The sequence below is a fragment of the Juglans regia genome, chromosome 1, assembly GCF_001411555.2.
Source record: "Juglans regia cultivar Chandler chromosome 1, Walnut 2.0, whole genome shotgun sequence".
Classification (NCBI taxonomy): Eukaryota; Viridiplantae; Streptophyta; class Magnoliopsida; order Fagales; family Juglandaceae; genus Juglans; species Juglans regia.
Window position 1 is genome coordinate 928,214 of NC_049901.1, and position 68,513 is coordinate 996,726.

Consider the following 68,513-nt stretch of genomic DNA (forward strand, 5'->3'; position numbering starts at 1 on the left):
AACTTATGCATAGAATTCATATTTATATATATATATAATTATTTATAGCTAGCTAGCTTAATTGGTTCACTGGTATTATAACTCAATATTGCATGTCAAATGTCAATATTGATTGGAACATTTGGGCGCTACCTAGTACACGAGGCAGCAGGTAGCAAAACAAGTGCAGAAAATAAAGCAATTATTCTTTTCATTTTTTTTTTAATATCTTTAAGGAGAAATTGGACAAGAAGTCCTGATGGCTGATCATATATGTAGTGGTGGTGGTTCCCGTACTAATGATCATGATCTTTTAGTTTTGGTAGATCAAGGCTCATATATATTATATATTACATTGTGAACGGAAGATCAGGGAAAGGTGGCTCCTTGAGGATGGTAAGGCTAAAAATCTACAGGTATATGAGCAAAAGTAGCGGTACCCACACGATTCTTTTGCTTTGTTGGTGAGACTTGTGGGCATGGGGGCCTCACTCTTGGGCATATGAGAGAGAGAGAGAGAGGCCGTGAGCTCATCCTGATGGAAGTGGACGAGACGCATGTACGTACAGCCTAGAATTTGATACACAAAGGAAAGGTCCTCATTGTCCAATCACCTACAACAACTGATGGATGATGCAAGGACCAATAGATAGAGAGGAGGTTGATACGTAAAGGACAGGAAGTGGAAACACTATCCCTCCTTCTGAGCGTAGATACTAGCTAACGAGTGTTGGTTCTGTGCTCAGAATCATCAATCAGCTCCTCTCTCTCTCTCTCTCTCATCCCCGGGTGACTAAAAGGGCTCGTCCGTTTGGGTGGGGCCAGCAAATGCAGAGGAGACACGTGTGGTGCAAGGATAGGTGGGGAACCCACAGAAAGGAGGTAATCGTGGGGAAGGAATGGGGAGTCAGAATGAGCAGTGGGAGAGAGATCAGGTGATTGGTAGGAAGGAATTTGATTGAAAATAATAATAATAATAATAATCCTTAATCCGAAGGAAGAGAATGGAAGCGAAATGTGAGAGATTCATAATCATATTATATATAGACGATGCATGGGGGCATAAGATGCGTGCGAGACGTTGGCCGGTTGGATTGGCGATTGGGGTTGGGGAGAGAATATTATGAAAGGGTCAAGTCAGAGTAGACATCTTGATAGAGAGAGAGGTGATGGAAGTGAATGACAGAGTGATATTTGTTTTTCAGAAGAAGAAAGAGTGTTGGGGAGTTGCAGTCAGTCAGGACCTAGTTAATACTAAATAGCGAGAGCAGGGGACTGACTCAGAGCCCCCCACTCCACCTAATTATAGTAACAGATCCCAAGTGGGTGTGTCTAATAAGACTTTGGAGTCATGTTATTGTAGACTCTTATCTTTATTATTTTGATCGGTAAATAATTTTTTATTGATTAAAAGAGAGATGAAAATGTTCAAGTAAACGAGACATATACATAAACAAGTTTATGTTTAGTTTAGAGATATAAGAAAATTATGAAAAGTCCTGTCATGAAAATCAATTACAATCGGCTAATAGAATAAAGTATTGAAAAATAAAATTTTAAACTCTTCAATTAATCTATCTTGATCTTCAAAGCATCTTGTGTTCTGCTCTCTCCAAATGCACCACTATAAACAAATAGGTAACATCTTCTATATAGATGCAATTGAGAGTTGCCCCTAATACCTCTCCAAGAGGTTAAAAAATCACATACCCTTTCTGACAGCACTCACGCTAACCCCAATCGTGCTAAGACTACAGTCCACAAGATCATTGCAATCTCAAATTGTAGTAATAGATGGTCAGTGGACTCACCGGTCTTCTTACACATGTAGCACCAATTCATAGCTATAATGTCACATTTCCTTAGGTTATCTATAGTAAGAATCTTCCCCAAAGAGGTTGTCCATACAAAAAAAACTGCCTTTAGAGGTACATTTGTCTTCCAAATGTTCTTCCATGGGAACGGAGCTGAGTTGTGTATGTTCAAGGAATGATAGAAAGAGTGAGCCGTAAAAACTCTCTTCTTAGAGGGACGCCAATATATCTTGTCTTCACCTTCCCCCGACACACAAATGGAGTACACAAGGTCAAAAAAGGCCAAAAAGTCATCCATCTCTCAATCTTGTGCATCTTTATGAAAAGTGAGGTTCCATTGGAAAAGACCATTGGAAAAGATAACTAACCCTGCTATTGATGCTTCTTTCCTTCTTGCTAAGCTATAAACTTGTGGAAAGACATCATTGAGCACCCGATCACCACACCATACGTCATGTCAAAATTTTACCTTCACTCCATTGCTGACTTTGAAGCAAGTATGTGCTGCATAAATGTCCCACCCTTTTCTAATATGTTTCCAAAACCCAACTCCATGAGGTCCACTCACTTCATTAGAACACCACCCTCCCCATGATTCCCTAACTTTGAAGCAAGTATGTGTTGCTTAAATGTCCTACCCTTTTCTAATATGTTTCCAAAGCCCAACTTCATGAGGTCCACTCACTTCATTAGAACACCACCCTCCCCATGATTCCCCGTGCTTCAAAATAATGACGGTTCGCTACAAGGCCTCCCATTCTTGGTGATATCTCCATAACCATTTGCCAAGCAAGGCTTGGTTGAAAGATTTTAGATTTCATATACCCAAGCCTCCTTCTTTGATGGGGGAGTAAATTGTGGCCCATTTCACCAAGTGAAATTTAAACTCATTCTTGATCCCTCCCCAAAAGAAATCACGTTGAAGTTTTTTCATGCGATGAGCCACCTTGGCGGGAAGCGGAAACAATGAGAGGAAATATGTTGGTAAGTTAGAGAAAGTGCTTTTTATGAGAGTTACCCGACCCCCTTTGGATAAGTACATCTGCTTCCAACCAACTAATTTTCTCTCCATTTTTTCTAGTATGTCATCCCATATAGATTTCAATTTGAACACCACACCCAGCTGAAGGCCAAGATATTTCATGGGCAACTGAGATATCTTGCACTCCAAGATGGACGCTAGACTCTCCACATTGGGTACATACCCCACTGGCACTACCTCTGATTTAGCCAAAATCACCTTCAACCCTGACACCGCTTTAAAACATAATAACAAAGCCCTCAATGCTCGAATTTGCTCATGTCTAGTCTCAAAAAAGATTAGTGTATCATCAGCAAACAATAGGTGAGAAATGTTAAGTGAACCTGAACTTGCATCGCCCACTAAGAATCATGATATGAACCCTCCCTCTGCCACCCCTGAAATCATCTTGCTGAAAGCTTCCATCATAAAAACAAAGAGAAGAGGAGAAAGAGGGTCTCATTGTCGCAAACCTTGGGAGCTTCTGAAAAACCTTTTGACATACCGTTCACCAATACATAAAAACAGGTCGTAGAGATATAATGATGGATCTAGGAACACCATTTAGTGCCAAAGCCACATCTCTCAAGCATATAAATTAAGAAACTCCAATTAACGTGATTGTACGCTTTCTCCATGTCTAACTTACATAGGAGTCTCGTCTCTCCCGATTTAATACGACTCTCCAAACATTCATTGGCTATAAGCATCGAGTCAAGGATTTGCTTACCTTGAACAAATGCATTTTGAGGCTTCGAAATCAAGTTTTCCATCACCTTGCTTAATCTGTTTGCCAATACTTTGGATAAAATTTTGTATAGCCTTCCCACCAAACTAATGGGACAAAAATCTTTCACTTCTACGGCACCAGGCTTTTTGGGAATGAGTGCTAAGAAAGTTGCATTAAGACTTTTCTCGAACCGCCCTCTTCCATGAAATTCATGGAAAATCTTCTTCTTTTTTTTTGAATGGAGGATGGGGGTTTTGAACTCTAGACCTCCATTTTAGAGACTGAAAGTTATGCCAATCAAGCTATAAACTTTTGGTATGGAAAACCTCCATGATATCATCTTTAAGCACATCCCAACAAGTCTGAAAAAAGGTTATGGAGAAGCCATCGGGACTTGGAGCTTTATCGCCCGCCATACCTTTGAACACTGACCTGACCTCTACCTCTTCAAAAGGCCTTTCGAGACGTTCCACAACCTGCGAGTCAAAGAACATCAAAAACCAGCCAGTCAAGTCTCGGCCTCCACTCAAATTGTTCCGAAAACAACTTATCATAGTAATTGACAATGTGGTCTGAGATCTCGGTATGGTTGGATGAGACCGCCCCATCTAGCAACAAAGTATCTATAGCACTGTTCCGCCTATATGAGTTGGCCACTTGGTGCATCTATTCCCTTCTTTCAACCATAATGCTCGTAATTTATGTCGCCACGATATTTCTTCCAAAAGAGACATCCATTCAATGTCCACAATCACTTGGGATTTGTAGGCCCGCTCAATTTTAAGAACTATCTCCTCTTCCACACCCTCCAAGCCCTTAAGCTCCTCCATTAGAACAGTTTTCTGACTTTCCACATTACCGAACTCTTGTATATTCCACTCATTCAAGTCCTTTTTCAAAGACTTTAATTTGCAAGCCAGAGTATAGCTTTACCATGGAAATGGTAAGAAGACCACCATTGTCTTATTCTGTCTAAAAAACCCCCCGACTTCAACCACATGTTTTCAAATTTGAAGTACCTTGGGCCTCTTCTAATTCCCCCACAATTCAAAAGAATGAGAAAGTGATCTGAACACAACCTGGGTAGTCTCTTCTAAATGAGATCCGAATAATGTACCTCTCATTCATGTGAGATTAGAAATCTGTCTATCATTGACCAAGATGGAAGATCTCAATTGCTAGGCCAAGTGAAGGAACCACCTACAAGAAGAATATCCTGTAAATTTTGTTCAGAAATGAAGTTAGAAAAATCTAACATGGGTGAGTTGAAACCCGAAACACCCGATCTCTCACTCAAGAAACGAGTGACGTTGAAATCACCTCCAATACACCAAGGTAAGTCCCATATGCTGCTACTACCGGCTAACTCATCTCATAAAAAGCTTCGTGACGGGTCAAGATTAGGCCTATAAACACCTGTAAAAGCCCACTGATAGCCATCCATGACATTCTTAAACGAGCATGCCACCACATAATTCCCCAGAAAATCTTCCATATTTTCCACCGCTCTTTTATCCCACATTACTAGTATGCCCCCGGATACTCCATTGGACGGTAAATAATGCCATCCTACTTGAAAACAACCCTACAAACTTCTAATGATACGAAGAGAAATAACTGCTAATTTAGTTTCTTGTAGGCAAACAATGTTAACTTTCCAACTTCAGAGAAGGGATCTAATATGTAGGCATTTATTCAAGTCATTGATCTCTCACATTCCAAGACAATATTTTAGGCTTCATTAACAAAAGAAGCGTCCCTCCCTTTTGCTCTATCTTTCCCCGAAGTTCCTTCCTTATTATCGTAGTTAATGGAGCATTGCAATCGTTTCAACTCTCTCTCCTTTCTAACAGCTGACTTCATTACCGTAAATCGACCAGCTTCCATGGCTACTAGGAGAGCCACGAATTGGTCTTCATAGCCATCACAAGAAAGTCTTACCCAACCATGAAGCACATCTACGTTTTTTAATACCCAATCTGATGATCGAGGTACAATATGAGGTGGGAGCATCAGTAAGGGTGACGGGCTACCCATCTCCACCTTTTCACTGCCCTCAGAATCCACAAAACTCAATAGATTGGTACCCTCCTCTACTGGGCTTATCTCCTTTCCCACGACAGAATCCACTCCCACCATGGCATAATCCACTTCCTCCACTCCCAGCACGAAGAACACCTCATTTGACGCACCCATAGCTTCCTCAATAAAAATCAGAACTTTCTTTGTTTAGTTAGAAGGCAATGACTAGACAACAGTAACCAGGGCAACCTCTTATATTTGTCCCAAAACTTTCCTTTTCTCAAAGGGACTGCTCGCACCCTTACCACTACTCGCAACAGTCTCTACAGGCCTCGACGTAGTTGTCTGTGCGCCGGCGACCTCCGTCGTGGTGGTCTGTGCAGCTATCAGGCCTTCATGAACATTAGAAACGTTTGAAATCTCTCCACCATACTCAAATATTGCAACCTCCGGCGACAGGACCTCCATCGCAACCTCTGCAACCTTCGACAGGGTCGACTAAAGCTTCGTCGTCGATGGTGGCTCAGGCCCACGCGTCGACAGGCCACCAATAGCTTGCGATTTCTTCCTCTAGAACAGGCCTCCGTTCTGTGTTCTCCCATTGGGCTGGAACCTGTTGCCAGCATAGGCCTGGCCCTTCCCATAAGGCCCACCATTTGAGTCCCATGAGCCCAATTGGTAGGCAGAGCCCACATCCACCATCGCATAACCCTCAACGCACCGTATTAATGAAACCACACTATTTGTTAACTCCCCCAACGAAGTCTACATTTCACGTAACTCCTTCAGCCCGACCAACCCTCTGCCATCTCCTCCTCCACTTTGAGCAGCTATCGAAAAGGGAGGTGAGTCCTTTTGCATGTCTGCCATCACAGTGTGCTGAGCGGCTCGAGGAAACTCCAGAGCCTCCTTGTACGACCTCGAAGGTAGAGCTACCGTCATCCCTTGCGGTGAGTTTCTCCCCTGAACACCTACTCTGCCCATATCCTTTAATACCGCCACCATCTTCCTCTACCCCATTCCAGCTCGGTCTTCAGGTATGAGTATGTAACTCCGGCAACCTCCCCCCACCATACACTGCCAAAGCCATGTAGGAATCACGAGAATTTGAGCATCGTTGGGCAGTGAGGCCTCTGTCACCTTCTCGTTGAGCAAAGTAGTGACCTTTGCTCCCAGACTTCAAACAAGCCTCTAGTGAGTTAGTCACCCAACGAATAGTCTCTAAACCCAGTCATAGATAGCTCACACATTTCCATCCATTCTCAATAATGCACACTTTACCCCCATCTATTCTCACCTCAAAATCCTTTGACAAGACTTCGTTTGGATCACAACTCATCTCAACTCATCATTATAATTTTTTCAAATTCCAACACAAAATATAATAAACAATTCAACTTTTTCAAATCTCAAAATAATAATAATATTAAAAAATAATATTCTAACAATATTTTATCATCTCAACTCAACTCAGTTCAACATCCAAACTCAACCTTAATAACTAAACAACTAAAAGAACTCATAGCCATGCTTCGATACCATATAACCCCCATCACAGCGCACATGCAACCACCATTTACAACGTGAAAATCTGTTCCTAGTTTCTAATGAGAGAATGCCAAATCAATATGGTAGTTTAAGGTTATAGATTCCTATATTGTAACTCCCCAAACAATAGAAAAGCTTCCTGAATGTTCCCCAACCAACAATACCCGTTCCTGAATGTTCCCCCGTAGACTCTTATCTATCGGTTAGGCTACTCCCTTGACTCTTACATACATACGTACATACATACATACATATCTTCCATCAGGGGCAAGGCAGGACAAGATAAAGATAGTATTTAAACATCAAATTATATGGAATCTAATTCTTTACAAGCAAAAGTTTGGGTTAGTGTGTTTTTCAGATGAGATTGACTATGGACACAGCAAATAGTCTTTGCTTGCTTTTGGCGAGGTTTATTTAATATATAGACATTCAGTTGATGTCGAAGTATCTCGGATCTTCGGGGAAATGATACTCCACGTTCAGCTGCCAAAAAAAAATTATGTCAGACTTACAGACGAGCTAAATTAATGACCAAGATATCAAAAGCTTCATTGTAATATGTCATGTGAAAATAGTCTCCACAAAGAAATGCAAAACCTTTCTTCTTAAAAAGCCTCTTGGTGAGGCTCAACCCCATCTAGATAATAACCGAGGGAGAACATTCTAATACCATTGCTATTTGCTGATCTTTCAGCCAACATCACCCTACTAAACTGCTGGGCTCACATTGTTCCAGCAAACTACTCAAGCTAGACTAAGTCCCGTTGATCTTAAAAATCAAATGCAAAGAGACTGGTTCTCCATACAGGTTCAATTTAGGATAGAAGTTGGATGAATTAGGCTTTGCCACGGAATTCTTACGTTGAGCAACAATTATGTAATGTCATAAGATAAGAACATTTCATACCACTGTTTTACATACTCAGATATAAAATGGGAATTAATAAAGATTACCACTTCACAATCTTTCAGGACACATCTGTTCCTCCTATATTAGAAAATATTAGAAAGATGAGAACATTTAATACTACTCTTTTACTTGATTAAAAAAGAATAAGAAAGCAGGTCAGCAACTCGACAATGTCCGAACTATTGAGGCAGGAAACAGCTTATAACCCATTATGGTTTTGAAGCAACAAAAATCAAATGACCATTGAGATCTACCAAACATGGTAAACTTATTACATATAACAAAAAGACAGACATGGTGATGGTAAAACAACCAATTAAATAGAGCTTAAGCCCTCCCCATAGTATGCAAGAAAGATGAGTTTAAGCAATCAACCAATGCACTCCTAGCTAGCATTCACACCATGTATCAAAAGAGGATTTTTAGAATGCATTAGGGAAAAAAACGCACTCTAAAGCAATACTATATGTGAATTCATAATACTATATGTGAATTCATAAGCACATACCTTGCCCTCATCGGTATCTGAATGGCGTTGAGGGAACACAGCCTTTAGGTCATTGTATAAGTAGAATCTACGCACCCCTTTCACATCCTTATTTTCTTGTACAGATAGAAGATCAGATTTGCATCTATGAACTGGCCTTGAACAGTTTTTTAGGAAAGGGCAAATAAAACGGAGGTGAAGAGCATAGCGAAGAGCACCGGCACCAGCAGCATTATCATTGGCCTTTGAACAACCATGTGATTTCTTGAGAGTCTTATGGCATTTACCCCCACAGCCGCTGTCCTTCCCCTCAATCTTTTGGCATTGATCAGGGTCGCAACCATGCTCAAACAAGAAGGATGGGTCACTTAGCCCTCCTAAATTAAGGGATTGCTCACACAGCTCCCCTTTATCCATTGAATCAACCAATTTAGAGTCTTCACTTCCGCTAATTTCATTTTTTTTATCTATGGATCTCACTGCATGTACAGTGTCGACTCCTGTATTCCTTACTTCCTTGCTAAACTGTATGGGATGGCTTTTCTGCGAGGCTGGAGCCCCCTTGTCTATAACTGTACCATCTATATCTAGATTCCCTTGCTTCAACTGTGCAGAATTTGGGCTTGATGAAGCTAGGGTGAGCTTCTGGCGCAAGAATGTCTACTTACATTTAAAGAAAAGGAACTCAGAAGACTCACAGTATATTACCACATACAAAAAATAGATGCACCATTAAATATTCCCCACCCCCACCTCCTTAAAAAGGGGAGTGGAGAGAGAGAGATGCACATATAATAAAAAATGATATTTGCATGTACAGTCATAAAATGTAAGTGAAATCTTAAAGGACATACTATCCACCAATTGCAAATTAGAACACAAAACTTCAAATTTTGAATCTCAAAACCATGAAAATATTATTAATTTAAAAAATTTAGGTCAACATGAAAATCTGTAAGCCAAAATTATTTGCTAGGAAAGGAAGTATAGCCACACTGGAATTTATTTCTTGTATAGATGCCCAACAATTCTGAAAGTGCATCAGAGACTGCAACTATAACAGCAATTTTATAACCAATAGTCTATAGTAGTAGTTTTATATGACCCCGCTGATCCTACAAGCTAACTCAACAGTTTCATTAACACCACCCCGGCCCCAATTGATAGTATGTCCATATTGATAACTCAACAATATGGATGTGGCATGTCCAATCTATGTAATAAAACTGGTGATGTCTTAATATTCAAAAGAAATGCCTCTTCTTTCAGTATGTTTGGGAGCCAAAAAGATAAATAAGAGAAAAAATCTGCTTAAGTTGATGAAATTGGCAATCATCAGTACAAGGATAAATTATTTCAAACTTTTTTTTTTTACAAGTATAAATTATTTCAAACTTAATATGATCTTAAGCAACAAAGCACCTGTAATACACAAGCACGAAGACAGTTTCATGATAACCATGCTTTTTATTGGGGTTACACAAGCACTAGAGACTGTAGTTCTGGGCTTATCTATTGCACCAGAGTAAGCCGCAGAGAAAACTAGAAGACACAACAACAAAGGGAAAAAAAATTACAGAAAATATATGTTTAAAGGTAAGAAGAAGGGCAGTCTGCGAAGCCATCAGGTTGCTAACCTCAGATGTCAAATTAGAAAAGACTGCATGAAACATTCTAATAATGTTATATTTAAGTAAATTATTGTCATGCAAATGGTGGAAGTTTTCAGGCCACTGCTAAAATTTGATATCATATCTTTGAAAGAGAAATATTAAATCGAAAATCTCAAATGAGTCACAGCACTCATTCAATCCATAATTGGGATGAGAGCTCATCTTACTTTGGTACCAGCTGGCATGTCGCTCAAATCATAGTTGCAAAGGAAAGTGTGAAGAGGTGTCTTCTCTGGATTGCTGAGAACCTGTGGAAAGCAATTCAATTTAATAGTAAACATCTTCAAACATCATCCGATGTTACTTATTAAAAAAAAACATCCTCGGATGTTACGACCATCATAAATAAGACTTCTAGAAATCTTCTACAAAACTGAGAAAAAAAAAGGGGCACAATCATGTCATGCAATATCGATCATGAAGAAATATTCCAATAAAGAAAAAAAGAAAGAAAAAGCAAACAATTACTCATCAACTAATTATAAAGTACCACATGATTGTTTTACCCATGAAAATAGATAGTGTTAACAAAAAAGATTGACCAATGCAAACATACCACTTAAAAAGTCGAGCAAAACCCCTAGGGGGTGGCTCAAGTGGTAAAGGCCTTGGGCTTGGGGGTATGCTCCCCCCATGTCTAAGGTTCAAATCCCCTTGGGTGCAAACAATCTCTAGGAGCCATTCGACTAAGGGATTTTCCCCTTAAATTACCGCACTTGTGGGAAACTGCTTGCAAAGGGCCTGTGCGCCCCCAGGATTAGTTGGGACGCTGTTCCCGAAACCCAGTGCCAATCAAAAAAAGAAATCGCACAAAATTGATTGCTCAGTGATAGAAACAGGAATGCTCTTGGAAGCATGAAAGCAACAAAAAAATAACACAATATTCCCATATACTTCCACGAATTGCCAACAACTCCATATTAGGGTTACTTTTTTTCCTAAAAGTTTATGGCAATGCAACCACTTGTAACTAAAAGATCGATTGCCAACCACTTGTAACTAAAAGATCGATATATGTTCAAATACGCAACATTCTATCAATTGGTTCACTGAAGTATTCCTAACAAATATGCAGAAATGTTAGATTACTTTGTAACTACCAGTTAAATAAATAAGAATAATATGTCATAAGCCATGAGAATAGACAAATCTTCAATGGATGCAAATTATGCAATGAAATTAAGAAAGACAATCTCATCAACTTGGCTATTCAAGGCTCTATGACTTATTTGGCTAGGTGAAAGAAGGTTGTACTGCAATACCTTGTCTATAAACCAGACAATCATTAGAAGGTGCAGCAATACTTCAGACAGAAACTACAATTGTTGGCATGTTTAATACAACGGTCATATTGGTGATACAAGAGTTCATTAATCAGTTTCAAGACATAAGTGAAGTACCAGTTGTATGCGCCCTTTCATAGGAATGCGCAGGCGTCTTTTCACAGTTTGTGAATCATCATTGTTAAGTCCTTGTTTCAGTTTTTGGCCTCTCCTCTTGTTCAATGATGAATTCCCCCCGAGATCTATGGATGCATAATACAGCAGGTAGCAGTCTCCATCTACACTAGTTACCGAAAATGGAATCTTCCTTGATTGCGGTGAAAAATTCCCTCCAGTAATACTTAGTACAGCTAGAAACCCATCAATTCTCTACATAAATAAGATGCCAACAATAAGCAGCGGACTCTGATGTCTGTGAAGAATAAATTCCAAAAACTCAATATAGGATATAAACAAAATCACTTACGCAATATTTAATCATTGCTAACCTGACAGAGTTTTCCACATAAGAACCGACCAGACAATAGAGATTCCTCAAATGAACCAACCAGGGACCTCCTAACGGGAAGTCCACTTAGACTTCTAATGAGTCTCACGCATTGGGAGGTTGGAGCTGACTCTTGGGGAAAAGGCCAACTTACATCGGTATTACTTTCCAAGGAAGATGGACGTAACTCTTTTGGGAAAATGTAAATCTCTTCAAATGATTTACTGCCAAACCTATAATCCTCTTCTTCACGGGCAAGGATAATACCTTTGTCAGATCTCCCAAATGATTGTTCTATATTTTTTAAGGTTAAATGACTGTTCTCGGTAGTCCTGCATCCTCCTGCAGTTTTCATTCTTTCAGAAAACTTAGGACCAAGAGGTGACAAAGAAAGTGATGGTGAGACGACCATTTTGGGAGATATCGATATTGCCCCACTTTGAGACCTTATCTTACTTGATTCTTTGAAGTGATCAAGACTAGGTGAAGGAAAAAAACTACTACAATCAGGTGGTTCTTTGTTTTCCAGCAAGGGGCCATCAGTGAATAACGTGGACTCCCTCCTGCCTTTATCATTCAGCGTGTTCTTCTTTTCCAAGAAACTTGTCAAGGTGCGATGGTTTTGGCTACCCACATTTGCTTTCTTATTATCTTTTGCAAAAGAAATGCTAAAATTATCATTCAAGGTAGGTGAGTTTGCCTGAATGTTTCTGCACCCAATGTCTAAAGAATCGCCATTAAATTGATCTGGAGAAAGCATGCTACTCAATGGAGACGACAATCGCTTCCTGACTAGCGATCCACTAGACTCGGTTTCATTAATCAGTGATACATTATTATTCTTCACGGAAGAATGAACATGGCCATTAGTCAGAGATGTTCCGCCTGATCTAAAACCCACGACCCTAGAAACAGGGTTCTGAACATTCCGTCCACTTTTTGGAGTGAACCAACCACCTTTATCCACAGAACCAATCCTCATACCATGAATATTGGAAGTAACTTCCATTGCCCCTCTAAACTTAGCCGAGTCTTCATGAACTTTTGCAAGCTCCAAGCAGGTATTACTGCAGAAATCTATCTTAGAAGAGAATGGTGGATTCCCAGTAGATGGCCTCATGCTTTCGCTGTGCATTCCATCTATATCAGAGGTGCTCACATCGGTAAATCGAGGTGGGTTCTTCAAAAATGTATCTGACGATGCTGCTTCAACTTCCTCACCAGTTTCACTTGAGGGAACTTGAGGCAAGCCCATGAGTAGTATTTGCAAAAACTAATGCGTATCCTTTCTAAAAGAAGAGCTTAATGACTTGCTTTTCTCTTTTTCCCTTCTTAGGTGCAGTTTCAGTTTTCATTCACCCCGCACCACTTGTATGAATTCACCATTCTCCAGTGAGTTTTCTAATCAACAAAAACGCGTTAATATAATCTAACGAACAGATGAAGCTGTCGATCCAAATGCCATCATTGTCACAGTTACTTGATAAAAAGATAAGTCCCACCAATTCTGCTACATTCACGTCAACAGCATTGATCCAAAAATCTAGAGAGAAGAAAATACTATGTATCTACCACTGGCATCCACATTCCCAACATTTCTACTCCCATTCCCTTAAAAGGATGCAAAGAGAGATTCAAGCACATAATAACCATCCAAAAATCGCGAGTGGCACAGATCTTCCGACCACCACACCAGTATATTGAGCTCATGGCTGCTGAAAGAATCAATGCATGCGCCTGAAACACATCGGAATCAAGATTTTGGCTTAGTGCCACATGCGTATCTGAATTTCCATCCTTTCTGTATTGACACAGCCAGAGCAAAAAATTGATCCGTTTCAGCTCCTTTTTCATTGATCAAATGCAAATAAATCATAAAATTCTAAAAGTGATCAACATAGGAAATCACAAAAAAGTTGTTACATATGTTTTCGATTCACACCAGAATTTTAAAAATAATAAAATCGAAGCAAGGAAATTAAAGGAACAAAAGCAGACTCTCAATGGAAGATGAAAACAACCCATAAAAGGGAGGGGGAGTCACATATGAGATGCTTCCAATGTAGCCTATTCATGCCTCTAGAACTGATTTGAAATTTGTGGCATTCTCTTGCAATTAGATACAAGGAAAATAAAAGGACAGAGTAACACATCAGAAACCAAAACAAGCTGCATATCAATTGAATCGATCAAAGCAGAATTCTCAAGCGAACCGCAGAATATTGAATAACCCAGAAAACGTTCCCTCTAAACAATCAGCCAATGACAACGTCAAGAACTCACAAGGGGTTACTCATACTATTCACCATGAAACTACCAACCTTCAGCTCCTGATTCATCATCTACTAAAACTACGAGCAGTTGTTTCTTCCTTTTCTTTTGTTTATTTTGAATTTTATTAAAAAGTAATAATATATTCCAGTCTTCACAGACCTATATAATCACAATTCCTCCAAAAACGATCAAATCAAGGCAGAATCAAACTAACCACAGCATTACCCCAGCTTGATCACCAAAATCACCAACTAAGACAAACAAAAAAAAAAAACAGAAGAAAATGGGTTGGTTTCACATATTTAATTCAATTAAGAAACCCACCAACGAAGGCCCGTGATCAAAGACAAATCCAGTAACCAAATCATTTCAGTGATCTCCCATGGCAAATTAAATCCAATCCTCAGATCAGATACCCATTTAAAATAATGTAAAATCAGATCAAAGATAGGTTAGAAAAATGGGAAAGAGTAAAAATGAAAGGGGTGGTTGAATGTTCCGAACTTTCGATGAAATTTTCTTCTTTTTGGGTCTAGAAGGAGGAGACGGAAGATAAAGAGGTAACAAGGGAAGAAGAGGTGAAGGTGAGGGTTTGGTATGGCTTTGTAAGACTGATAGGCAGGCCCATCTCTCTTCCCCATGTTTATAATCCCAAAACAAAACACCATCGTCATCATGCTCATAATTCCCTGGACCTATTCCCACAAACTATTTATTTTATGAGAATTTTTACAAATACACGCTTATTTGACGTGGACTAATTCTACGTGTAATCAGTATAAAAGTCACATAATTATTTTAAAAAATAATAAAATTTATTATTAAAAAATAATTTTTTTATATAAATTTCATATTTTATTTTATTTTTTAAAACGTAAACAACGATTACACAGATCACAATTGTAAATATATTTTCTATTATATACTCTTATCCGATTATTTATAATTCATCAATGATCAATTTATGAATTTTTTTTAATATAAAAAGAAATAATAACAATAAAAATATCACATTTATATAATTAAATGAAAATAAAAATAAAAACGTAGTCTATAACATTAGTTATTTTCTTTTAACAAATATGTTTTCTCAAATTGTAATTTAGACATAAATCGAACCTGAAAATATTTTTTATAACTTAGGTAGAGATAATCTATTGAACTTTACAATATTAAATACTACTGTAAATGGTGAAGATCTCAATATTAATGCATTAATGTCTACATGTTGTTTTTAATTATATTCAAATTATAAAAATGAAAAAAATCTCAAAAATTATAAGGATATCAAGTCGCATTTCCACAAAATATTGTTAGTAAACCACACTAATATAAATAGACTTATAATACACATCAAGAAATCTGTCGTGTGAAATAATTTTATGTAGAGAGATGTGACTTATTTTTAGTATTTTTTATTAATTATTTTGTCAGAAAATAACATGAAATATTACTTATTTTTTTCATTATGATCAATTGTATCTATTTATTTCTTTATAAGATGCATTCAATTCAATAAAAAAAGATATTGTGTGCCTCTGTATTCATACAAGTTAGTAAAATGAAATAGGTTGTTTTTTGAGTCAAGTGAATCTCATGGAAATGAGGACAGGAAAAAAACTTTTCGAACTAAAAAAAGAAAAAAAAAAACTAGCATTTAGACTACGTTTCGATGCTAAGATGATTTTAAATGATCTAAATTAATATGTAAATAGTAATATTTTGTGAATACTATTAAGATATACTCGAATGTTTGAAGTAGGTTGAGATGTATGTGTTTGAACATATGAAGAAGATTTAGACATATTTAACTTTTTATAAAAAGTTTAAAATGTAGTTGGTCTTATCAATAATTGCTTTGAGATAGATTGAGATGGGTTTGACACCCAAACATAACCCTAATATTAGTGGTAGTAGTAGTATTTTGATTTTAATATTTGCCAATAAGACCCTTCCCAAACCCCAGTTGCTTAATGATTTGAAGAGTGGCATTAATTGATAGTTTGAGAAAAGAGGGGTTGAATGTTTAATGTTATTATTATTAATAGGTTCAGATTGGAGGATGTGGAGTCTAATTAGCGTGCTTCGCAGCCTTACAAACCGAGCAATAAATGTATCACAAGACATCTTATATTGACGGATTTGAATAAAATCTGTTACAAGTAAAAGGGCTTGTTTTCTGTACACATAAATATTACATGTTACTCAAACAGAGAAAAAACTTATGTGCTGACCCACCAAGACAAGCAGAAAAAGCTCTCTAGTACGGTTATCCCATTACATCTGGTTGAAATGTTGATAGTCACCACAGGTGATTTACATACAGGAGCAGAGCCGTGGCTGCCTAGAAGGGTCTCGCTGCTGATTCCATCATCTTCTTAACTCTTGTCAGTTTTTCAATCTCCTTGAGAACCTGAAATTTTTGCAAATATGGTGCAAGAAAGGACACGGCTTAGTCCTATAATCTAGTTAGCAAACCAAAGCATATTCTCATTGTAACGATATCTCTTCACCTCTAAAGTCATGTTTTCCGTGGTTACAGCATCAAGATCATCATAACCTAATTGGCAAGCAACCTCTGCCAAGAATCAGAAGCTCTTAGAACCAACAAGAACATATAGTTGAATGCGTGATGGCATGAGTATGATTATGCATGGGGATATACTTTGTAGTGAAACAGTTGCATCTGCTGTGGCATATCCACCTCTCGTTTCCTCATATAAAGTTGTTAACTGAGTCAAGACCTGGCTATCATGTGTCAAATTTGTGAATGATTGAGAGGGCCAAGAGCATCAAAACTACTGCCTTAACTTTTAAAGATTAACAAGTGTGATAAATAATAGGCCAGAGACTAAAAATAATATAGGAAGTCAAGACCTCTGAATAAGCTTCAGAAGCAAATAATTCCGAATCAGAAAGTTGAGACTGGTTTTCAAACACCCCTCTGGCTACCATGTCTAAGGGTACATCAATCCATATTGAAATTCCATGTCTCAGAAACGCCCTATATATGTCAAAAAGAAGTCAGAATAAGTAGGAAACTAACATTAATAATGGTGATAGGTTCCCATGCAAAAGACTACATGTGGGGAATTCAGAACTGGTGGGAGCAGAACTCTTACAGATTAGTAGAACTCTGAACTGCGCCATCTCCAGCACAAACCACCAATCGTCCCATGGATGACAGCTGCTTCAATACTTCAGTCTGCAGAAACATGGAAGTTCAATTATAAGCCAGCTTATTACCGTGCAATTTGTATGTTAGATATTTTGAAAAATCTAGTAAATGTACTTTTAAAGCCTCGGCCAGCCTTAATAAGTAGATTGATCATCTGTGTTCTTTCTATTGTTGAACTCCACTTCTATGCGGAATTGTCTTAGAACACAACTAACTTTACAGGCATAAGAGGTTCATTACAAAGACAACAGAAAGCAACTACAAGTACATTTGAAAGTTCAAATAAATACCTCAGACTCATGAAATCCCTTTTTGTCGCTCTCCTTAAAAGATTTAACAGCAGATGCACCTCCAGCAGCTTCCTCAACCAAACTGTCACTGGGTATAGAACAACCCAAAACACAAGTTTAGCTGGTATGAGTTACTTGATTTCCTGCCTTTTCAATTTAAAATGAATGATACCTGTCGAAATAATAATAGCGTAATGCATCCGCTAGAAGCTTCCCCAAACTTGTTTTTATTGAGCTTTTCATTCCTTAACACCATTGCAATCACCAGACCAAAAGTACATATACCAGAATGAGCATGAGATTTAAGAATCAAAAAGTATTGCTATGTCTCCAGTAATTCTTACCCACTAGAAATATTGAAGTTCCTTTCAGTTCTGTAGACATATCCATTGCTTTGTTCTGAATTAAAACTGAACAGTTAAAATGAGAACTTCAAACCACAAGAAGTTAACAGGAGTAAATTCTTCTCACCCCGCGGTTGTCACAGAAATAATTAAAAAATAAATTTCCCAGCTTTCCCCCTTACTTGCGAAGCATTTTCTTTTCTTAGATTGGGTCATTTTTGTTTTCCTTTTTCCAAAAGAACAAAAAGCATGGTAAGATTGGGCAGAAGGGAATGAAATCTCACCTTCACTGCAAAAGAGGGATCAATCACAGCATCCTTTGTCGTTGAAACTTTAATTTGGGCAAAAATGAAGAGAAGAGAAAAGGTATAACAAAAGTAAGGGAGTTAGAACTTGATAATATGCTACTTGACAACAATTGAAGAGTGAAAACACAAAATCAAGTTGACTAAAATTTCACCATCCAATCCAATTATATGCAAACGGGTACTCATGTCGCTACTTCTTTTTTGCTGTAAATTGCCATAATGGAGACAACGTGATTATGGTAACTTACTTTGGCACACATAAGGCTGACAAACGCTATGGCTCACCAACGAGAAAACCAATATCAAACAAGTGAGATGCATTTCAGAGAAGATACAAATATTGATTACGTATACCTAGGCAAATTACTGAGAAACAAAACTCATTCCACCAAAATCCAAACAACACTTCAATCAGTAAAACGAGCTTATATGTATAGAATAAAGAATTACAATCGTCTTGAACAATTCAAGTAGTTCTGTAACTAAAAAACAACGGTTGATAAAGCAAAAACAACTCAACACAATTAAAAATAAATAAAAAATCAATTTTTTGTTTCTATCTATCACTCTCCCCGCAAAAAAAAAAAAAAAAAAACGCAACCTCAATGCAACGGAAAATTAACAATATTATTCAAAGGAATCGGGAAAAAAGAGGAGAGAGAGAGAGAGAGCCGGGGGAGGGGGGAGGAAAAAAAAAGAACTTATTGGGTGTAGAAAGCGACTCACGGAGAGTGCCATCGTTGGCCACAGAGCAAATTGAGGAGAGAGAATTTGGGAAGGGAGCGCGAGACGGAAGGGATGCAGAAAGAGGTGGGTGGAAGCGGAAGAGGCTGGGATTGTGACGAGTGGATAAGGAATGTGGGAAGCTGGGGAGGCCGAAACTCCGAGGTACCGCTTGAAAATGGAGCGACGGAGTACTCAATTGGAGGCCACTGCAGGAGGAGTGCAAGGTTAGGAGCTCCATCTAGGGTTCTGGATGGTATCGGCTTCCCACTTTTGCTCGCTCAGCTTTTGCAAACTACCACTAGACTGATGATTGACACCAGTTCTTAACCGTATAAACTGTATAAACTTTTTTTTTTTTTTCTCTCTTTGTACAAAAACGAATCTAAATATATATTTAGAAATAAAATTGGCTGACATTTTGACATTGTTAATTAAAGATTTCTTTTACTCAATTCCAGATAAGTTTCAAAAATGTTGCACTTAAATTTAAGAATAAACTTTTTCCAGGCCCTATAGGTTGCAAGCCTGGGCCTGTATGTGAACTCAAAGTGATGGGCCGATCTGAAATTACTCCTAGAGGGAGATTCCAAAACAGTAGTGATGGCAGTGAAGACTACTCAGATGCAGGACCTCAGTTATTGTGGTTTGTTAATTTCAGAAATTAGAGCTAAAATGCAGTGCTTTGAAGATTGCTCTATCAGATATATCAAAAGAAAAGGAAATACAATTGCATATACACTAGAAAAGAATACTCTAAATGTACTAGACTGTATTGTAGACATGGAGGAAACTCCTCAACGTGTAATGTCTCTTCTATAGAGAAGTTCATCAATGGAAAGTAAAAGTGATGGGCCGATTGATTCAATTATAAACGACTGGGCGTATCATCCAAAGCAGAAGGGTGACTAAACGCCTATACGAGGATAGAGCGGGCTCCATTTGACGTCATTTTGGGCTTTTTGTTTTTTCTCATTTTTCTTTTCATATTTATTTGACGCGTTAGGCCATTTTGACCTTTTCTTTTTTTTCTTTTTTTTTCATATTTTTTAATATTTTTAAAAAATAAAAATAAATCAATCAATACATTAAAAATCACTTTTTTAATTATTAAATAAAAAAATTAAATACACAAACGATCAAAATAAGTGGACAAATTAACATTTTCCAACAAGTATAAGAATGACGGCAAACACAATAGATTTTAGATTCTCTTTTTTCTTTTAAATCATTAATTATCTCAAAACTTAAATTGATTAAAAATTTTGAATTTAATCAATTATATTATATTCTTTAATACTCTCCTCCTGCGTAACTAGACACCACGCGCGCAACCCCCACCTATTTAAGAAAGAATTGAACATTTAAATTGAGATTTATGGTTTAAATGGGTTTTGCTACACAACCTCCACCACACTCCACACTCCTCCTTTTTTTTAATTTTTAAAATTTTTAATATTTTTTTAAAATTTTTTTTTGAGTTTATTTTTTTAAAATTATTTTAAATTTTCTATTTATTATTCATATAATAAATATTTAATAAAAGAAAAAAATAATAAAAGTTAAAAATAATATGGAGTGTGGAGTGTTAGGAGGTTGAGAAGATTTATTCAAATTGTTTGCACTCGAGAGAAGATTTAAACCTTGGACATGGAGAAAACATACCACCAAGACCAGGTCTATACCATTTGAGCCAAACCCTAAGATTTTAAGAACGCAAGTGTACCTAAGACAAGAATTACTATTCTGATATCACGTTGAATCATCAATTATTAAAAAAATGTAAGTTGGTTGTAGAAGGCTCATTAGGTCTATAGTTTCTAAATAAAAAAAAAATTGCAGCTGTTTCCAATTTGTACGGTAAACGACAAATTAACAATGTTGAGACAGATGTTTATGAATGCAGAAGGTGAGAAACCTCGTATAGTCGTTGATCTGCTCCCTCTATTTGGAAGTTGGAACTCCTTGGTATAAATGAACAAAAATTCTTCATTTGAAGATACTCGTGAGATGTTACAAAGTAACTGACTAGAGTTTAGTTCTCATCCTTCAAAATAAAAAAAAGCAATGGACAAAAGACTGAGATGAGAAACTAAACCATACATAAAACGTCATATTTACAGACCTGTTCCCACTTCCCAACATGAAGACAATGACCCAAAAACAATCTTCCGCCAGGCCGACCCACGGGGAAAAAAATTAGCTCTCACCTGCATGTACTGCAGATATTAAGAAATAATAACGATGTGCCAAATTACTAATGCAAGAAAATAAATTCTTATTATTATGCATGAATTTGAAATATAACATTAATATAAAAGATCAAAATGTTACCACACCAAGCTTGGGTTTGACCAGAGTGAGCGGCCACTTCATTAACAGTTTGATGCTGGCTTAACGTTTTGACAGGGAAATGGGTGTTAATGGAGGTGAAGCAACTTCTTCAGCCTTGCCTGAAACTTGGGGAGAATCCAAAAGCTTTGCAACTTGCATTGCCATCGCTCTCTGACCACTTGAGGGTATAGAGAAACTTCGAGGGACAATTGATGGTGGGATTGGAAGTGGAGAAGCCGCAGTTGATGCCTCCAAAGGAATTTTATTTATTCCAAATGGCTCCTGATTTCTGAAGGACAATGGAGCAGAGTGCCCCAGTAAGCCATGAGATTTTGCTGGCTTGGAGGCTGGATTACCTGGGGGTCTAGGAAGCTCGTGAAGTTCACTTATCTTGGGTGAAGACACAGGGGGAGGTGAAGCACTTGGGGATACTTTTGGAGAAGAAGGCTGAGGAATTGGCAACCGAGAAGGCATTCCAGAAACGAGTTGGGGCAATTCAGCAGACGCAATGGGACCACTAGAAGATAAAACAGGCTTTGTTGACCCCGGCTTACCAATTAATGGACCAGAAAAAGCTTGTCGCTTGATTTTGCTAGTGTCATAAGCATTAAATGTCTCGAGCTGAGAATGTGAAATTCCCTGCGCCAAAGGAGGGGGTCGCGCAATGGTGGTATTATTAATGTTGCTCTCTTTGAGTACAGACACACCATCACCAGAATCCTTCTCATGCTTCTTATCTTCCAATGGGGAAGAATGCCACAAATTGTGGGTGCGTCCACTTGGCATCAACTGGGGAACTGAACTACTTGTTCTTGATGAACTTGAAGCCTTTGCATCAACTGGTGTGGGCAACACATATGTGTTCGGCCTTCGAGTAGATGAAGGTTGCATATTTATTACTATTTCTGCTGGATCAAACTTTTCTGTAGATATTGGGGCCGAATGGCTACCCGCTCTAGGTTCTCTACTTGAGATTCTGAGATCGTCTTGGCTTTTGTCAAGATTCATCTACACAAGGAAAGTTTAAGACGTAAATTTAAAATTTGTGGTTTTGGTTATGTGATTTATATTTGTTACTTTTGTCTTTTGCAAGCTCAAAGTTGAATGACAGTATTTTTACACCAGAAATATATACTAAGTAAAGGCATGTAGGGTACTACCTCAGCATTTTCCGTAGTCAAAGCTTGGGGAAACGTAAGGCCCGCTTCATCTACCTGTGTATTGAGCCACCAAATCATAGGCACATGAAAAGGGCATAATGGAAGTGAAAACAAGTCCAGACTGATATATGATTATCACAATGCCAAAAATGTTTACATTTTTACCATTTTTGGCATCACACCAATGGTGAATCTACCTACAGGGAGGAAGGTGCCATACAGCCATGGTGCCCATGACTTTTAAAACTTCCTGCATCCCTTGATATATTTTCTAAATATACAGCCTTATTTTTACTACCAAACATTTAATTGTCATAAAAAATTAAAAAAAAACTTATATAGCCCCAATTTTGTTGGGATATCAAGGGGCCACATGTAGTCTCCCACCCCCGCTCTCAAAAGACAAAAAGAAAAGAAAGAAACAAATCCTGAGTCTGCTTTGTTACAACCACATGCTGGGGTGGGCATTTTCTTAAATTGAACCACCAACCAACCTGACCAAAGTTGTTGATATTTAGAGGATTTAAGCAGGGTTCCTAACAAGACTCTTTAAGTATCTTCCCAATCAGTTTTGGGCTCTAAATAGTATCATGAACAAAAACAGATTATCGATTGCAATTGATACTCACCTCCATTGAACTCCCGGAAACACCATCAAGCCCCTGCCTAGTTCGTCTATAGTCAAAACTCAATTCCCCAGCATCATCAGCACTATAGCTATTCTTGCCATCATCCTCACCATCTTCCACATCATCATCTTCAAGTCCACTGAACTGGTAATCAATATGTTGCTGTTCTGTAACCCGTCTAACATGTGGCTCAACAGCCTCAAGTGATTTGAGTCCCCTCCGAAAGAAATTCAACTAAACTCAAAGTAGAACAAAAGAGGGGAAAAAAGGCACATCATCCTCAAACTCATAAAAACAACTGTAAGTTATTGAAATTTGAGAATTTTAGAGATATAAAGACAACCTGAGCTGCATGGTGACGAGCTGCTTGTGTTAGAAGACTTCGAGATTGCCCTTGCTTAAGAGATTTCAACCGGAAAACACATAGAGTGGCCTCCTCATTATATTCTTCATGAGCTGCTTGCAGTTGCTGTACTGTAAAGTTTTCACCTTTCCCACTCTTTGATCTTCCTTTTTCTCTCTGCTGTGCCATCATGTATTCATATACATCTCTGCACACAACGAATTACATTTAGAAGAAATTTTGCTTTCAAATCCAACAAATTAGATCATTTTAGAATCATCATGACCTCTTTTCATCGCATTGTATCTTCATCTCCTGCACCGGAAAACAAAAGGACAGTCAGTCTAGATAGTACAAGGTGACAGGGAACTTCCTGGGCTAGTGATGCAGAAGCATTTAATTGGTTTGATAGATAGTATCCTATTTGTAAACAAAAGATTACTGGGTTTTCGGACCAACTTAGTTTAAGGTAAAAGGCACCCTCAGGCACCATGTCTTAGAAAGCCTATGGCCGTTGCCCAACCCTCCCATAGATGTGAGGTGTTACAATTATCATCACCATAATCATTATTTCAACTATAAATGCTTCATTTTGGACCTTTTTCTACAGCCAAGTAAGAAAATTATAAACATCTCAAATGATAATTGAGAGAGAGAGAGAGAAATGCATACGAACAAACCTCAACAGTTCGAAGTTCATTAAGAAGAGACTCTGAAGGGTTTGTGATTGTTGAGAATATATGAGAGCGCTGAAGCACGGAAAGAAAGGTCAATATGAGTCCAAAGGTGCTAACTAAAAGATAGGTCAATAAGCACTTACATAGTTATCGACAAGTTTTTGAAGTTCATACTGCACTTTCCCCAACATTAGCAAAACTTCACCTGTTGGTAAATGTGCAGCAATTACAACACCAGCCATAAATGATTTATAACACCTCAAATTGAACCTGATGAATAAAATACTAAAAGAATTCTCCATCCACCTCCACCCCTCACAAAAGAGAAGGAAAACAAAGTAACAAATTTTGGTTCCCTTACCACTTTCTTTGTTATCATGTAATACAGTCTTCTCCAGCAGACAAGCACCCATTTCCCGCAGTGATTCTGAGAATTCTGAAAGTATAGATGGAGTCAAATGAAAGAGTCGATGATGTTAAGTTAAACAATTAATAAATGACAATGCGGTCTGCAGGTGTCAAGCATATCCAAAAATACTCGATAGCTTATAGATGTTCTTATCATGCTGCTACATTATAGCTCATACAGAACATACAAATTGGTTTATACCTCACATCCCGCTAGTCTATCAGAAAAGCAACCAGAAAAATTGTTGGCAGAATAAGGTCATCAAGGGAGATACTAGATTTTACAAGATATAATAAGTAAGTTTTCATGGAAGATCGTAAAATGGTTACCATATGCACTATTTGCTGTAGCAGCTGCTGCAGAGAGTATGCTATCATAGCAATTTCTCATCTCTTGCATGTCCTGCAAAGTAAAAAATACGAATAATATAAAACTGATGACAATAATAATTCACAAAGGACCAAGATAGCACATCAAAATTCATCCATATAAATTGGTGGGCATGATAGCTGGAGTACATAGAAATAAACGCTGTCAATAAAGTTCCTTTCCTGACGAGAACCATGAATAGGGCTCGTTTGGATAGTGAGATGAGATGAAATAGTTTTAGATGAGTTGAATAAAATATTGTTAGAATATTATTTTTTAATATTATTATTGTTTTGGGATTAGAAAAAGTTAAACTGTTTATTATATTTTGTATGAAAATTTGAAAAAATTATAATGATGAGATGAGATGTATTTTATATGTTCCCCCTGCAAGCTACATAAATCAAAGAGGGAATCACAGTCGCAACACACTGCAGATAACACTAAGTTGTAAATGTAGAAGATATTACTCCGCAGTCCGCAACAACAATTCACAATTTAGAGACGATAATGGAAAGCAAATATCATACACATTGAATGAAATATTCACACGCGAAGATCACAAGGCAATTAATTGTAAGCTTATTTTGGAGCTCCGCTAAATATTATCTCCTCAATTTACCATGACGAAAGCATAGCCACTCCGAAACAAAATCTGACCATTCTATTACTAGAAAATACTTATTTTCATCGTTGGCTCCACCTAGATTTCTATTAATATAATTTTTACTCAATAAAAAACCTTAATTTTACCGAATGGATGTTTTTCAAAATAATATAAATTAAACTGAATCTTCATGTATAATTGTCCCAAATTTTTCACACAGCTAACAGAATCAATATTTTACCGAGATTTAGGCAAAGATGTTTAATTATTTACTGCCGAATCTATTTTCCCAGGTAAATCCGGAGCTATCTTCAAGAAGCCTTCGATTAGAATAAAGCATTGAATTGAAGAAATATGAAAATCGTAATCAATTACAGTTAACCGAGTTTTATCGGAGAGGGAGAGCTTGAGAGGGCAGTTTGGGGGAGTACCTTCGCAGCCTGAGCGAGCTCATCCAAGTGTGCAGAAGGTAGAAACCCCGTCTTCTCCTTGGCATCGTTCTTGTGCAGTGCCAATCTGCGAAGCTTCCCCAACGAGGACTTCATTTCCCCCGAACCCTAAGAACAATGACCGCAAACAACAGATACAGAGAGAGCCACCGCAGACGCCCTTAGAAATTAAAAATAATAATAATAATAATAAATCCGCCTTCCCCTGTCCCTGTGAATTAAAATCGAGAGAAACAAACACACAGATTTCACCTCCAGAAGCCACGGGAGGAGAGGTATGGGTCTTTTAAATTCGATAACTTCAACCACATTGAAGAAGAAGAATACGGAGGAAAGAAAGAAGAAGAAGAAAAAAGCTCGCCCTTTGTGGGTCAAAACGACTCGTAACAGATCAGAGAGAGAGAGAGAGATAAATCCTAACGTCATTCACCGAAGTGAAAAAAAAAAAATTCACTTCTAGGACGACACGTGTTCGAAAAGGCCAATTTAGGTAATCCGTAAAATGAGAGAGTATAGAGTGTAGAGGTTGACAAGTGGACGTTGAAGAAAGTGAGTTGTGTGTTTTAAGTAGATCAGAGAGTATGCGATTTCTAGAGGAAGAAACTGGTTCTACTACGCATCGTCTCATCTAGTTGTTTCATATGTTGTACTCGTTCCTCCGGGCCGCTTCTTTACGTTGAACAACCATACCCGCTAGGCGCGCGTGAATCAATTCGTGTGCACTCGCGGTGAATTAATTCAAATATGACTCGGCTCTAATATCAATTTTTTATTTTTTTTATTTTTCACAATTTACGCAATAGAAAAATTATAATTAGAGTTGTAAATGTCTAAATATCACGTAATAATTTTAAAAAAATAAATAAATACGATATTTACATTAAAAAATTTTAATTAATTTTTTAATAATAAATTTTACTTTTTTAAAAATAATTATACGATATTTATGCACTCTACAATTATATATAACATTACTCTTTATCATGAGACATGTATTTTCTTTTGCACCATAAGCACCATCACTATAGTATACTCAAAAAAGAGAAATGTTTTGAGTCTCGAAAATGTGTCTCGAATGAGATTTTTTTTTTTTACCAAATGATTAAAAAAATATTTTTTAATGATATTGTGGTTTTTTTATTTTTTTAAAAAATATTTATGATGATTAAAAAATATATATAAAAAAAAATCTATTCGAAGTACATTTTAAATCCCAAATTCAAGACCCAAAGCAAATTTCCCTCAAAAAAATCCTCTTCATCCAGTTATGAATCATGCACGATACCATCTTCATTAATCGTCCATACTTTTTTTTAAACAAAAAAAAAGTGGTTAAATAAAATAAAAGACTTTAAGTTAGTTATTTTTACATATAATATAGATTAGATCAATTAAAAATTATAATATTTAGAATTTGATTCGAAGAGGTGAAGAGAATAAAATTATAAAATCCACTGTGAAAATTGATTTATGAAAGAATTTAATTTATTTAAATTAAATACTATCGTATTAACAACCAAGTCGATAATAGTACAAGGAAATTAAGGTTGGATTCAGATGAGAAGAGGTCACGGGAGTCTGACGTGGGAGACAAAATGGGTGGAGAGGGGGACACGTGGGACGGAATGTATAAATAATAATAAAATAAATAATTTTTAAATAATAATAAAAATTTTGAATAATAATCAACATGTCAACTCTACTCCCAAAACCAAACCGGTTCTTAAAACTGTATAATTAGAAACAGTCAAAAAAGTCAAAGTTGCTGACAGGGGAAAGAGAAGATCGGTTCTATCTATCATTTCGAAAACTGCCATCTTTCCTACTTAATTTGACAGGCGGTAGGCGGTAGGCCATTTTCAACAGCCGCCTTTTGAAGTATAGGCCAAGCTTACCAAATCATGTTGACATCGATCGATGGGTGGTCGCCTGGTCACCGACTCACCGAGCAAGCTATATAAGCAAGTTTTGTTTTGTTTCTTTAATGCTCTGCTTTTATCCGTCGGTTAATGCATCTAGCACTGACGTTCCTCAATCGATCAAAGATAACAGGAGAATGCAGAATTTGACGTGCTGACTGCAATTTCATGAAGATTAGCTAGCTAGCTTGATAACAAAGCCATTCCTTTAATTACTTTGTGTAAGATTTTTAAAAAATAAACTTAAGGGCTTTTGAGTTATATATATTCTCTTCTAGATAACAGATATATAACTATATATACAGACAGCAAGTTACGAATCACGATCATGTAGTACTCGTCGTGCATATAACTTCAACTTCCCAAAATCAGGTACACGGATTATCCAAGCAATGTTGCAGCATGCACATTACATATTCAGATCAGTACTGGTGACTGGTGTAAACCAGATATATGTGTAAGACAAGTCTCAATTAATCCTCTTCACTTTTCATTCTTTTCGGGCTTTGTCGCTTCTATTGGGACAATTTTGTAACCATCCAGTCCAATAATTCTAAAATTAAAATATTGATAATTTTATTTAGTCTAAATTATATGTAATTGGTCATATTGTATAAGTTAATGAGTAATAAATTATTGAAATTGATTAGAAGTTTTGATTAGGTTTAATAACTAGATTAAATAAAATTTAATATTTATTGAACGAGTTAAACTCATTTTAGAATTTAAAGATCGATCATTAGAAATTTATTCAATTTAAAATCATCACTGATTGAAATCTCCTACGCAATCTTAGTCGTTGTCAAACCTATATTAAATAAACTACTAGATCATGTTTTTAAATTCAAACTATTTTCTTAGATGATCACGATTGAGTGTTCAACAAATTAGTATCACTACATGTATTGACCGAGTCCAACTCAAACTGATCATCACCCTCTTCCAAATCTTCCTATAAATCTCCTTTCAGCGTGTTATTTAGCAAAAATCATAAACCTCTCAGTCAAACACCATGATTGATTTTTTTGTAAAAAATTTTAGCAAGCAACACTACAAAGTAAGTATCTTGATCATAAATTAGAATTAGCTAGTAATATATATTATTATTGAAGTCAGTTCTTTGGAAGCCAGTGTTTGTATACTACGCATGTCATGATATTTACAAGCACGTCATTCATCATAATTCATGATCATGTTTCATTTCGCATATTATAGTTATGTATATATTTTGCATCTCACGTTGCATAAGACACATAAGTTTTCATAAGATCAAGTGTAAGACGAGTTAAGAACAGTTAATCATATGACCATTTAGATGCATGATGATGCAAACCAATGAGCTGGACATATTGATCATACAAGTGGGAATGAAATTGAATTTGCACAATACACTTTGTCACTTCCTAGTGGCCCAATTACAAGACTTAGAGTCAAACATTTCAATGAAGCACTAAATGGGCTAATCCAAGAGAATTGAGCTGATTCTAAAAAGACAAAGATGGGCTTAAATAATAATCAATGTTTAGTCCATGTCATCAAAGCAATTGAAGAGGCTGATTATGCAGAAACGTGACCAGCGGCAGCATGGTCTGACCATTAAAGGGAGTGAATTTGTTGAGTTTCAAGGATATTAAATAGGAGAATGAACTTGGTCTTGGCTAAGTATGTCAAATACATTGAATTTAGTCATTTAGTTATTTTTGGCTGCCTCTAGAAGTCCAAGAGGCCTAAAAACATGGGGACTTGTTTATGTTAATATTTGTGTTGCTTTTAAAACTGTAATTATGATTTTTCCTATTCTTTGAGGGTTGTTCCAAGTATATAGATGGATATTACGAATTTTAATAGCAGATCTTTTCTTTAGAAAATTATTATCTTTGTGAAGTCTTGTGTTCCTCTTGGTTCTTAAAAGAACTATTTGAACTTATCAAGTTAATCTTGTGGCATTCAAACACCAAACTTATCACCTTGATTCTTGAGAGATTCTTAGGATTTATTAATGTGGCGTTTCAATCATTCGTAGTCTTGGTTCTCATCTAGTTGGGTGACAGGTCAAGGCTCAACAAATCTTGTACGTCTATACAATCTCAGAGTTTCAAGTCATCATTGTTATCGAATTTCATCACAATTGTTGGTAGAGTTCATATCACATGATACCAATGCGAGTTTATAGGTGGACTGTGGACATGCAAGTCAAGAACCTAAACGTGGTCCACCAAAGTATGCTAGAATACTATTACCAGCTCCCCTTGTGGTCGTCGGATGTGGGGCCAGTGCACAATCTTGCACACAAGGTTAAGTGTGTGGACCAATATGATAAATAAGATAAGTCAAGATAATTCATGCATGTCAATGCATACATATAAACAATCATGATTTTAAATTCTAATATTTTATGAAAAACTTTATATTAAATATGTTTACGTTATAATATGTTTCTTACTGAATTATTGACTCATTTTAGTTTGTTTTTATATTTTTAAACCACTCCAAGTTAGAATATTGATGAAGGAAGAGCTGCAATATGAGATTTAGTCTAGGGAGGCATGACAGTGACCTAGATCATGTACAGAGATTTTTTAAGTTATAATTTTTATGGCACAGATTTTGAGAAATTTTAATAAATGCTTCTGCGTACTCTCTCATTTATGATTTCAGTATTTTAATATGAAACGACTTTTTTTTATTATAAAGAATATTTGTACATGACAATGCTTCTGTAAGAAAATTAAATATTTTTTTAAATCAGGTTTAGTAGTAGCACTCCGACTTCCCAAAATATTTCTTAAAGTGATTTTATTATTAACCGTGAGGAATGAGGTGTTACAAAATTTTTCCCTCAAATTTGGTTTGGTAGTAAATAATTACTTTTTGCTACCAAATTCACGTTGTTAGAAAAAGTTGACCGCAAATATTTATATTTTACAATTTTATTTGTCACTTGTTACAACTTGCGAAAACTAAAAATTTTTACCCATAAAACTCATTTCATCAAAAGAAAGTTTACAAATAATATTATTTTATGGTGACATGCATTCATTCGTGATGAAATTGGTAGGTAACAACAAACTTACATTACGCATGACCAAAATTTGTGAAGGAAATGTGATTTTCAGTTTTCATGTGATACTCAATATGATAATTAAGGATAATTGTAGGTGATGTATGAGATTCCACACTATTTAGGTAAGAGAAATTTTTACTTTTATAAGGCTTCAATATGACTCCAATTGTATCATTGATTAGTATTTTTAGAGTATAAATCATGTAGTTTAGACCTTTTATTAGAACGTTACATTTGATCTTAATGTAAATCACATCTACGACAACATATGCTCCTTTAGAAAGTTTTCTTTCCCAAATGCTCATGGATGGTGATCTGCTATCCCTAAAGAATGATATGGAGTGCTTGAAGAGCGAATTTGAGGCTTCCAAGAGAGACGTGGATGCTATGAGGGACAATTTTTTAGATGTTAAGAAGTAGTTTTTTTCCCGTGTGACAGAATTGGAGTCCTACATAGGCATCACTATATATGTAGGTACTAGGTTTTTGAACTTTTGAAGTTTTTTATTAGCTGAGTAAAATCCTTCCAGCAAGTAGATATTCTTTTGTTGAGCATATTGGTTGAACTAGTGGTGTGGGGTCTTGGTTTGTCAAAGAAAAATAGCTATCACAGTTTACTAGCTAGCATGCATGGTTTATACAGTTGTGTAGGTTTAGGCAAAACTTTTTGATAACTTAAGACTAGGTGGGAAAAAGACAAGCTGCTTGGTACATGTATACTTTAGTTTTTTTTGCCCTCTCAACTTACGGTATATTTTCCATGTGTCACCAAGTGATAATATATCATAATATTATCTTTAGAGTTAAATACAAGACCAATAGCAATAGGTGATGTTCCTCTGCTATGGGGGTAGTTTTCAGAAACATCTATTCGCCACTAGGTTGATAGGGATTGACCATAGAATAGTTTTATAAAAAGACAATTGGTGAAGACAGAGTGCCAGTACACAGCTACAGTAATAAACCAAGCCTCCATGCATGCAACTTCATCCAGGATAGAGAAAGAACTACTAAACTAGATGTATGAACTTAATTACAAGTTGTTTTAATTAATCGAGATAACTCTTGATGTCCATGTAAATGCTCTATAGCCTGGAATATAAACTTTATGCAAGTATATACATGTTTGTGACTATAATGACTACCATTAATATATCAATATATGTATGTTGGTTGTAGTAGACTTGGTCTGGACTTTGAGGATATGAAGTGATCGAAGTCGTAAGCGTTGAGATCAAGTTGTATAATCAGGCATTGGATTACACAGGACATAATTATGAATTGACATACAGGTCTTTTAACCAGAATCATGATTATTAATACTTATTATTTGACCAAATAATAATTGAGAATTAGTTTGTGGCAAAGCAAATGTGGCTAATTAATAATAAATTGAACATGAATACCTCATTATTAGTGGGTCAAATTGGTTGATGTTCAGCCTAGAATTTTGTCCACTAAAATACAACTTGGCAAAAAGAAAGATAAATGTTTTAGTTACAAAGAAATCACATAAAAATAAATTTACAAATTGAAATAATTTGATGTGGTATATTAGATTATAAATTGCTTTTATTATAAAATAAATCTAACGTATCATACGAAATTATGTCAATTTATTAGTTTAATTTTATGAAATATCTTTACAGCTGTAACACTTTTCGTGAGTATTTTGTAGATCACAATAAATGAATATTACCTATCAAATAGTTGGCAGGAAATACTATTTTTCCTGCAATATTTGCACATGAGTAATCACCATTCTTAATTAACACTTCTCATGAGTATTTTCAATAAGGTCATCAGCATGTAGAAAAAAAAAAAATTCCTAACCAATGAACATGACAAAAAAAAAATTTCCTCCATAATTATTGTAACAAATATTTATTTTAAGCGACTTTATTAGCTGCAAATAAAGCATTTGCGGCCGAATATATGCAGGAAGTAATAAATTTCCGTGAATTTAACCGAAAAAATCTATTATTCACGAAAATAGTTGAAAATAAAAGCTTTTTTACGGTAATGCAAGCACACAGAAAAAGAGGTGTTCACTTTTCTAACGATCACCTGGAAAGAATAGTATTTCTGATCAACATTTCACTCGCGGATTTTGACACTTATTTTCGGAGAGGCAGCTAAGGTCTCGTTTGTTTTTAGGAAACATCTCATTTCATCTCATTTTATTTTATTATTATAATTTTTTTAAATTTTTACATAAAATAAAATAAATAATTTAATTTTTTTAAATCTTAAAATTATAAAAATAATATTAAAAAATATATTTTAATAATATTTTATTTAATTTTTTAATTTTAATCTCATCTCATCTCATCTCTAAAAATAAAGACTTGAGAGTTGAGGTGGCAGGAAAAAATTATTTTCAAGAAGAATATTGACTAATTGCGACAAAATCACTTGCAGAATACGTAGTAATGTAAGGAATATTATTGCGTGCCCCAACTGCAAACACAGACAATTGGCAACAGTAGTACTATTTATGAATGAATTTTCCTTCTCGACATCAACAATGAAGTAATATTTATAGGCCTTCCTATATATCTTGTATTGAAAAAGATTCCTTCTATACTTTTAGAACGATTAATTTCCTAATTAATATCCGTACTTCGAAGAAACACCGGAATATCTTTATCCATAAATTTAGCAAACAATATTATTTCCTTGAAATTAAATTAGAAGTTACTGCATTGAAATTATCTATATATTTATGAAGAAATAATAGTTACAGTTATGGAGTGTTTAAACGTCACGTAATTTTTTTAAAAAAAGTTAGTAAATATAAAATTTACATAAAAAAATTAAATAATTTTTTAATAATAAATCATATTGTTTTATAAAATAATTATACGACGCCTATAATAAGATTGTACCTAATATTATTCGTATTAACCATTTCATTCCATTGATGTTGCTGCTACCCGCAAGGCCAAGCTAGAGTACTAATTATTGTGGCTAGCTGGGTGGGTGGACCGACCGGTCCATCAATTGAGCAGAAAGAATTGTCTCGTTTTTTAGTGGTACTAAAGAAAGGTTAAAATTTTATGAGAAACAAATAATGGGTTGGGCCGGGATGAGCTAGCATTTAAGTGGAGAGACGTCAAAGGACCAGGATCCATAATATATATTATCTTAACCATCCATTTATAAGTCATCCGTTTCTAACATTTTCTTAAACATTAATAATTATTATCAATAATTAATAAACGCGATAAAAAAAAACTATATATTATAAATTACAAGAAAAACAAAAAGGTCATATATGCAGGCCAGTGATGCATGGTCCAGCGATATATATATATAATATATGAGAAGCCCATGATATTATCTATTAAGTTAAAAACAACAACCCGGGCCAATAACATTTTGTAAGTTAATAAATAATTTAAGGGAAGACAGAATTATCAATGCAATGCATAGATGTCTGATGGACAAAAAGAATCTTATTCTCAACCCCCATGAGGGTCGAGTACTTGTCCAAGCTGCTACCTGCTCTTTTGCTTCCTTCCAGCTTTGTTATCTTCCCCATTAACACAACCTAGCTGGCTAGCTAGCTACACGTACGTACCATATATATATATATATATATATATATATATATATATATTTAATGGAAAGGGGTGAGAATCTCTTTTTATTTTTATGCTAGCTAGCTAGCTGCTTATATATAAAATTGATTCACTAGGTGAAAAAGTCGTGGAGATTCGTTAAATGGAACTAAGAAATATTTATTAACTTATAATTATGATCAGATCAGATCAGATGCTCTATTTTTAAAAACTATATATATATATATATATAATAAATGGATCGAAAAATAGAACAAATAAAAGATGGATAGATAGATAGATATTGTGAATCGATCGGGCGGCCCCATGTGCAGTTCATGATGCTCAATTAATTGCAACGGCATCTTAGTACGACGACGTTACATTTGTCATGTTGTTGACCCATAAGTAGTTAAAGCTGCTGGTTATATATATATTGCTTCTTTTGCAAAACCTCATGATTAAAGCATACACATTAACGTCTTTGCTTCTTTCTTTGGATGCCTATCTATCTATCTATCTTTTCATTACTTTCTATCGTCTTTTCTCTCAAAAATTATTTGCCTTTCCAAACAAAAACACCTTTAATTCTGAGCAATAATCACTAGTACTACTACCACCTTGATCGGCGCTATATTTATATATGATTAAATTTTAATTAATTCCATCGAATTTAAAAAAAAAAAAAAGTGGGTGGGGGAAAGAATACAATGATGATCAGTAATTGAATTATATATATATATATATATATATAGAGAGAGAGAGAGAGAGAGATAATTAAGGATTTTCTTGCTAGCTGAAACATGATGAGTTAAAGGCATATAATTAATTTGTTGCATAACATGACACGATCGAGTAGTATAACTTCATGAATACCTGATATGACAAGTCTCTAGCTCACGACGTTTTAATTTAAGGCTCTCTCATGTACATTAATATATATGTGTGAAAATGAAGAAATCCTACTTCGGGAACAGCTTGTTTCTTCCTGATCTAACGCATTATTAGAGGAGACCTCATGAGTGATTTCACTCGAACATGATGAGGAATTAGGTACTTGAGGAGGGCCTAAGTAGTGATCAGATCTAGAGTTGTCTAATTCCAACATGCAGTAATTCATAAGATTTGGCCTGATCATGATCGCCTCCATTCTCTCGCTGTTCTCGTTGTTAGATGACCGAGAAATGATCCCAGCTTGTTTTTCAGGTCTTTTCTTTCTTTGAAATACACGATAGACAACCCAATCTTCAATCTCCGTTTTAGACATCATGACCTATATATATATGGATATATTCAAAATCAAAACCATCATCAGGCCGCATGCATCAAGTTCACATGAAATCTTAAGCACGAAATAAATATTATTTGAATTTCACAGAAAATCCTAGCTAGCTCGCTCAGAATTTCACTCAAAATTAGTCAAATAATTTTCCTTCAAATATATATATATATATATATATATTCATGTGATATATATTATAGCTCTAATTCTAATATTCTAATAAGAGAACTTTTTTAAGGGGTGTGTACTAGTATAGAATTATTCTTCTAATATATAAGAACTACTACCATATATGCTAGCTAGCTGGTCCTATATATATATACCTGGGTGGAGCCGAGGTTTGTTTCAGAGTCAAGAAGACGAAATTCGTGCATGACCCATCTTGTCTTGGTTCCATAAGAACGCTTCCTTTCACAGAAAATCAAAGTTCTCCTTATCCCAAGTGTTTGGTTGCTCTTGGAATCTAATATCTGCTTATATTTGCCAATAGGTTTCCAGTAACCAGAACCAGCAGCTCTCTTGCACTTGCTTTCATGAACAGTACCACTCCTCTTTTTAGTGCCAAAGAAGTACCTCTTTTCCTTCAAATCACCTAAAGACATGAAAGAAAGAGAACACGATAAGCCCTTTTCGTTTTTCGACCATCATTTCTAAAACAACGGTCATGAAATCATATTAATCTACCAGTAAAAATATACAAACATCGATCTAATATAATATATACGGTTCGTAGAATAAAATGTAGCTAAGCTATATAAAATATATATAGTAAAGATATTGGAATTTAGTAATTTGTACGCTTCGGTATTCCTCATGATCAGCTGTAAATATTACAACAACAAAAAACAAGACTAAAAGAAAGTCCAATCAATTGAGGAATTAAAAATTTCGAACTTAATATTATATATACAAACACACATACACACCTATATATATAGAGATTTCCATACTAACCTGGCAATCCCCAAGGATCAGTCTGGAAAACATCAAACTCGGGAATGACTGAAGCCGGCAATGGGATAGAGAAGATCTTGCGTTTCAAGTAGTGAACGACGAGCTCTTCGTCAGTGGGACGGAACCGGTACCCGATAGGCAGTCTGATCCCTCCATTGATGAGAGAAATTGGTTTTTCCATGATGTCCAGTATCCCTAAAACCTAAACTAAATCTAATTATCTCAAACAAGATGCGCGGGCGATACAAAGAGATCAAATACAACGTCTCATGTTGGAATATATCATGTTATACAACAAATTAATGACAGAGAAGCAAGAGGAGAGGGAAGGTGGACTTGTGTCTGGCGTTGAAGGTGGGCTCTCATGCCTCTCTAGGGTTTGGAAGTACTAGACACCGTTCTTTGATATATATACTCATAGAGAGAGAGGGGGAAAGAAGAAACTCAAACTACTGTATATTCTGACTGGGAAGTACTCCTTTCTTGACTTGGGAAATGGAATTTTTTTTTTTTTTTTTTATAAAACTTGGGAAATGGAATTGGTTTGGTTTGACGAGGGTTCTTTTTACGAACGTGTATCACCGATCAATATTTCGTACGTACACGGCCTGCTTTCGGTCAATCTAGCACGCTAGATGCCGTGTAGTATGAGCTCCCATGTGTGACACGTTGTTTACCGACTTCAAACTTTGTTTTTTATTCCCCCAATTCAATAAGCACTCGAATACGATGTTTCCATTACGTACCTAGCTACCTCTGCGTTGTAGTCCATATTATCCAGTATAGCATTATAATATAGCATTATAAGGACAAAAAGAAAGTCATGGCGGACCTTTTCTTTTCTTTCTTTCTTTCTTTCTTTCTTTTTTTTTTTTCATCTTAGAATACTCTTATCAGATTAGTTAAAATTAAAATATATTTTTTTATAAATATAAAATAAATTTAACTTTTGATTATTCTATTCACATAATTAAATAATAATAGTCATTTTTTTTATTATATGATAATAAAATAATATAAGATAAATTTAACTTTAACTATTCACATCAAATTTACACATTAAATTATTTATTTATTCATTATATAGTAATGAGTAATTAATAATTTTAAAAATATTCTAATTTTTTAATTATGAATTTATTTTATTTTATCATATTTTACTATTCATAATATTATATATTAATTAATAATCATATTATAATTATATTTTTTCAATTATCATTTAAAATGAAGAGATAAATAATTGACATAAAAAAAGAGAGAAATAATTAATATAAAATGTATTTGATAAATGAATAGTTCCTTTCAAATTTAAAAATAAGTTTAGAAGTGATTGTAGTTAAATTTTAATTATTTAGAATTAATTATTTTAATGTGATCACATTTTATAGTTTAGTAGTTAAATTTTTAATGAATTTAATTTTTAACTAATTTAACGAGATTACTCTTTAAAAAAAAAAAAAAAAACCCATCAATTTTGTGTTAAAACTGAAGTAAAGACTTGGCCGGGGATCTCATATCATACGAGATGTATGACAGTTTAAAAAAAAAAAAAACAATTGAGAGAGAGTACTTTGTCGGGAAATCCCATTAATTTCTATGGCTAGTTTGAGTTTACCTTGTCGGGAAATCCCATTAATTTCCATGGCTAGTTTGAGTTTACCCCCGCCGAGAACGATCGACCAGCTAATGAAGATCATCAACCTGTTGGTCATATATATGCAGTGCAGACAATTCTTCTAGCTTCTAGATCTCTTGATTGATTAAGTTTCAATTAGGTCAACGGGGCCTGATAAATTGATAATGATGGACATGAAAAGTATCATTCAGGTATATATCCACCCCCATGCATGCATGCATAACGATCGAAGTTGTCATTGGAAAAAGAAGTTTGTAAGAACAATACATGAGTACGTACCTCTAGATCGATGCGTGTTTGAACACATAAATATTATATATATAGAATCAGAAATTGATTTATCTGATGAAGAAACAACACATTGAATAGTGATATTATTATGCCCCATGTCGTGGGCGGTCATGTCCTTAATTAAAATTGATGACAACTCATCAGTACGACTGCCAGATTCGTTTTTATCATGCAGGAGTTTGTTTATGATTAATATTATCATCTCACTCCTCTTTAATTGGATCAGAGCACTTGTTTTTTTCACGGGAGGCCTAGAACGTTCAAATTAACTTGGAGGCAGGCAGGTCCTTGGAATTTGGAACGACCTGTTATTGATCTCGATGATCATCTATCTACATGCAATTCGATCTGTTATTACTCGGCTGCCATGATCTTATATTGTTGTTATAAGCATATCATCAAGCTCTTTCTTCGAATAATTATATTAATTAGTGCCAATACCACTGCCCTAGGAATTAATTATATCTCATGCCCAATACATTGTTTGTAACTGATTTCGAGATTGTTTTTCCCTATTCCTCCGTCTCTGACGTGATTAAAATAAAAGTTCAAATATTGTTTGAATTTTGTATCCTCTAATATTATAAGCAAAAGCCTGGCTTTCTTGAAAATATCTTTGTTTAAAAAACTTTAAACAAAGGTTATATTATATATAAGCTTGGGCTGGATGGGTTCTCAAATTAGATGTGAAACCCAAGCCAGCCCCTGTCGGTCCGTGATTATATCCGGTAGGACCAAACCCAAGATCAGATCACATGCATGCTTATGTCGAAGAAGATAATATAATATGGGCCAGCCAGGGATATTAAACTAGGCTTAGGCTAGCTAGATATAGATAGATCAGCATATGCTGTAAGTAAGTAAACATGATCATCACGATATGCGTTTTACCAAAGCTATAGAAAATGATATATGATCCTCCTGTCCCTCGCTAGCTGGCTGGCTGGCTGGCTGGCTACTGCGTAGAATGCACATTTGTTTAATTAATATATAATATATAAGAGAAATAGGGAAAAGAAGGCAGCCAAATATACAGTTGCATGCTTTGAGAATATTTAGCTTTCAAATGTTAAAGCGAAGCAATGAATGAATGCACTTAATTGCTTTGAAGAATCAAATGCCTAATTCTGTTACATTATCATACTTACTTGTTTTATTAATAAAAAAAATATTCCAAAAGCAGCAGATTCTATATATTATTATTGTCAGCTAGCATAGCATTTATACCATATCATCCATTCTGCATGCGTTCCTGTACGTCTTGCTTTCAAAGGATGCATCTTATAACGTGTCCCAACTTTTCTTTCCATCATAAAACACCATTTGCTTCGCTATTTTGGGCCCACTCATAATACAGTAACACACACACTACACACCCAATTTCTTATGCGTTTTTTTTTTTTTTTATGCGATATTTCCTGTCTCAGCTCCACCATAATACATGAAAAACTCTGTATGCAACCTAGTTTGCGCATGACCCAGCTTGGCGATCTACGGTGATTAATAAAGATAAATGATATTTATAATCATAAATATAAAAATATCATATAATTATTTTTTTAATAATAAATTTTATTATTTTTTAAAATAACTATACGACTATATATAACTTTAAGTAATGTAATCAAATGCGGAGTACATCGTCGTATTGTTCGCTTACGGGGGGGTAGAGAGGGGGGCTGCGTTTTGGGCGGGAGATAACTTAAACGCGAAAATGCTGGGCGGGAGAACAGTCCCTCCCTCCCTACAGGATCATCTCGATTCCCTTTCCTTCTCTTAACCCTAACCCTCCCTTCACCTTCATCCTGATTTCGTTGACCAAATCTGAACCTAATCCACGTGCGACAGAGTCCCTCCCTCCCTCCCTCCCTTCATCTCGAAGTTCATGACCAAATCTAAAGCCTGCAGAGCAACAAAGCTAACGTATCCTGCACTCTCGTTACTTGGTGATTCTTGTGAAATGTCTTGTATTCCTGCAATCTTTTTGATGAGTAGTGTCCATTTGTGCTCAGTCTAAGAAGTTTTCTTGCTTTGCAGGCTAACACAAGTTCGATTTTCAGCATCTAATTCTGAAGGCTCTGCTTGAAGTTTCACGGGTACTTCACTTTTCTCCCCTATCCAATATTTTGCTTGAATTTATTTTCTTCTTGGCTTTCTATTTTATATCTTCGGATTCATTCTAGTTTGATAACTTATTTTTGGATGCGCTTGTTTTGCTAGCACACTATTAGTTTGAGAGTTTATCTGTTACTTATTGATAAGTGCATTTTGTTTATTAAAACTTTGAGTTGACTTATATTGACACGAGAGAAAATTGAACATAATGAAGGAAATTCATGAAAAAACAATATAGACTAGTTATCAAATGCCTCTGACAGCATCATACAATAAGGGTTTCTCATGCTTCTCTTATAATAAATATTAGATTGGCCTCTACCCATCACGTGTTAAGTATATGCTTTTAATCATTATTATGTATTCACCATTGATAGTCATTTTTACTCAGGAAAGATTCAACATTCATTGTGGTTTGTAGTAGCAGTTAAGTCTACCCTCAAAGTGGCTAATACCAATTAGTTTTTAATCTTTTGATTTAAAATCATTTTGTACCATCTTTCGCTAATTACAAGCCGAGAAGCCCATCGACTAAACCCACTTGTTCTGCAACAAATACTTCTCTCCTCTTTCTCAGGTTTATTTACCTTTTAAAATTCAGTAACATGTGTTGTCGGTGTCACAAGACACAAGCTGCATATAACAATGCATCTGTGACTTGTTTGATTCAATTCTTCTATCCACGTTCTGTAAAGTCATAAGTATTTGATGTGATTTTTTCAGTATTTGCTTTGTATCTTGTTATAAGCGCCTGGTCCATTTTGTTCTTTTGAATTTCCAAGATCTGTTAGTGCTGTATTTTGACTTTGCAAGATCTGTCAGTGTTATTTTGTATCTTTGAGTATCCAAAGTACAATACAGAGGTCAATATAGAATATGATGAACATAATATATACATGTTGAAATAAAAATGTTGACATCCACAATAATCCTTTTTATGTTTAATATTAACAGAGATTATCATATTGCAACTATTTCAAATGGGTAGATAGTAATGAAGACAAAGAGAACAAACTTTTAAAGAGAGAAAATGAATTGTTGAGGACGGAGGAAGAGCTCCACAAAAGAGGATGAGATCTTCTCGATGGTGCTTCACTAGAGAAATGATGAGATTGAGAAAAGGGAGTTGGCTATTCACTATGATCAAGTTGATCTTCTGATGAAACAAGCAGAAGTGCGGCGTTCACGCACATTACTTCATGTGTAATCGAGATTTGCCATAGTTATTTCATGTTATTTAATAGGATCTAAGTGAATTCCCATTGTTTCTACCAACCGGACAGGTTATGTAATAGATGGGTTAGATTATCTAAAGAAACTGTTAGGTTATGTAAGTTGTGTTGTATGCTGGTGGAAATTTATTGGAAATCTGTTGGACATATAAGTACAATGATCATGACCGATTGGTATATTATCCTTATCTCTTTAGCAAATTATTGGCACCGATTAAGAACATTTGTTGTATGCTAATGGAACTCTGCTTTTTGTACTAGATAATCCAAGTAATGATATTTGCTACAGAAACATTGTTGGGACTGAGGTGGCTTCTAACTTAGTAAATGAAGAAGTGATAATCGAATGAGATTGAACGTCTCTAATATATAGCTTGGATTGGATGGATGCAGGATGAGCACTTGTTTGTGCTTTTTGTCAAAGTACTCTGTTTGGTAGTCCAGGCTGTAGGAGCTACTGATTCCAGTTTATGGAATGGCAGTGCTCTAGTTCTCTGACCATAATCGTTTTGATCAACAGAGACATATTCTCCAATCCCCGCCCCGCCCCACCCCACCAAAAAAATAATAAATAAATAAATAAAAAGGACAACAAAACTGGAAGATCACTATCTTGTCTGCTTAAGGATATGAAAGTTCTTTCCAAAATTAAATTTGAAACTGCCCAGTTTGGGAAAAAAACAAGAAAAAAAGAACTCGGAAACTTGTACCTATAAAACCCAGATTGACTTCTTCCTCGCTGATGGTGATGGAGGACTACACTCTTCAGTTCATTTGCTTTGCAAATTACTTCTTCCACGAAGGATTGAGGTTGCTAACTGTGTGGGTTTTCTTTCAAATTAAAGAGCTGGGGATGCTTACGGTCGCTAAGAGCTGCTAGCTAGCGATTGATTTTCTTTTAAAGGGCCTTTTTTCAACTTTCGAACAGATTTGCTGAAACTAAATATCATTTTAACATCGTTAGAGCTACAAATGGAGGACCACAAATCGACATTTTTTGGAGATGGAAATGAGCAATTTATGTACAATGCAAAGGTAAATGTGGTAACCTCCACGCCTAAGAATTTTAGCTAAAATACAGAAGTGTAAGAGCCAGGGACTAGTGCTGAATCAACTCTGGAATAAGCTTGAGGAGAAATGCAAGCTCCCGCTCCGAGAACTGAGGCTTCGCTGCTGCCTGCAACTTCCCATCCTCTTCACCAGCCTTGGATGGCTTTATCATCTCGGAAACCGCTTCAGTGATCTCTCTGACTAGATCGACTATCACACCGTCAATTCCCATTAGATGTTGCACGTAAACTGCTTCAGGCACGTTGCTGCCACACACAATTTTCATAACACAAGCAATCTTAAAAACCAATTCCATCTTAAAAAGTATTTGAACATGCTTATACGTGACACACATGACATGGCTATGACATATATTCATACTGAGGCTAATTAGCAAATCTTCCATCTTAAATTCGTGTTGAAAAGGGAAAAATGTATTATATATATATATTTAACAAATTGGGTATTGAAAAAAGTTATAATATTCTTTTGTAGAAAAAGAAACCAAAATCCAACAAGGCTGCTTCATTGAAATACCAAGCAATGACCAAATTAAAGTACTCGGAGTAAAATGGACATTGGCAGGCTGTATATGTCTTTGCATCACAACAGCTGAATTTTCAAGGAAGAATATGGCCAAGGTCTATCAAATTTCCTAAGCAAGAGCTTCCATGAAGTAATTGAGATATACTGGAACGCGAAAGCTTACTTCAATTTGCCGTATGTAAGGAATGAAAGATTGGCCTCCTTGGACTTGGTCACTGCCCCTGGATTTCTAAAAACTCCCTTAACCTCTGAGACAATTCCTTGCAAACCACCCTCCAAACACAGCTTTATGGCCTCCTCCAAGGAGTTCCTCCTCACATCGTAGTAAATCTCGGTACCCCCATTTGTCAAAAAGAAGACCTGGTACCATTTATAACGACAATCACCACTTGTTAAGTTTAGTATAAGCAAGCTAACTCGGAGAGCCCCCCCGCCAAGTCCCCAATAATAATAAAAGAAAATTATAAATAACAAAGAGTGCTTACAGGGAAGGTGCTCTGTAATTTTCTAACGATAAGTGCCGCATCTGGCTGGAAGGTCGAGAACAGAATGGCTCTGTCTTTAGCGTGCTCAAACACCACCTGTTGTTCCACAGAATCCACATAATGTTTTTAGAACCGAAACATTATTAACATTCAGCAAAAAAGAGGGGGGAGGGGGGTAATAAAAGAATTGTTCGAAGTAATAGAACCTGCAGAATGGCTTGGATGACATGGATGAGATAATCTGGCTGGTAGACGATGTGATCATCGAATTTCAACTCAATATTGAAGCCCAAAGAGGGTTCCACTTGCTGAAATGCTTCTTGAAGGGTACAAAGAGGGTCATCTGTGTCAACATCCCACTTAAGAATTTTGCCATCTTTGGTTTTTCTCAGCAGGGTGTTTCCCACCTTGCCGGGCTCACTTTGGGGACCATAACAAAGGAATTCTGCAAGAGAAAGTTCTGTAACCCTTCTCTCAAACACAGTACCCTGAAATGAGATTTTCCAGAACCGTATACAAAATATTAAAAAAACAGAGAGAGAGAGAGAGACAAAGAAGCTCCAAAATTAAACATGGAATATTTAAAGTAAAAAAAAAAGAGACGTTGCAGAAAAGATTAAAATATGACAGAGAAAGGCAAGAGGAGCTTACGTTATTTTCAGAGAGAATCAAGTCGTCGTGGAAAATGACTGGGCAGCCATCTTTAGTCACCTACAAAAACCACCACATTTTGATTTTTTTTTTTTTTTTTTTCAAAAACTTCGCCGTCTCAAGCTGATCTATGCCTCATTCATCTGCAAACTTCTATTTCTCTTTTTTAAATAATATCCCTTTTTTTTAAAAAAAAAAAGGGGAAAAAAGAAGAAGCAAACAAACAAATACACACATCAGCACCCCCATAAAATAAACCGAAAATCCGAGTTTGTGAAGAGCATATATTGTTTCCCTAAATTAAGTTTTCCAAGATTGATTAAGAACTTCCGGACATATTGTAAATTTTGTTATCTTTATCATTGTATTAATGCCGTCTTAGGTTAAAAAAAATCTAGATTAAAGTAAAAGTACGTAGAAAATTTCAATATTGCTTTCCTATATTAAAATTTTCAAGATTAATAAAAGAATATGCGGACATATGGTAAATTTGGCCTTTTCTTGACATTTTATTAAAGATCGCATCTTTTATTAAAAAATAATAATAATAATCATAAAATAATTATAGAAAAATAACTTCACATAAATTTATAAAATAAACTAACTTGATTAATTTGTTATATTAAATAAAAATGATTTCTATTATAAATTAAATTATATAGTTAAATAAATATTTTTATGTAATTTTACGAGGACAAAGACTTTTCTCGCAAAGAAAGAATATATTCCGTACGTAAAAAAAACTTCAGGTTAGAGAAAAAAAAGTACGTAGAAAATTTAACGTTGGTGGCATCCTGGTGAGTATAGACAGTTATCCGTTTACGCGGCGAGTGTAAAGTACAAAGACCGACAAAACAACGTGCCCTCGAAGTTTCCGTATAAATTCCAGAATAGAACAAATAGACTCGCAGACGCGTCAAGAACAAAAAGAAAACTAGACTGACCTGGACGTCGAATTCGATGAAATCAAGAGGGAAACTGGAGGCAGCGTTGAAGGACGCGATCGAGTTCTCTTTTATGGCTCTCATTCTTTTATCGGAAGACTGCAAGACGTTCATGCCGTGGCCCCTGTGCCCTATCATCAAAAATTTGGGTATCCTGTACGCATTACCCCTCCCCATATCCACACCTTTTCCATTATTAAAACCACACGGATCAGATATATAAGAAAAGTTTCGCAATGAAGAATATAGATATTAAATCTTGAGCCCTCCGGTTCTACCATATTAAAAGAAAAAAAAAAAAAGCAGAAACGATTAGATAACAAGAATGATGGTGTTGATTACGTACCTTTGGGGAAGCGGGTGGAATAGAGAGACAGAGAGGCATTGTCGGGGACCTGGTCGAGATTTGGGACGTCAGAGACATGAACGGCTTTGAGAGCCATCTGTTTATGCAAAAGGAACGTAGACGGGGAGAGAGAGAAAGACAGAGGCAGAGAAAAGAGAAAGAGGGTTTAAAATGGAGGAGGGGAGAAACGAGGATTATTGTGTTTAGAAGAATGATTCTTGGTGGAATAAGGGGTTCGAGGATGCGTATTTATTTGTGTGAGTGGTGGCGACGGAACGGGATCTACTCAGTATATTCCCACAGCTCGTCATAATATGCCTCGGATATTCTCCATTCTTTATAAACGTCGGTTTGTCCAATCACAAGTGATTCCAGAAAGAAATTGAGCAACGTCCCGTTATACTTGACGGGTCAAGGGCCCTCTTTTTTTTTTTTTTTTTTTTTTTTTTTTTTTTTTTAAGGTTTCCTTATTGGCCTAGAGGATTGTTTGGATGCGGACATCGTTCGCGATTGAATTCGTAGGATTCGAACACGTGGCTACATAAGGAAATTTAAAAAATAAAAAAAATTTAGTGGGGGGTGGTTGTAGCCTTCTTGGCGTAGGTGGTGGGCGGAGCTGTAGATGATGCAAAGCCACGGTGGGCTTATGATCTTATCTAAAGAGGTGGGTTTTCTGACCAAAAATAAAATAAAAACAAAGGGACAAATCCCAGGTCATTCCCACACCGTGTCATGTGTGATTGGTCTAGCATTTCTGATATAATAATAATAATAATTTTAAAAATAGACAGGGAATAGTTGGTTCCAACTTCCAGCCACAAAATGTTATGATGATCTGGTTTCGTTATATATATTATATAAAGGATGATGATGCTGGTTCATCCATGACTATGAGAGAGAGAGAGGCTAGAAATTGAACCGGCCAGCTCACCTTCAGGTTCAGCCATAAGACGAACAAACAAAGATAATATTTTTTTAAAAAATATATTTATTTATTTATCAAATAATTATAAAAAATAATAATAAAGAAATGTTCAATTATTTGATAACATGTAAAGAAATGTATGAAACAATGATGATATAATATATAATACCAATGTATAATTGTGTGTATTACGGAAGTAATAATATTATTATGTAGAATTGAATTAGACTGAAACGTGGATTAGAATTTAGTTTTGGAACATCTTATATATATATATATATAGTAGTGTAGTTGAGACAGATTTTATGAAAATTAAAATTTTAATAAAAGAGCTTAGGCCTCTTTTGTTTTCACAATCGTCTTCATAAAAAAAAAAAAAGGTTGCAAAAGGAGGGGGAGTGGGACAAACGCCACAATCACAATTATATATTATCTTTCTTTCACGTGAAGGTGATTTGTTTTCTAATCTTTTAACACAATTGTTATTATATCCTTTCATAACCAAAATTCAATTATACTTTACTTGAAGTTGAAGTTGAAGTTGAAGTTGGGCTCTCCTCCCAAACTCCTTAATTCATCACTATCAGCACCAATTACTTTAATCCCTCTCACTCTTCACTCTTGTTAAAACATCCATCACATACTTAGCCCAACACGACGACTTGAGAGCCCAGACCATAACATACTAACGTGAATGTGACTGGGCCACTGGCCCAATTAATATCTTTTATTTTCCTTGCATTATTAATATCTGTTGTATTGAGTTGCATAATTTAAATACCGATACTAAAAAGAAAAGGCACGTGCCATTAATGAAATGGAGGAATGAGCTGTGAACATTGGCTATGTTAGGTAGAGGCAGAGGGTCCACCTACCTACCTACCTAGCTAAGCTAACTAAGCTAACTCCATGTTCTAATTACAAACTGCATCTCTCCATTCCAATGCTGTCTACACTTTTTGATTCCCTCGCCTACTAACTCTTTTATAAAATGGGCCAGGCCCAACATACAAAACATTGCAGATCGGCCTCATTTGTTCATCAACAACCATTTCACTTAACGGCTACTTTTCATTCAAATATATAGTTGAAAAACCCCCCAAGCCTTTCTCCCTAGTCCCTGGGAGTCGGTTTATTAACGAACCATTAGAGGAGAGAAAGAACTGATAAAAAAAAAAAAAAAAGAGAGAGTTGGGAGGCTAATAAATGAAAGGAAGAAGATGAGAGGGAGGAAAGAGAGGCTCTCTCTCTCTCTGTCTCTATGTGCGTGTATGTGCAAGAGGAGAGCATTAATGGCGAAGACAGGACCATTAAATATTTCTGAGGGCACCTTAATTACTTACCTTTATCGCTGAAATTGTCCGTTCGCCCTCTTCAGACTGCCTTCATTGCTACCCCCATCTGCCCCCCAACTCTACCCTCACTTTTTCTCTCCCTCTTTTATCTTCTGCAACCCACTCCCCCAGATCTCATTTATTGCGCTCTCTCTCTCTCTCTCTCTCTGGGTCTTGTGTGCAGTAAATACACGTCAAGGTGGAAATTGTATTATATCATCATCTTTTACAAAATCTCACCATAGACCCATGAGACAAAACTATGGTTTCGAAGGGCCAATACCTAAAGTTTAGATAACAACCAATAACGTAAAACAAGTGACAGAAAATGCTTAGGCAGGCTGTATAATACGATTATCACGTTGTGTACCTCATAACTGTAGCTTGTTGAACTCATAACCCAGCTGAGTTTCGCCCAACTGTGGCTTGTTCAACTTCGAGCTAGCTGATGAGAACCCTTCTCTTGTTGTTGTGGGCAATATTGAAGTAGAAGGACTTAAAGCTGAAGGTGGAGTTTCTTTTACTGTTGAGGGATTTGAAGGTCGGATAATTGGTGGTGGTGCTGCACAAACTGGGATCACTGATCTGATATTGACTGCTGGGGCAATCCTGTGAGGACTGAACCGTCCAGTGTACATAGTCCCGGCCATGTGGGCACCAGTACTGGTCGCCTTGATTGGAGTTGTTGCCAATCTAGATGGATCTTGCGAACCGAAAGGCCTTGTTGTGATGTGGCTTTGTTCATGCTGAGCGGTGTTACCAAGCATTATAGCCGCCATCTTCCCTGTACTGGACAAAGGAAATTGCCTGTATATTGAACTTGCCCCGTGGGCAGAACTTGAATTTGAATTGCATGGACCATCAGTTTCTGTAGGTTTCTTAATTACATTTGATTTCCCCCCGAGCCACTCTTCTTCGTCCCTTTGATGCTCTTCAATTGGAGGAGTAATAATTTGTGATCTACCCCTGACTCTTACTGGAATAGGCCTATTTGATGGATAAGGAGATGGACTGCCTCTAGGTGAAGTTGGTGGTAAGATCTTTGAAGCTGTTCTAGGTGGGGGAGGAGGCAGAAGAGATACAAAACAGTTCTGTTTTTTAAGTGGACCTTCTGGGACAGAGTCCATAAACAGATCCATAAGCCTCCATGGCTGTTTCTGCATATGGTTACTAGATGAGGATGAAGAACCCCAACTTATGTCTCTATGAGCCCTGACCATTCTCCTCTTTGTTTGGTTCTGATCCCTCCTCCTTATATGTTTGCATTCATCTTTGGGACTGAAATTTGACAGAACCCTTGCCACAACTGCCGGATCCTGTTCTTCACTAATGTCTGCTTCTCTATGAGCGAAAGAAACCAAGTTTGGCACTGCATGAAGATGTGCAATGACATATACTTGATATGGGAAATCTCAATAATTAATAATAATTAAAAAGAGCTACAAATGAAATAGGAACTTACTTTTTTTTAGGGCAGACCAAGCTGCAATTGCAGCATTCTTCTCTGCTTGCTTCTTCGTTTTGGCTGGTTCACCAGTAAAATTCATACCAGCAAGCTCAACGGTACAAGTGAATACTGGGACATGACCAGGACCCGATCGTACAGTGGTATATACAGGAAGATTTAGTCCAGCTCTATGAGCAGTTTCTTGAAGGAGGTTCTTGTAAATCCCAGTTTCATCCTTCATGGGATTTCACAATAGAGGAAATAAAATGAGGAAAACTAAAGAAGAGACGAATGGGTATGCTTATATCTCTAGCCAACCACCATTCAAGAAAAGTAGCAAAAATCAAAATCAAAGTACATTAGAGAGCTCGTTACCAGAGAAACTTACAAGAACTCTTGCAGTTAGAGACCTTGCAGGGCCTCTCGTGGACAGGACATTGAGAGCTACTTCAGCAGCTGCATGCTCTGCCTGTCTTAATGTGGTGCAATAACTCGGGCTTTCAAAGATCTCGCCGTTGAAATTCACAGAAGCTTTGAATCTTGGGGCATGATCAGGCCCTTCTCTGATGCAGGCATAAGAAGGAAGGTTGAAACAGCTTCTCTGTGCCAGTTCCTGCAGCTGATTTTTATACATATCTGCCATGAAAAACCAATCCACAACAAACCAATCAAATCCGCATGAATCCGTTCTATTCCCATTATCCTAAAAGGGTGAGGAAAGAAAAAAGGAACAGTAGATACGAACCCAAAGAAAGAGTTAAGGAAATGAACTAAACCCCAGGAATCTGAGACAAAATCAAGGAACCCACCTACTTCGCCTGATTTCTCACTCCTACATTGGCATAGGACTCGTCTTTCAGGACAGAGCATCTCATGGAGTAATACTTAATGTCATCTGTGAGACTGTGAGGAAGAAATAAAAGTAAAGTAAAAAATGTCAAAATGGAGGTCCAAGCGATTAAAGAAATAAAAGAAGCTTTTTACAGGCTCCTTTTCTCTTCTCTCTTTATGAGTTTTTTTTTTTAACCCGGAAGGGAAAGACTAAAGAGGGCTGATTCTTAACAGTTTTTATTTGTACTAAATATTTTTCTCAATATAGCGGAGTTTTGTAGCAGTAAGAGAGTCAAATCCAGCTCGGCTCATGGGGGAGGGGGTGGTCATGACATTTTGCACCGTTCTAGATTTGATCGGATTACATAAATGGTAACACTCCCTGAGATATAAAACAAGTTGTTGTAAATAAGACAGCATTTTTAACATCATTGAAATAGAAAAACGAAGACAGACTTTGATAGTTTAGTTTTGCAAATGGCAAGCTAACATCCAGATTGACTTTATCGGTGCAGGCGTTGTGTTGACTGGGCAGTTACCTCCTCAGTCATACAGATATTACAAAATTACAAAGATGGCTTGGGATCCACGAGGTCAAACTCATTCCCCACACTCGGAACGCAACTGTTGTGGTTTCAATAAATGAAATGTCGATTTTAACGTTCCGGGGATAGAAGAATTGTCGGGTCTGAAAAAGAACGAAAACATGGCAGTATTGTATTGTTTTTATATGAACGGTAGATCATTTTCATGGACATTAGACACTGACTATACTTTGAAACATCCAAAACCTGATATATTTGCTTAAAATCTTCAAGGAAAATTTTATTTTATGGTCTGAGAAAATATATTTAGAAATTTTATTTTTAACAACACAGTTGATATGAAATTCTTTCACATAAATGTGTTAAAAACTATTTTTATTTTTTATTTTTTTTAAGTTATAATGGATCCCAGAAATTTAAACTACTTGAATAATCAGTTTTTGATTGTCTTGTTTACAAAACTTTAATGAGACAACGTATTTTTTTTTATTTTTTTCAATAATTGAAATTTTACGTAAATTACTTTGTAGGAGAAAGATCTTAAAGGTTTTGAAAAATGAGACCCACCTGTAATTGGATGAAAAATTATTTTGGGATTTAAAACATATTTCTTTCAAAAGTTGAAGAAAACAGAGTTTTTTTTTTTTTTCCTGGCCAAACACATCAAAGTCCAAAACAATATACAGCCTAATTCCACAAATGCAATACGATTAGCTGCTAACTAACTCCACAAATGTATTACAAAATCACGACTGACGGAAAGCTCACTCACACCAACAACACACCATTCCTTCCTAAAATCACAAAGGCCAAACCAGAGTTGACCAACCCACATCCCCAATCTAGCGAAGTTCCCCCATATCGCACATAATCTTAACGCGCGAGTTCAGTGACCAATCGCGAAAACCTCAATGAGCCCACTCCATACCAACCAAATCAAATTCAATTTCATTTTTTTAAGTCCAGTTGATCCATCTCCCATTGACTATGAATGTCGGTTCTCGGTTGTCAAGCCACCGCTGCTACTCCCACCATTACGATTTGGTTCCCCAACCCTAGCTGCCAAAGCAAGAACTTCAGGTGACATTTCCCAGCTTCCACTTTTCCTTCCCCAACTGGATCGCCGGGGATGTATTGCGGAACGCTCCCCTGGGTCCTCTACCATCATCCTTACATCTGAAGAGATTTCACCTAATTCACCATCCTTTATGTTCACGCGTTCATTGTTCCCAAGTTGCCCTTCGCAAAGATCTACCCCGGCACCCATGTCTCCCCACACAGTTTTCCTGCCCATTTCAATGTCCTCCACAGCTTTCCCCATGTTTGGACTCATAAAACCCCCACCCACTGACCTAGCAGGTAACCCAGGTTCTCTCGGCACCTTTGCTCTGAAATTGTTCTTGGACGGGGCAATGCTCGTGTAAAATATTTCCTTGATGTTCTCCACCACACCTTTGTTATAAGGATTACTTCGTCGATCATATCGATATCTGAAATTTTCGTAAGTAGTCTGCAAAAATGACATATAAATAGAAACTTGTCTTTACTAACATGGGAATTTATTTCAGGCATGCATATAGAGCTCAACACTAAGGGATTGTGACATGAAGAATTATCGGGTATCTTACCTGATTCGTGCTGATGAGATATAAATGGAAGGCAGTAAGGCCACCAACAAACCACATGCATATGAATGTGTAAACTATTAGCACAATGGAGGCTGGTGTTTTGACCATTGCTTTCCAGATAGTGGTCTGCTCTCCTCCCATGATCCTTCTGATGTAGACCCAGCAGAATGCAAAGACATATACACAAAGAAGGGTCGTTGAGAAGACGAACATGAAGAAGAATCGATAATTTCGCTGCAACCAGAATCAACAGTTGTCAGATACAGACAAGTAACCAGATGAGCTTCAGCTCTTATCAGCCTACGTTGAGGTGGTGTTTGGATTCAGATCTGGCTACCTCATAGGATGCATATTTGAGCTCATTTGATTTGTGTCCACATAATTATATCCCTTTGCTATGAAGAGAAATTTTGAAGATAAACAAAATACAATCATCTATCTCCCAAACTAATTTGATAAGTAAACAATCTCTATCCCAAACTAATACAAAAACTACCCATCCATGAACAAATGATGCTATGCTTTATTAGTGCAACTCCTATGAAAACAAACGATGCCTGTGCTTTATCAGTGCTACTCCACTGCCCAAAAAAAATTACATGATAAAGATAAAAAAAAGGGAAATATAAAAATGACATCAGGGAACGGATCACTTACCAGCCCAATACACTGCCCAACCCATGGGCAGTGGTGGTCAAATCGTTCCACACAATTATTGCAAATTGAGCAGTGCGAGCAGCGAGGAGGTCTATAAAGCATGCATGTATCACAGTATTTTATCTTTACAGCCATCCCATTAACCTCTACTTCCTTAATGCGAGGCAAACGCAACTGTGGAGTTTGGCCAGCCCCAACTTCTACACTTCCATCAAAGCCTTCAGGCTCTGGAGGGTGCGCATTGCGTGGAATTATACCAGGATCTCTTCCAGAGGTCAGCAGCAGAAGAACTAATACCTGAAAAATAAAGAATTAAATCAACTAAGTATTCTGTATGCCAAAAGTCTGTTAGTCCTCGGTATTTAGAGGTTAGTAGCGCCCTGGGAAGCATCTTAAGTTGTGTGCCCTTTGGAGGCCTGGCATACTAACGAGTACTAACTATACCCATTATTTATTATTTGTAAGATGGAGGGAGGAGTGTGATTTGCTTGAACAGTTGAATGTGCATATAGGAAATATTGTTAAAAGTGTAGCAAATATAAAACTTGCCTGTGCAAGATCAAACCAAAAGATGAAAGAAAATAATTAGTCACTTTCTCTTTTGTGACAAGGTACCCCCCGAGTCCATGGTCAAGTGAACAGACAAAATACTTGCTGCTAACATAGGAAAAGAAATCATATATTGAAAAGTTAACAAAGCTATTCAATTAGCAGAATTTAAATCTATCTCATGAGTATGAAGAATTCCAAAAGCAGACTGGTCCTTATGATATGTAATAGAACATAAAAAATTTTGGAAGACAACAAAACTGTAAAAGAAGGCAATAAACTCTGTGTGTGTGTGTGTGTGTGTGTGAGAGAGAGAGAGAGAGAGAGAGAGAGAGAGAGAGAGAGCTCACATATACTGTGAACACAACAGCAACAACCATTATAGATATTCCCAAGTGATGTGAAAAATCATTCATCAGTTTTCTGGCAACAAAGACACAGAAAACTGCAACTGGAGCAACGATAAGGAATATGGTAAATCCCAGCGATCTTACATCAGGTCCAAATATGAACCTTCCCTGAAGGAAAAATATCTGCAAAAGAGAAATGAAACAACAGATACCTCAGTAGAAGCATAGAATTATTTTTTTATATCACATCTGAAAACAGTTTCAAGGGTCAAAACTAAAATATCGACAGCAATTTGGTTAACCCTCACCCACTCACCCCAAAACATAAGATCAAAATAGAGAATGGCCCTGGCTGAAAATTAGAATAATTTAATAATGCCAAGAACACGTTTGTTTCACAAAATGCGCCCCTAGAATGGAATAGGTATTCCTATTCCATAGTTTGTTTAGGCTTTTTGAAAAATAGCTACTGCAAAGGGAATAGCCATTCCTCAAAATGAGGAATACCTATTCCTCTGAAAAGTGAGAGTGATACCATTCCTTCGGGGCAACGAATGCAATTTTTAAAAAATAAACTCTAGAAGTTTAAAAAAATCTCTGATATTTGGGAGGAGGCCACCCCTACAAAGTGGCGGGTGTGGTCAACCACAATTCAGAATCCAGATCCAAACCAACCTAGAGTGGAAATTGGGGCTGGTGTTTTCCAACCCCAATGCCCTGGGGGTGGTTGCACCAATCTCGGTAAAAAGCTGTGATTTGTTTTTTGTTTTATTATTTTAGGGTTAAAAACTTTTGAAAAGTGATTTAAAAAAAAAAATAGTGGGGCTTGGATATTTAAGGAATTTTACTTTAATTCCTATGTAAAACTTTTCTATCGTCACCAAATAAAAGAATATGAATGTCTATAGAAATGGACACTCCAATTAAAGAAATTGGAATAACCATTTCATGTACCAAACCTAACTTCTTCTTTTGATAAATGGAAACCCAAGCCTACCCATGCTACTAAACTCTAAAAAAATGCCATGAAATGAAGAAAATGGCTTTGTAAAGCTAAATGAAGGTGGAAAACATGATTAGACTCTCGAGAACATAATTGAAGTTACCGGATTCAAGAGTTTACAGGGCTAGAAAATTCATATTATTTGAAAGGAACCATTTGAGATGGTTTCAATGAACCGCATAATGGCAAGGATCATGAGTGAGGGATATCTTCCTTATCTCCTAAAAGTTTTCTATGTTGTCTGAACTCAGCATTGCCAGTAAATGGAAAATCAATTAAACCCAAATACCATGTATAGATCAATGTTAGGTACTTACTAATAGATGATCTAAAACATTACTAGGTTCATCAGTCTTATACAATTTCGTCACAAAAGACCTTCCTTACTCTAAGGAACAACTAAAAAAAAATTACAGACGCCCAATAACTTCAAAGGCACAACTGGAGCCACACCTCAGCAGCTTGGTCCAACGGCCATATGCTAAAATAGAATCATTCAAACGCGCATGTACACTATCTTTTTCTTTGTTCTCTTTAGTTATCTTTCTGAAAATAAGGCTTTGCTTTCTTGCTATTCATGTATTTGTTGATGTCAAATATATAATTATACACATTGAGGCAAAAAAATTGGTAGTTCAATAACCGCTGACTGAGATGATCTGTTCAGCATTTGGTAACATCTAAGATAAAGTTCCGTGGTTTTTTAATTGAAAGTGTCGCAGAAATACTTACATTAAAAAAAAAAAAATGCGACTGAAATCAGTCTAAAAGTACTAAACACACACCCTTAGTTTTCCAAAACAGGAGCACTAAAGCAAAGGGCCTTATGCTCTAAAGGCTAAAATTTATTTTTCATTTTAAGAAATAGTGAGGAAATAATTCACTCAGCTTCTAAATGATAAAAAAAAAAAAAAAGGAAGAAAGAAAGACGCGGTTTCTGACCAACAACAACGATCAGGAATTTAATCCAAAGATCCATACAAAAGAAAAAAAAATGATAATATGATAATATACGAAAACTAAAAATAGTAATAACAATAACAAAAACGATGAACAGAGTAATATACACATTCAAAGTAATAATAAAAAAAAAACTGAAATAAAATCGTAGGGCAATTGAACTGGAAAACTTACATTGCTGCCTTTCCAAGCTTGGTAAATACGTAAATCAGTGGATCCGGATTCCGGATCGGATCTCTGAGGTGGAGGAACCACGTACATAGTGTGTGTGTATATAGGTATATGTATATATCTCTTTCGGCCTCTCAGCTAAGGGTTCTTTTAGAATGCATAAAACTAAGGAGGGGAAGTAACGAGCTCCAATTGCTCGCTTCTATGGTTCGGAAGTCGGGGCCATGGACACGTCATAGTCCGGCGAGCAAAACGGCTAGTTTTTGGGGATTCGCCGACTGGACATGAGGGTAGGCTGTTGGCAGCGACAGAGGGTTTGGGTAAAGAGAGGGAGATGCTTCGATGGTGATGATGTGCGTGTGGAGCTTTACTTGGGTACTTACTACTTACAGCAGGGAAGGTGTGACGTGGGGGAATGCGATTGGCCGAGAGATAGAAGGACGGGTTAGGATGGGTGGGACTCGACAGCGATGTCCTTTTTCCTTTTTCTCTGAAAATCTTGTAAATAATTTAGAGATATATAATTAAAGTATATAAATTTTAATATATTTAATGTTTTGATTTATGATTTAAAAAAAAAACCATTTAAATGTGTAAAATTCATAAATTATGTTTTCCAAATTTGTAAATAAGGAATTATCAAATTATTTTTTCTTATTATAATTTAAATAAGTAATTATCAATATCGTTGGTCTTTTTTAATTTTTTTATTTGTGTTGCTGTTGAGAAAGAGAAAGGATACGAGAGAAAAAATAATCATTAAAAAATAAATAATATTTTTTAAAATTTTAAAGATGTATAATTTAATATAGAACAGTTTGAAAAAATATCATATAAATATAAAGATGAATATAAATATGCACATTATACTCTTAATCCATCTGAAATTACAGCCTTTGCTCTCAATATTTGAATTTTTAAATTTTATTTGACCCCACAGGTTTATCTCACTCCGTTTACGTCTAGATTTAGATAGTTAACAGATCGAAGAGGGTGTTGACAGTTGTACGTATTTAACGCACGCTCAACATAATAACATATATAGTATATATCAAAAGCAACGTTCCAATAATTTGTTGGTTAGTGGATAAAAAAGTCAACAGCTAATTTAGTTGCAGTCTTAAATATTTGATGTTTGATTTGTAATCGGTATAGTTTATTTTTATAGATGAGATGAGATAAGATGAATTAAAATTAAAATTAAAATTAAAAATTAAATAAAATATTATTAAAATATATATTTTTAATATAATTTTTATTTTAAAATTTGAAAAATTTAAATTGTTTATTTTATTCTGTGTGAAAATTTAAAAAAATTATAATAATTAGATGATTTAAAATAAGTTGAGAGAAATTGTAAAAACAAACTAGTGCTAACTATAATTTGTAGAGAGAGAGAGCCGCTAGTTGCATGCGTTGAATGGATTGGTGAGTTTTATAAATAAATAAATAAAAAGGTGAACATTAATATATAGATTAGGTAGTTAGGTAGGTGGTAATTGTTATGTCAACCCGACTAGTTTCATGCATGCATGCATGCAGCAGCAGCAGTTTGTAGAATTTTCTGGTGTGATTCATATCTAATTTAGAGGCCATGATAGATGAGTGCGTGCAAGTCATGCATGTTTTACGGCCTTCTGGATCCTAATTTTCTTTGGCAAACTCACGGTTTACACAACCCAGCACCTTTAGCATACTCAATACAAGCGAGTATTATCATATAATATCGCAAGTACTGCCTGGCTGGCTCTAACATCATAAAATGGCACTCCACAGATAACATTCCTAACCACCACTAGTTTGAAACTTTCCCACAGAGTGTCAAAAGACATCATGATGTGCTAAAGGAAGAATCTGATACCTTTATGTTTGAAAGCAATGGAGCATTTTGACAGCTTGCAGCTGAAGTACTTAGTTGATTGGGAATTATACAAACATGGTGAAGGGTTAAGAACAGTGCCTACGTCTACTGGAGATCAGATCGGCAATCATTGTATGAGCTTACTAATAAATCTGACGAAAGATATATATATATATATAATATATATGTATGTATGTATGTATGTAGATTAATGTAGAGAGAGAGAGAGAGAGACAGAGAGAGATCTTTTAAAAAGAGCAATAGTTTCAGGCTTTCAGCAATGCTATGCTTTATCATGTTCCTATACCACTCTAGACCCATCAATCTCTCTCTCTTTCTGTTTTTTTTTTTTTTTTCACTTAAATTACATATGGAGGCTCAGGATCAACTGCATTTATAAGCCATCAGGACAAGTCTGTGTACTTTGGCGTCGTTTATCTCTCCAAGTCTCTCCCCAACTCCTGGCCTCTGCAACAGCTTGCTCCCTTTTTATGCCCTTATCCAACATATCTATTTCATTTGGAGAGTTATCTTCAGTGCCCTTAACATCAGCCTTGATAACCTTATTTGTGCTATACTTTTGAGACGCCAGGTAATTCAAGGCAGCCACCACATCCTGCATGGAAGGCCGATTATTGGCCTTTTCTTGGAGACACAAGATTGCCACATCTACAGCCTTCTTCAACACAGATTCCGAGAACTGACCTCTCAGCAATGGATCTGCTAATTGCACATATTTATTGCGTTCATTGAATATAGGACGTGCCTAAATACACAAGGAATGCGAATAATTCAGATACCTTATGAGTTTAAAAATAAATATTTTGTGTGTCGTTAGAGAACTGCCACAAACTAATATGAACATATATAGAAACTAAATGGATAATAACATAGTAAGCTTTAGGCACGGGAAACCTCCAAGATGAATACTGTTAAAGCAGCAGGTTTGTAACTAATGATGCTATACAAATTTTTATTATTATTTTATCATGGCCTCTAATTGACAGAATTTATAAACTCAGTGGCACAAACCAATTAGACTTCACTCAACAGATGAACAAAGGCATCAAGCAGACAAGAAAAGATCAATAGATCCTGTAGTCCTCGGGAGAAAGATCAAATATGCGACCAAATGCAATGATACTATCCATATTCACTCATCATAATCAGTTGGAAATTTTCCATTGCCATTGCCATTGCCATGCAAGTTTGTTTATAAAGGTGATTACTTCCTCAGGCATGCGCATGTAGCTATGCTGATTTTACTGACAGACTGCTCTAAATAGAAAGGGCAATTAACAATTTCCTCTGAGAATCTAAAACAAAATGTAATTCTTTAAGCAAACTGATAGAAATCGAGATGGACATCAAGGGAATTACCCACTCAACAAGTTGTCGATCACGGCCATGGCTGACATCAAGTGCTTTACGTCCGGTAATCAACTCCAACAAAACTACTCCAAAACTGTAGATGTCAGATTTCATTGTCAATTTTCCACTTGTAGCATATTCAGGGGCACAGTAACCTTGGGTGCCCATCACCCTGGTGGAGACATGTGACTTATCACCACTTGGACCAAACTTTGCAAGCCCAAAATCAGAAAGTTTTGGGTGGAAGCCCTCACCCAATAATATATTAGATGATTTCAAGTCCCTGAAAATAACGGGAGGTTGTGCTTGATGGTGCAGAAATTCCAATCCTTTGGCTGCACCAGCAGCAATCATCATCCTTGTGTTCCAGTCTAAAGGCTCCTTATCTGGTGGAAGATCTGCAGAGAATCATAGGATCATCAGTCGAAAAATAGGTAATCAAGAAATGATGAGTGACACAGTTCAGCAGAATACAAGTAATGTTAATTACAATCTGCCCCCACTTATATTTTGTACTACATTGGTTTGTAGAAGTTTCACAATGTCTTTACAGCTGTTCTACTGTAAATGTAGCTTAAACTCTCTCGTGTTATCCCATTGTAAATGTAGCCTAGGTTTTTTATATGGTGGACATATAAAAAAACAATATATTGTTTTCATAAAACCAGAACCACAGGCATCTAAAATATTACCATGGAGGTGTTCTTCCAAGGATCCTAAAGGCATGTATTCGTATACAAGAAGACGCTGGTTCCCTTCAGCACAGTAACCATACAAAGTAACGAGGTTAGGGTGACGCATAAGAGTGAGCATGAGAACTTCCACCAGAAACTCTGGGTCCCCTTGGAGACCCGAATGGTCAAGCTTCTTAATAGCTACAACCTGCTAATTAACACCACCTTCATCATGTAAAAGTAATTATAATAATTAAAAAGAATAGATCAACCATGGAACAAGATTGGATATGGAGAAAATATAAAATTTGGTCACTCTTTAAAGAGAATGTGGTCCAGAACAAGAAGCATATCATCAAAAAAATTTTACCTGACCAATGCTCTCTAACTTCCCCTTGTACACAACCCCAAATCCACCCTCTCCGATGAAACTTTCGTCCCTAAAATTTTTTGTTGCAGTTGCAAGCTCTCGATAGGTGAATGTTGGAGACTTGGCAGGATTATTTGACTCATCTTTTGTGTCGTACAATTGCAAACTTGATTCATTGTTGAATTTTGAGCCAAGCACATTGACTTCTACAATTTCCATAAACAAGCGGATGAAGCACATCTTTAAGTACAGGGAAGACTTTATCATGTCAATTTGACTCAACATATTTCCAAAACCTTTTTAGCTCTCTAAAAAATAAATCATGGTCCTACGTACAAGCTAAAATCACAATCAAATCATCATGTTCTGTGTTTTTTTTTCCCAAAGTTATATCTATAATCAGTATTGTTGTTATTTTAGTCACTAATTTTGGAATATACTTCAATAATGCTTTTGTAATTCGCCTGAAAACAAGTGATTGGCTTTTATCCAAACTCATCTATGAATGGATTCAAAGGAGAACGGGCCCCAGGCCAGGAAGCTGAGGTATTACTAGAAACAAAGAGGAACAACTTGGGGTTACAACACGTTGGCACTAGAGGGAAAGAGCCAAAGAAAGTGTTTCGTTTGTAAATATGATTAATGGATGCCTGAGTTTTTAAGTCTGGGTTTTGTCGCCTTATAGCTAGTGTGCTTGGAGAAGAGCTTTATTCGAGATCCAGAATTAAAGCTTCAAGAACCAATCATCTCCACTCTACTGATAAAAAAGATGTATATCCAATGAGTGTTTCATTCACAATTTCCAAAACAACTGAGATGAATAACTACCATCCCTAGGATAAAGTTGCTTTTGATGTCCTTGTTTCAATACTCTTTAATCCCTTGACAACGTAAGAAAAAGCTTCATGATCCTGGAAAGCCCAACTCCAAAGGTGCAATCTTCAAACTAGTGTCAATTAATTTCCCATTCTTTTTATCTTGTGGTTTCTTTGAAGTAATCATGCATCCTTATTCATATACAAGCCCAATAAATCCAAATAAGATCAAGAAATAAAAGAATGATGGGAAGAAACGAAAAGAAAAAGTTAATCGATTTGCATATAAATCAAATAAACTAACTAGAAGATGATGGAGGAACATTTTCAGCAGGCTTGCGATTCTCCTTAACCTCTCTGGCCTTCTCGCCCTTCAGCTTTGACCCCTCCCCTTTCTTGCACAACCCAAAGCAAGGGCAACCCATTCTTTATTTTCTGACGATAACAAAACAAAACAGAACGTGAACGTATTGATCAAAAACAAGATCCAAGAATATATATATTAGGTACCATTGAAAAAAAAGAGTCACAACAATCACACTTGCTACGTTGAGATAACGAAGAAGAATGACACAGTTTTGCGGGGCTCCAGTTGGATAACGCGTGTGCAAACCTCTCTCGTGTAAACGAATGAATACGGCAATGGTGGTGCCTTCCCTTTTCTGAACGCACGTTTTCCAAGATAGTAGATATATGCACGACGAAGCCACGATGTTCCGACAGAATGCCAACGACTTAAAAAAGTTCTTGTTATATAAACCTGACGTTATCACTTGTCCAAGAAAAAATAAAACAAGTCCGACTTTTATCATTGTCACGACTCACTGACAATTACATGCCATTTTTTGTATGTTTTTAGTTTTTGTTTAAAATGCTACAAATTGAAAACGCAGCAGTTATTTTGCTATGTAATCTCATTTAATTATTATAATTTTTTAAAATTTTTATATAAAATAAAATAAATAATTTAATTTTTTTAAATCTTAAAATAATAATAATATTATAAAATAATATTTTATTTAATTTTTATTTCATCTCAACTTAATATCGGCACCTTAGTGTTATTGTGAGTTGTAACATTTGAAGCTATCTTGCGATATTGGAATGATTTCTTTCCTCATGAAACGAAAAACCAAACAGTACTCTTATTTTCTGTGTATACTTAATGAAAAATGATAATATGACTCTTAAATATGTTCATCAAACGTGTCAATTCATATATTTTTATTTTTATTTTTATTTTTTTTCTTAGTAGACTAGTAGTTAAGGATATTTAAAAAATACTTAAAAAAAATAAAAACTAAAAAACTCATTTGCACTCGTGTGCATATTTAGAATGCACATTTAATATACACCCTAGCATTGTCCATATTTAATTTAAATATTTAAATTTTGTATTTATTTCTATTTAACTGTGTCTTGTAGATGAATGAGATATAGGAGTGGAAACATTTTCTAAAATGAAAAATGATACTTGTAATCATCGTGAAATTCAATTAGAGTTGTATGAACATGTCGTAAAGCAAGAGGGAGTCCATTAATACGCAAAGAATGCATTCAGAAAATATCTCGGTTACAATAAATTTTTCTAATCCCTAGACTTGACAGTTGAACAAGCAAGACAACTCGCATTATACTCATTACTCATATTCCCATACATGTTTTCTAGTGCTCGTGTGATAAGTTGAGAAACAAACAAATTTAGGTCCTCAATAGTCATGCTATGGCGCCACATCTGTCCATTTGCAAGAGAAATGCTATCATTATGAGAAGTGGAAATTCCATTTCTCATCGTCAAAGTTGCAATGCTAAACAAAAAAAAAAAAAAAAAAGAATAAAAGTTGCAACTCAACAATTACAGTACGAATGGGATGGTTCTCACAACAGTTTTTCTTGACTTACAGAAAGACCGGAGATAATCTTCATCAACTGTTCCAAAACCCGATAATTGGACACCATACGCAGCCAACCTTCGAATATCACGTGGAATGGGGGACTGCCATAGTCCATCCCACCAAGCTGGAGGCAGAAGCGGTGTGAAAGCACATTGACTGGGCTGGTGACGACAACTCAACAAACCAGCAAATCTGCTCCAGACATGTCCCCACCCAACCTGAAGCCTCAAACCTTCCGTTAACAAATTACCTTGGAAGCTGCTTAAGAACGAAAAACTTGAACTAGTAGAATTATCCCCTGAAAGATAATGATGAACTGTTTAAATATTTGACAGAAAATAAGATCCAATTGCATATATATATATATATATATCGATATAAAGATCAACGAATGAAGGGCTGAGAAATACCAAGACTGTATGCTGCAGCCAGCGCTGCTGCTAACTGAGCATAGGTAGTCCCAACACGCCTGTGAGCCCCAGAGATAACAGCATACTTAGCACGAGATGCAAGAAAGAAGTCAACAAATGCAACCCATCTAGGTGCGGGGCCCCAGTCCTTCACTCTAAAATCTAAATTATGCAATCCTTTATCATCACTGGATATATTTCCTTTGAAAAGCTCAAAATCAAAATGAAGTACCTGTGAAAAGAACAGATGAATTACAATTATATGAGAATCTTCGAAATTTGCAAGGTGTAACTAATCTTGGGTTTAAAGGTAAGTCAAACTAGCTACAAGTGTAAACAAGTAGGCCTCAACTTGGAGGTGGTGTGTTGAACAATGTGATGAAAGTTCCAATGCATATTTAAGTTGTGATGGTTACACAAGTAACAAGACATGTATACACTTTACTGGACTTTAGTTTTTTTTTTTCTTTTTTTCTTTTTGGAATGGGTCAAAATTTAATATATTGATGTCAAGTGCGATGTGTAGGCTTTATGATTGGTACACAGATCAAATTACCTCTGCAAATACACTCAAATGTGGTGTGATAATTTTTATAAGAGACGGACTATCTGACACTAAAACCACTTTTGGTCTTGACGTGAGGTGTTGCATGCGCATGGCTCTTCTCACGCAATTCAATGCTGCCCATACCGCTCTCACAGACCTGAAATAAAGAATGTAAGAACCTGAATCAATAATCAACTGAAATCTTACATTTGAGCAGATTGGACGATACATAGTATTTTAATCACGTCCATTCAAAGAGTGAATGCATGCCTCTATGTATGGGCACACTTTTTTCTGGAGCATTTTATATATTATGGTTCTTAAAATGTATAAAGAGAGAGACTTAAGATTTTCAGTAATTAGCACTTCTTTGATGACTCCAAACTTGTTTTAAACAAGTCTTTTATGACTCCAAACAAGATAATGCATCTTTTCTTTTCTTTTCTTTTTTCTTAATGTTTTTCCCCTTCAAGGAAAAGGATTAAAAAAGTTCAAATCCAAGGGAGTTCCACATGCACTCTCAAGGAAGCAACACAGGAAAACTAGATGTTGGTGTTTGATTATAGTTAAACTCAATGAAATATCCAGTGTCTATTTGAAGCAAATATGTGGCCAGCTGTTTCAGGAACTATTCCTTCTATTAAGGGTTCAATCTCTTATTAAGCTCTAGGTTGTATCCGGTGATGTGAAGTGAATTACACCGGATAACTATGATGTGGAGCTCAGTCATAAATCATTAAGCATATATGCAAACAGGCACATGCAAATACACTGTAACCGAACCTCAGATTTAAGCCAACCCCAACCCACCCAACAGGGGCTAAATCTTTAAGCCGTAAGTGTCCCCGGTCAAGGAATTGATTAAAAGTTGCAATACCTATTTGTAAGCATCCGCATGTGCAATGAGATATCAGGATCCACCCCCCCGCCAATTACCCAATTGACTGCTTCCTCAACATCTTTTGTAGGAGATATCAGAACTCTCATCAGCTCCCCAAACACATTAGCCCGAGATTGGAGAAGTTCTGGCTGTCCAAATAAATTAGAAGCAGCATTCCTCATCTCAGGGTGTATGTTCTTCAAGAAAAATTGAGCTGCCATAGCATCTGTGGTATCTTGGAACCTGCAGCATTGAGGTTCATTATCAAGTGATGATAGCAAACCATGAGTGGTAGATTAGTACCAAAAATGTTTACCAAATTATTGGTTGTTTCCATTTCCTCCAATTGCTACAGAGGACATTTGTTTCAGATGGCTTCATAAAATCATCAGTCCTCATTATCAGACGCCTTCTATACATCCTCTCACAACCGTTGCGTCTCCATAAATGCTTGACTTCTTTCAAGGTTAAGGTGAGGTTGGAGTAAGAAATGTAATCCCCGAAAGGATATTTACCCCTGAAAAAAGAAGCAAAGCAACGATCAGATCAATGAAATGCATTGATATGACTGCAATTACATATTCTATATATCCACCTCTGTCCTGGGATGTGTATATGCTATTCCAAATGAAGGCTCAAGAAGAAGAAGAAAAAACCCCAGAAAGTGAACAGAACACAGTAAAACAAATCTAAGGCAAATTAAGAGCTTTACCCTCTGTTTAAACTGTACAAAGTTAAAAGCATACATGGAGCCTAAAATGAACACCTTGCAGTACAACACTTGAAGCCATAACAATATATGAAAGTGATGATCAGGGCACAACCCATAGCATTAGCTTTTTCGAGAATTCATGTGGTAACCAGGGAGGATAATAAAGGCAACTCTATAACACAAAACAGAAAGGCTTGAGAAAAGACCAATATGCCTGGTTTGCCCGATGATCAAGGACCGGTTCAACATTATGCTCAATGTTGCAGCAGTTAGGACCTTGTACATTTCATTCCCAAAACCTGCTTCGGATGATTTCCCCAACACAAAACCATGTCTGCAGAACTGCTCTGGAGGAAGAACTCGGACTCTTGAGGCCCCTGAGATAAAAGTAATCATGTGACCCTCTGACTCCCACAAGTGAATCTCAAGAAAGCACCAGTTTAGAACATAGAAATGCCATGCCTCTGAACCATTGCACTCAATGAGAAGTAATAAAATTACAAAAAAATTGCAGGATTGGTATTTAGGGATTATAATAAATGCAAGAGAATTTTGTATGCAACTTAAGAATACGCAAAAAGGGAACCACATACTATCTGAAGCATAAACATATCGAAATGGTTGAAAACAGTTTCTTTTCTGGCAGAAGATGTACAATCTGTTATTGAGGAAAATCAAATCAGATTTCTCTTAGAAGAAGCATAGAAATCAATGTGCTCTTGAGGCGTTGTCTGATTTTCACCCACAATTCTTCCGTGCATACTTCTAATGAGATCATTATGCTGACTAAAGTATCCATGGCAGGAGACTATTAATCTGAAGCTGATGGCAAAAATGGAATCTAACAAGGTATTACCATTTTGAAGGGGACCATTATTAGATCTTATACTTAAAAAATCCACAGACATGATGATAGCCACAGCTAAAGCAGGATAATTCTATATCGTGATTAGAGATTAATTTAAATGGGATGATTAACTCAGATGTCGTGATCTTACTCACATTCCTTGTGAAAAACTAGGAAGCAATCAGATTTATCCACCCATCCATAACTCTTTGAGTGCCTCTAACCTTTATCGTAGCATCATGTGGGGTCCTTGTAACAGGGCTAGGATTTCTGTAGATTCTTGAGGGTAACTAATTCTTAAATTTACAACGTGAATTGTTCAGAAAAATCTGTTTTTATTTATTTATTTATAAGTAAACGATTGTATTAATATAATAGGCATACCCCAAGTACACGAGATGGTATACAAGAGGAAACACCTATCTAGGATGAACTGTTCAGAAAAATCTAACTTAAATTTTTAAGTACAAGATCATTATTTTTATCGTGTCAAACTAATATATAATTTAAGTAGTAAATCTGAATTATTTAATTAAAACTTCAAGAACTCCAACGCGGTATCCTCTTCATTTCGTGATCTTATTCACAAAATCTGACGTATCCTCGTTCACTTGTAACAAACAATAGAGTGGGTAGAACTTGGACTAGACAGGCAAATACTTAAAGCTTTTCGAAATATGCTTTTACCAAGAAATCCGGTAATAAAAGGACAAACTATAATGTTACTGTCAATCAAGTTCAAATGTATGCAAGAATGCAACACCACTCGATATCCGCATATGAACCGTTGAAGATGTCGTTAATATCATTGGTACAGTAAATATAAGTTTTCTTGGAAACCAAACAAAGCGAGAGTCTAGCTCAACATCACATAGAAATGGAAAATAGCAAGGGGTAAAAAGAGGAGAAAGAACAAAGTAAGTACCATTTAAATCGAAGTGTTCCCGGATAATGGTTCTGACTCGGAGACTTTCCTTCCAGAACCCTCCTTGAAAGAGCTCTCCCATCTCTTCAACCGTGGCGCACTTTTTCTGCGATTCCCCAGCTCTGTTTCCTGCACTCCGACCCGGATTCGGAATATCCGCCTCACCGCCAACGACACGAAGAGAAAGAGAGGGGAAATCAACATCCAGGGGAGGATCACCAACAGGTCTCAGAGCGACCATCAATAGCAAAAAAGCAATACAAAGGGCACACAGAATCAGACATGAACGTACGGACACTCGTCTCCTTCTATATCCACCGGAAGAATAGTTAGACCTCATGCTTTGTTATCTGTTCTACTAATTTGCAAATTGAGTACTAATTTGAGTATGAGTATGAGTTTGAGCATGAGCTGAGCTCAAGTCCTGGCTGAGTTGATGGATAGGGATCTGGAACTTTGTGGAGAAGAGAGCCGCTTAATTTTTCTGTAAATATCATCCTCGAAATTCCGATTTGAACGAACGCCGACAAGACAAGACAAAGACCTAGTGAATGGGCCGGGCTTTGAGTCCGTAAAAGAAATACACTATTCATTCGGGCCTATTTGAACCTAACCTAAGCCCATTTCTGCAAACAATGGAAAACAAAAAATATGTGAAAGCGACTCTTTCGCTC

General features: G+C 36.2%; 9 protein-coding genes and 1 long non-coding RNA gene across 18 annotated transcripts; 1 reads left to right on the plus strand and 9 right to left on the minus strand.

The window, feature by feature from the left end:
* Positions 1-7,040: 7,040 nt before the first annotated feature.
* On the minus strand, positions 7,041-14,860 carry LOC109001311. 2 transcript variants are annotated; one of them, XM_018978543.2, is made up of 6 exons: positions 14,556-14,860; positions 11,959-13,694; positions 11,588-11,839; positions 10,355-10,435; positions 8,536-9,174; positions 7,041-7,600 (listed from the first exon to the last, which is right to left on the minus strand). In XM_018978543.2, the coding sequence occupies exons 2-6, from the start codon at positions 13,210-13,212 to the stop codon at positions 7,547-7,549; spliced, it is 2,280 nt and encodes a 759-aa protein (XP_018834088.1). In that variant the 5' UTR covers positions 13,213-13,694; positions 14,556-14,860; the 3' UTR covers positions 7,041-7,546. The 2 variants fall into 2 exon arrangements, with proteins under 2 accessions (XP_018834088.1, XP_018834087.1); XM_018978542.2 differs by having other exon boundaries at positions 11,959-13,758.
* Positions 14,861-16,339: 1,479 nt separating this feature from the next.
* Positions 16,340-19,417, minus strand: LOC109001314 (probable inactive shikimate kinase like 1, chloroplastic). The gene is made up of 10 exons (XM_018978549.1): positions 19,078-19,417; positions 18,328-18,374; positions 18,044-18,098; positions 17,872-17,944; positions 17,700-17,787; positions 17,354-17,436; positions 17,109-17,235; positions 16,897-16,975; positions 16,745-16,809; positions 16,340-16,644 (listed from the first exon to the last, which is right to left on the minus strand). The coding sequence occupies exons 1-10, from the start codon at positions 19,313-19,315 to the stop codon at positions 16,576-16,578; spliced, it is 924 nt and encodes a 307-aa protein (XP_018834094.1). The 5' UTR covers positions 19,316-19,417; the 3' UTR covers positions 16,340-16,575.
* Positions 19,418-21,021: 1,604 nt separating this feature from the next.
* LOC109001312 (uncharacterized protein At2g33490) lies at positions 21,022-26,424 on the minus strand. Of its 3 annotated transcripts, none has more exons than XM_018978544.2 (12): positions 26,304-26,424; positions 26,034-26,159; positions 24,956-25,028; positions 24,579-24,653; positions 24,361-24,422; positions 24,221-24,289; positions 23,827-23,855; positions 23,541-23,748; positions 23,198-23,431; positions 22,569-22,622; positions 21,409-22,416; positions 21,022-21,284 (listed from the first exon to the last, which is right to left on the minus strand). In XM_018978544.2, the coding sequence occupies exons 2-11, from the start codon at positions 26,145-26,147 to the stop codon at positions 21,469-21,471; spliced, it is 1,866 nt and encodes a 621-aa protein (XP_018834089.2). In that variant the 5' UTR covers positions 26,148-26,159; positions 26,304-26,424; the 3' UTR covers positions 21,022-21,284; positions 21,409-21,468. The 3 variants fall into 3 exon arrangements, with proteins under 3 accessions (XP_018834089.2, XP_018834093.1, XP_035544393.1); XM_018978548.2 differs by having other exon boundaries at positions 26,034-26,211; XM_035688500.1 differs by having other exon boundaries at positions 21,414-22,416; positions 26,034-26,424.
* Positions 26,425-35,371: 8,947 nt separating this feature from the next.
* LOC109001315 (NAC domain-containing protein 83-like) lies at positions 35,372-37,297 on the minus strand. Its single transcript, XM_018978550.2, has 3 exons — positions 36,834-37,297; positions 36,203-36,471; positions 35,372-35,870 (listed from the first exon to the last, which is right to left on the minus strand). Exons 1-3 carry the CDS (start codon positions 37,012-37,014, stop codon positions 35,505-35,507), a joined length of 816 nt encoding a protein of 271 aa, XP_018834095.1. The 5' UTR covers positions 37,015-37,297; the 3' UTR covers positions 35,372-35,504.
* A 3,131-nt stretch (positions 37,298-40,428) lies between these two features.
* On the plus strand, positions 40,429-42,645 carry LOC109001268. The gene is made up of 3 exons (XR_001997854.2): positions 40,429-40,709; positions 40,801-40,859; positions 41,833-42,645. It is a non-coding gene; the product is annotated as an uncharacterized LOC109001268 (long non-coding RNA).
* Positions 42,646-43,028: 383 nt separating this feature from the next.
* Positions 43,029-46,350, minus strand: LOC109001316 (glycerophosphodiester phosphodiesterase GDPD1, chloroplastic-like). Of its 2 annotated transcripts, XM_018978551.2 has the most exons (7): positions 46,133-46,350; positions 45,787-45,971; positions 44,843-44,902; positions 44,398-44,679; positions 44,192-44,287; positions 43,870-44,066; positions 43,029-43,426 (listed from the first exon to the last, which is right to left on the minus strand). In XM_018978551.2, exons 1-7 carry the CDS (start codon positions 46,227-46,229, stop codon positions 43,210-43,212), a joined length of 1,134 nt encoding a protein of 377 aa, XP_018834096.1. In that variant the 5' UTR covers positions 46,230-46,350; the 3' UTR covers positions 43,029-43,209. The 2 variants fall into 2 exon arrangements, 1 of the variants encoding a protein (XP_018834096.1); XR_004801157.1 differs by lacking the exon at positions 46,133-46,350 and having other exon boundaries at positions 44,843-45,021; positions 45,787-45,955.
* A 1,910-nt stretch (positions 46,351-48,260) lies between these two features.
* LOC109001317 (double-stranded RNA-binding protein 5) lies at positions 48,261-50,763 on the minus strand. 2 transcript variants are annotated; one of them, XM_018978552.2, is made up of 4 exons: positions 50,648-50,763; positions 50,227-50,474; positions 49,854-50,073; positions 48,261-49,760 (listed from the first exon to the last, which is right to left on the minus strand). In XM_018978552.2, exons 1-4 carry the CDS (start codon positions 50,706-50,708, stop codon positions 48,763-48,765), a joined length of 1,527 nt encoding a protein of 508 aa, XP_018834097.1. In that variant the 5' UTR covers positions 50,709-50,763; the 3' UTR covers positions 48,261-48,762. The 2 variants fall into 2 exon arrangements, with proteins under 2 accessions (XP_018834097.1, XP_035544416.1); XM_035688523.1 differs by having other exon boundaries at positions 50,584-50,728.
* A 1,086-nt stretch (positions 50,764-51,849) lies between these two features.
* LOC109001318 (probable protein S-acyltransferase 7) lies at positions 51,850-56,904 on the minus strand. The gene is made up of 5 exons (XM_018978553.2): positions 56,536-56,904; positions 54,399-54,581; positions 53,500-53,796; positions 52,843-53,076; positions 51,850-52,724 (listed from the first exon to the last, which is right to left on the minus strand). Exons 1-5 carry the CDS (start codon positions 56,620-56,622, stop codon positions 52,200-52,202), a joined length of 1,326 nt encoding a protein of 441 aa, XP_018834098.1. The 5' UTR covers positions 56,623-56,904; the 3' UTR covers positions 51,850-52,199.
* Positions 56,905-58,546: 1,642 nt separating this feature from the next.
* LOC109001320 (probable serine/threonine-protein kinase PBL7) lies at positions 58,547-62,353 on the minus strand. 4 transcript variants are annotated; one of them, XM_035688543.1, is made up of 6 exons: positions 62,237-62,353; positions 61,928-62,058; positions 60,809-61,014; positions 60,457-60,646; positions 59,774-60,162; positions 58,547-59,159 (listed from the first exon to the last, which is right to left on the minus strand). In XM_035688543.1, exons 2-6 carry the CDS (start codon positions 62,046-62,048, stop codon positions 58,788-58,790), a joined length of 1,278 nt encoding a protein of 425 aa, XP_035544436.1. In that variant the 5' UTR covers positions 62,049-62,058; positions 62,237-62,353; the 3' UTR covers positions 58,547-58,787. The 4 variants fall into 4 exon arrangements, with proteins under 4 accessions (XP_035544436.1, XP_035544437.1, XP_018834104.1 ...); XM_035688544.1 differs by having other exon boundaries at positions 62,172-62,353; XM_018978559.2 differs by having other exon boundaries at positions 62,165-62,353.
* Positions 62,354-63,136: 783 nt separating this feature from the next.
* On the minus strand, positions 63,137-68,341 carry LOC109001319. Its single transcript, XM_018978556.2, has 7 exons — positions 67,840-68,341; positions 66,282-66,444; positions 65,672-65,872; positions 65,353-65,598; positions 64,485-64,632; positions 63,929-64,160; positions 63,137-63,816 (listed from the first exon to the last, which is right to left on the minus strand). Exons 1-7 carry the CDS (start codon positions 68,177-68,179, stop codon positions 63,479-63,481), a joined length of 1,668 nt encoding a protein of 555 aa, XP_018834101.1. The 5' UTR covers positions 68,180-68,341; the 3' UTR covers positions 63,137-63,478.
* Between the last annotated feature and the right edge of the window lie 172 nt (positions 68,342-68,513).

Bases quoted from the DNA above. Each gene is read 5' to 3' on its own strand.
- LOC109001311 (XM_018978543.2), bottom strand. From the start codon at position 13,212: ATGGGCTTGCCTCAAGTTCCCTCAAGTGAAACTGGTGAGGAAGTTGAA. The intron at 10,436-11,587 runs GTACTTCACTTA...TGCTTTCCACAG, and splicing joins TGAAAGGGCGCATACAACTG to GTTCTCAGCAATCCAGAGAA. The intron at 7,601-8,535 runs GTATGTGCTTAT...TTTTTTTGGCAG, and splicing joins CAGATACCGATGAGGGCAAG to CTGAACGTGGAGTATCATTT.
- LOC109001314 (XM_018978549.1), bottom strand. From the start codon at position 19,315: ATGGAGCTCCTAACCTTGCACTCCTCCTGCAGTGGCCTCCAATTGAGT. The intron at 17,437-17,699 runs GTATTTATTTGA...ATGTTTCTGCAG, and splicing joins AGGGATTTCATGAGTCTGAG to ACTGAAGTATTGAAGCAGCT. The intron at 16,976-17,108 runs GTCTTGACTTCC...CATGATAGCCAG, and splicing joins CTTCTGAAGCTTATTCAGAG to GTCTTGACTCAGTTAACAAC.
- LOC109001312 (XM_018978544.2), bottom strand. From the start codon at position 26,147: ATGAAGTCCTCGTTGGGGAAGCTTCGCAGATTGGCACTGCACAAGAAC. The intron at 24,423-24,578 runs GTAAGGGAACCA...ATTTACCAACAG, and splicing joins ACATGATAACAAAGAAAGTG to GTGAAGTTTTGCTAATGTTG. The intron at 23,749-23,826 runs GTCATGATGATT...CGTTGTGTGCAG, and splicing joins ATACAATGCGATGAAAAGAG to AGATGTATATGAATACATGA.
- LOC109001315 (XM_018978550.2), bottom strand. From the start codon at position 37,014: ATGGAAAAACCAATTTCTCTCATCAATGGAGGGATCAGACTGCCTATC. The intron at 36,472-36,833 runs GTTAGTATGGAA...TCATGTCTTTAG, and splicing joins TGATCCTTGGGGATTGCCAG to GTGATTTGAAGGAAAAGAGG. The intron at 35,871-36,202 runs GTATATATATAT...ATATATATATAG, and splicing joins CAAACCTCGGCTCCACCCAG to GTCATGATGTCTAAAACGGA.
- LOC109001316 (XM_018978551.2), bottom strand. From the start codon at position 46,229: ATGGCTCTCAAAGCCGTTCATGTCTCTGACGTCCCAAATCTCGACCAG. The intron at 44,680-44,842 runs GTAAGCTCCTCT...ATCTCATTTCAG, and splicing joins TGATTCTCTCTGAAAATAAC to GGTACTGTGTTTGAGAGAAG. The intron at 44,067-44,191 runs GTAAGCACTCTT...AAATGGTACCAG, and splicing joins AATTACAGAGCACCTTCCCT to GTCTTCTTTTTGACAAATGG.
- LOC109001317 (XM_018978552.2), bottom strand. From the start codon at position 50,708: ATGCTCTGTCCTGAAAGACGAGTCCTATGCCAATGTAGGAGTGAGAAA. The intron at 50,475-50,647 runs GTGGGTTCCTTG...TTTTCATGGCAG, and splicing joins TGAGAAATCAGGCGAAGTAG to ATATGTATAAAAATCAGCTG. The intron at 50,074-50,226 runs GTAAGTTTCTCT...AATCCCATGAAG, and splicing joins CTCTAACTGCAAGAGTTCTT to GATGAAACTGGGATTTACAA.
- LOC109001318 (XM_018978553.2), bottom strand. From the start codon at position 56,622: ATGTACGTGGTTCCTCCACCTCAGAGATCCGATCCGGAATCCGGATCC. The intron at 54,582-56,535 runs GTAAGTTTTCCA...TCTCTTTTGCAG, and splicing joins AAGCTTGGAAAGGCAGCAAT to ATATTTTTCCTTCAGGGAAG. The intron at 53,797-54,398 runs GTGAGCTCTCTC...TTTATTTTTCAG, and splicing joins CTGTTGTGTTCACAGTATAT to GTATTAGTTCTTCTGCTGCT.
- LOC109001320 (XM_035688543.1), bottom strand. From the start codon at position 62,048: ATGGGTTGCCCTTGCTTTGGGTTGTGCAAGAAAGGGGAGGGGTCAAAG. The intron at 60,647-60,808 runs GTAAAATTTTTT...GTTAATTAGCAG, and splicing joins AGTTAGAGAGCATTGGTCAG to GTTGTAGCTATTAAGAAGCT. The intron at 59,160-59,773 runs GTAATTCCCTTG...TTGTGTATTTAG, and splicing joins ATCGACAACTTGTTGAGTGG to GCACGTCCTATATTCAATGA.
- LOC109001319 (XM_018978556.2), bottom strand. From the start codon at position 68,179: ATGAGGTCTAACTATTCTTCCGGTGGATATAGAAGGAGACGAGTGTCC. The intron at 65,873-66,281 runs GCATATTGGTCT...TTCTTTTTTCAG, and splicing joins TTGATCATCGGGCAAACCAG to GGGTAAATATCCTTTCGGGG. The intron at 65,599-65,671 runs GTAAACATTTTT...TCAATGCTGCAG, and splicing joins TGGAAACAACCAATAATTTG to GTTCCAAGATACCACAGATG.